At 52.5% G+C, this 70,548-nt stretch overlaps 3 protein-coding genes across 3 annotated transcripts in view; 2 read left to right on the forward strand and 1 right to left on the reverse strand.

Moving 5' to 3' along the window:
• The first annotated feature begins 741 nt into the window (after positions 1 to 741).
• On the forward strand, positions 742 to 12,921 carry ZMYND12 (zinc finger MYND-type containing 12). Its single transcript, XM_082070065.1, has 8 exons — positions 742 to 870; positions 5,103 to 5,274; positions 8,454 to 8,576; positions 9,120 to 9,240; positions 11,299 to 11,347; positions 11,489 to 11,634; positions 12,187 to 12,541; positions 12,821 to 12,921. The coding sequence occupies exons 2-7, from the start codon at positions 5,116 to 5,118 to the stop codon at positions 12,372 to 12,374; spliced, it is 786 nt and encodes a 261-aa protein (XP_081926191.1). The 5' UTR covers positions 742 to 870; positions 5,103 to 5,115; the 3' UTR covers positions 12,375 to 12,541; positions 12,821 to 12,921.
• A 1,957-nt stretch (positions 12,922 to 14,878) lies between these two features.
• On the reverse strand, positions 14,879 to 27,081 carry SLC2A1 (solute carrier family 2 member 1). The gene is made up of 10 exons (XM_082069648.1): positions 26,928 to 27,081; positions 22,634 to 22,726; positions 18,700 to 18,860; positions 18,310 to 18,550; positions 17,846 to 18,008; positions 17,573 to 17,760; positions 17,372 to 17,476; positions 17,190 to 17,291; positions 16,708 to 16,911; positions 14,879 to 16,511 (listed from the first exon to the last, which is right to left on the reverse strand). The coding sequence occupies exons 1-10, from the start codon at positions 26,943 to 26,945 to the stop codon at positions 16,314 to 16,316; spliced, it is 1,473 nt and encodes a 490-aa protein (XP_081925774.1). The 5' UTR covers positions 26,946 to 27,081; the 3' UTR covers positions 14,879 to 16,313.
• A 42,104-nt stretch (positions 27,082 to 69,185) lies between these two features.
• The window catches only part of LOC309448375 (polyhomeotic-like protein 2), a gene marked incomplete at its 3' end in the record, with an annotated part of 7,848 nt that continues 6,485 nt past the window's right edge, over positions 69,186 to 70,548 (forward strand). The window contains 1 exon segment of the mRNA XM_082069846.1: positions 69,186 to 69,332.

Below are 70,548 nucleotides of genomic sequence, written 5' to 3' on the forward strand. Positions count from 1 at the left end.
TGAGCCCATAAGAACAGGGACTAAGGCTGGGCTGCAGTCTGGACAGGGTGAGAGGCAGCGACTGACCCTGGGCTGAGGATCAGGACACAGGGACAATTCCCGGGACGAGGCTTAGGACAGAGGCTAAAGCTGGGACAGTGACAAGGCGCAGGACCAGGCTCAGCAGGATCAGGAGACTTCCAAGGTGCCCACACCAAGAGAGAGCAGTGCAGGGACCTTTCTAGGTGTTTACACACATATCTTTACTTACACAGTGTCCTCAGTGAAGTCATATGTTAAGTGTGTATTCCATTGGTTTCACAACTTTTACTTGGGGTTTGTTTGGCTTTTGTTTTTTGTGTGTTTTTTTTTAATATACCATTGTGTTTTAAGCGAAGAATTTGCTCAAACTGAACTATCATAGAATGTCCTGAGCTGGAAGGGACCCACAAAGATCGAGTCCAACTCCTGTCCCTGCACAGGGCAACCCCACAGCTCACACCGTGTGTCTGAGGGCGTTTTGTGATAGTTTTATGAGCGATTTAAGTCAAGTTTTAACACGTTGACTCAGCAGGACAGCGCTGCGCTCCCATTTGGGAATACCAAGTATCTATTATATACATTCTGTGAGCAGCTGGTGGCCGTTGCGGGCGATTCTTGCCGTGAAAGTCCACAAGACACAACAGACACATCTTTCCTTATATAATTTCCAAGCAAACAAAAATACCGTTTTGCCCTTACTTTGTTAGCGATGTAGACCATCAAAAAGCCGACTGGGTGAGCATCCACGAGCGAATATGCCAACTGCTGATCCCCATCCGTTCGGCCCTCCCTTTTCTCCGTTCCGAAAAAGAAAGAAAGCACGGCGCAGAACAGCTGGCCAAGAGGCAGGTACGTACAAGCAAACCCACACCGCTTCAAAGGCAGCCGGGGAAACTTAATTAGAGCCTTTTTTCCTATATTTTGGTGTGCGTAGGGCTGCGAGGGCATCTCGTTGGTGGTCAGTGCGTAGTTGCGGAGCTTTAATTTATGGGTTTTGAGCAAAAAGTCGCTAATAAGGGGAGCGGGAGCATCCTCGCTCCGATTCAATGAGCCTCTTGCACAGCCCTCGCTCCATGGCCGGAGCATCGGGTCTCCCGCCTTGCGGGGCCGTTAGTCCGTTAGTCCCTCAGCATCTCATCTCATAGATGAGAGGGATTCCCCTTTTTCAAAGCAGGGGGGGCAAAGAAATACCGTGCCCTCCTTTGTTTCCCCGGCCAATTTTCAACGCCCTTTCCCACTAAATACCGGCTTTTATCTCGGCGTTTTGGCCCCGTGGGTGGTGCAGATGTGCGGCTGCTTTCCAGCCCCGCTGGTTTTCGACTCTCTTTTTGGTGGTGTTTTGTTTACGGGGTGGCAGGAGCTGCTTTTCCACCGTGTTGATATAACAAAATAACCCACCCAGATGCATCTGCTCCTTAAAAATCTTGCCCAGAAAAATAAATCATCCTTCTATCGTTGCATAACTCCTAATTGCAGAATAATAGGACGACAGAAGAGCTGAAGGTGCCACTGGGGAGAACATCGTTAATCTCCTGGATTTTACGTGGTGTATTGTTGTTCAGGTTGTTTGTGGGATGGGTGCTGGTGCTTTGGTGATGGGTTTGTTGCCGTGACATTTATTGGGACAAAGTCCTGCTGGGTGGGAGAGGGTGAGAGGCTTTAGGCTGCAAATTCCATGAGGGTTCGCAGGAACCAGACACTCGCATCAGTCTGAAAATCACCAGCAAGACCGTTGGCCAAAGTCCAAGGAAGGTCCATCAGAAGCATAAGGATAAATGCAAAAGCTCCTTTATTCCAGGTTGTGTTGAATTTGATCTTTTATAAAGCCTGCCAAAGAAAAAACAAATCAAAATTAGTCTTCTTAGGGTTTTTGCGTTCTCAACTGCTTGAAGCTTTTCCGCCTTTGGACGCCGATGTTGAAAGCATCTGGCGTTACATCGTTGATTTTACAGCAGCTGAATGTACAGTGTATACATTACAAAGCCCACGTGACCGCCAGCTCAAGAAGTGCTCCTTGATTAGCTGGAAGCCGATAATTGGATTTGAGTGGGTTCCAGTGGAGGCAGAAGGAGGACGGGGCTGGTGGACACTGCAAACCCAAAACTTGAGCTTGTCAAAGCCGTAGAAACCACATTATTTTCGAAGCAGAGGTTTTTATGGGATCTCTAACAACCCTGTTACATCTGTTCTCTGACCTTTGTCTCCAGACTATTTCAATAAAATACATTCTGGGAACGGTATGTGCAGGGACACGTTGTCTTCTCAGCGAAGAATGGGGTGAAAGAGCGAAGACACCTCATGACCTGCGATTTCTCACAGCGTGATGGGGCGTCGGGCTCTGCTCCCCAGGAACAAGCGCCAGGAGCAGAGGAAACGGCCTCAAGTTGCGCCAGGGGAGGTTGAGGTTGGATCTGGGAACAATTTCTTCCCCAAAGGGCTGTGGGGCATTGGAACAGGCTGCCCAGGGCAGTGCTGGAGTCACCAGCCCTGGAGGGCTGGACAGACGGACATGAGGTTCTCAGGACATGGGGCGGGTTATGGTTGGACTCGATCTTGAGGGTCTTTTCCAACCAAAATGATTCCATGATTCTACACTAGCCCACAGACAAAGCCTGGCTTATGTACAACAAGGCGTAGGGTGGACGGTGTTAGGCCCGGACTGGCCGACAGGTGTTGGAAGAGCAGCACGGAGATCATCAGTTTATTTACCGCCCCGTCCTGGTGGCTTCGTCACGTTCGTATTCACAGAGCCCGCAAAAACGCTTTCAAAAAGGCCTTTGAGCTCAAGAAAAAGCTGCGTCGGCTCATGATGATCAGAGGTAAAAAACCATCTGCTCGAGCCTGCCCAGAGGGTTATTAATTTTTGGCCATTTCTACTGTAATTCCCAAACTCCTGTGCGGTGTTTGTTTAGAAAACACAGCACCGGAGCCTCCGTCGTGCCCCGGGAAAGCTGCTGCGCGGCCAAACGCCCCGCGGCGCGACGCCGGCGTTGCGAGCTCCGCGCTTGTCCGCGCTCCAGAGCTTTGTTGATAGCAATCTGCTGTAGTCACCAGCGCCGGGGGCGCTGCCCGCGGCCGCCGCCGACCCGACCCGGCTCCAAGTTTCTGTTTGCGGAACGGCCTCACCTGCCCGCGGGACAGGAGCCGCGTCCTGCGGCCCCGACCAGCGCCGCCGGCAGCCGGTTTCACCTCACAATGCCTGGAAACCGCCCTTCCTCCTTAAACCCTTGTTTCTCCGAGCGCTCTGGCGCTTTTGGTGCCCGGGAGTGAGTAAATGGAGGTGGGACCGAACCCCGAGGGCGTTCCCAGCCCAGTGGGAGCAGAGCTGAGGGTCCTCGGCCGCCCCGACCCCACTGCGTGGGGGCATCTTCAGAGGAGCCTCTGGGATTGCAACACACATGAAAAGGGCGCAAAGCGCGCGCGGCCGCGGGCCTGGAAACCAAAGCGAACCATCCCCCCGAGGCTTGGAACTCGGCCCCGGCTTAAATATTCAGCGCTGCAGGGTTTCTCTTGTCTCCTGCGCTTTCTTCTCCCCGGAGCCGGGCGAGAGTCGAGCCCTCAGCTTCTGGCTGCAGATGCTGGAGATAACAGACATCACGGGAAAGACGCCGCGATCCTATCGACAGGGAGTTAAAACAGAATGATCCTCATCTCCAGCACCTCCCCAGATGACAATCGGCTCCACACCCGCGGCCCAGAGCTGGTTGGGACAGAGAAAGAGCGGCGGGGCAGAAAAGGCACACTGATAAATAGCAGTTTATTGCTGATAAACAACAGTTTATTGCTGATAAACAACAGTTTATTGCTCCTTGCGTGTGCTGGTTGTCCCCTGGGCACCACCAGCTCCCCAAGCTGGGCTGGTTCTGGTGGGTCTCAATCTGCTGGTAGGTCAGGGCTGAGTGATGTGTTTTCCAGCTCCGGGCGCGTTCTGATCCAGCAAATGTCCCTTTGTCACAGGTGGGATGTCCAGGAAACACTCGCAGGTTCTCCTGGAGCTTCCCGGTCTCCTTCTGCCTCTCTCCGAGCACTTAATGCTCAGCAAAATGCCAAATCCCAACCTGCAGAAGCGCTGGGATTTGGTTTTCCGCCCTCTGCCCGATCCCGGCCGTCAACCCGGAGGCAGCAGGGAGGTGAATGGGTATTCTCATCCGAATAGAGAGACATTTGTTGGGCTGGGGAACGGACCAGATGCTGCACAGGGTGGAAAGACAATGTGTGGAGTGCCACACGTTGGATATAATCAATATCCATTAATTAAAGACCAATCTATAGTGTCTGTCCTGTAGTTTATTTGGGGATGAGAGCGGGGGAATTGTAGCGAGTCTGTAATTCAGTCTAGTGAAGAGTTTTCTGATTAATATGAGTGTCTGAAGTTTATGTACACTATGAAATTTAGGGTTGAAAAGCATCACCTCCTCTTTTTCTGGATTTTGCGGGCTTTTCCCCACCTTCTTCCTTCTGGTGACTCCTTTTCCATCATTGCATTTATACTTTCTTTCTGAAACTCCATCCCAAACAAGTTATTGTTTTATGTCTTACTTTCTTACCACCCACAAATCAGATTTACGAAGCAGCAAGAAGCGGGAAGCAACTTTACATATGGGAAACCCTATGGATCCTGCCAGCAAACAGCCGCCCCGCAGACGCCGCTCGACCACCAGACGCGACCCGGGCGATGGATACAGAGGGATAATGTGATTTTTAGTGGCTTTCAGGGCCGTGCCGCCGAACTGCGTGACCCGGCAGCGCTGGCTGGCGCGGCGCCACCGGCACGGCTCGCTGAGTCACCGGCGGCACCGGCAGCGCCGCCTTTGTCCGACCTGCCCTTGCAATGAGCAATTCCTGCGCTTCGCAGCTTTCGTTGCGCGGCCTCATTGAGCCCTTTCTCGTGGGCGGAAAGGATTCTTCATCTCGCAAGGCACCGCGTGATGCCCAGAGCTGAAGCCAAACTCCAACACGACAGCTTTAAATTCCACCCGTTCATTACAGGCGCAGCGTTACAGTTTGCAAACTCGAATGTGAAAAGACACCGTGTGTTTTATTCCTCCTCATCTCTGTCCCATCACTGTGTTTCCCTGCAGAAATACATCGCGGATGTGGCCTCCAGCACAGCCCAGGAGTTTATTTTGGCTGGCAAGCACAAAGAAGCCATTCCGGCCGCTTTCCACGCGCTGCGTTTCGGCAGCGCCGTGTTCGGCCCCCGTTCCGCGCAGCTGGTCCCGGCTTATCTGCTCTTGGCCGAGGCCTCTGTGGGTAAGTATTGTCTAAATAGCAACGCTGGCAAGGGCAAGACCTCCCCGGGGTCAGGTTTCTGGTTTCCTTTTAGCAGCTCCCGTCCAACATTGTGCCTCAAGGGCATTTCAGGGAGACAGGAGAAGCCGCGCACACCCCCCGCTCCGCTTTGCGCGCGGGTTTGCGGAGAAAAATCACTCATCATGAGATCAATGAAATGTTTTCTCCGTTTCTACCATCCCCACAATGCTCTATGAAAGTCTCTTCCCCACCTCTGGGGTTTCATACGACTCTCCGAAGTGTTAAATTCCCAAGGGGGGGTGGCTGTGCTTTTATCTCAGGGAACCAAAGCCCTGGCAGCGGGGAACACTCCGTCCATTACGGAGCTTTTCCCCATCGGCTGAGCTTCAAATGCTCTATAAAAGCTCCCAAACGCGGGCCCAGCCCGGGGGAGCCGCTCCGCTCCGCGGGGACGTAAATCACCGCGCACACAATGCTGGCACAGCCCGGCTGTCCCCGCGCTTGGCGTAACCGGCGCGGCGAGGAAAACCGATCCCATGAGTAATTCTCGTGTGATAATACCCGAGTCATTAGCGGCCGCCCGTCGCCGGCCTGTTTTGAGCACGTGTTTCAGAGAAATGGAATGCGAGACGCGGCTTCTCGTGTAGGGAAAGCAAAGGGCGAGCGGGCGGTGGCGGCTCCATTTCTACATCAGAACTGGCCGTTTGGCGGGTTTGTTGCAGGCGCTGGGGATCTCCTGCAGGCCGGCCGGTACCTGTCGCAGGCGCAGTGGATCGTGCTGCGCGCCCCGGGCTGCGGCGGCGCCGTGCGGTGCCGGCTGCAGCGCGGGCTGGGCCAGCTCCGCGTGGCCGAGGGCAACCTGCAGCAGGCCCTGCACCACCTGGCCAGCGACGTAAGGCGCGCGGCACGGCCCTCGGGCTCCGTGCTTCGCTTTCCATTTTGCTTTCCAGTTTTTCTCTCTGGTTCCTTTCCGTTTCCCTTCCATTTTCTTTCCATTTTTCTTTCCATTTTCTTTCCATTTTCTTTCAATTTCCTCTCCATTTTTACTTCCATTTTTATTTCCATTTCCTTTCCATTTTTATTTCCATTTCCTTTCCATTTTCTCTCCATTTACTTTCTATTTTTTTCCATTTTTCTTTCAGTTTCCTTTCTATTTCCTTTCCATTTCCTTTCCATTTTTCCTTCCATTTCCTTTCCACTTCCTTTCCATTTTCTCTCCATTTCCTTTCCATTTTTCCTTCCATTTCCTTTCCACTTCCTTTCCATTTTCTCTCAATTTCCTTTCCATTTCCTTTTCACTTCCTTTCCATTTCCTTTCCATTTTCTCTCCATTTCCTCTCTATTTTTTCCATTTTCCTTTCATTTTCTTTCCATTTTTATTTCCATTTTCTTTCCATTTCCTTTCCGTTTCCTTTCCATTTTTCTCTCCATTTCCTTTGCATTTCCTTTCCATTTTCTCTCCATTTCCTTTCTATTTTTTCCATTTCCCTTCCATTTTCTTTCCATTTTTCTTTCCATTTCCTTTCCATTTCCTTTCCATTTTTCTCTCCATTTCCTCTCCACTTCCTTTCCATTTCTCTTTCCGTTTCCTTTCCATTTCCTTTCCACTTCCTTTCCATCCCTTTCCACTTACAACTCTTCCCTCCCTGACCCACCCAGACAGATCAGACCCCCCAGCGGGGACATTTGTGATCCAGATTTGAGGTACCGAGTGGGTTCACGTTACAAACCCCCAAACCGTGTTACCCACGTTCCCTTTTCCCACTTATTCCCCAGACCCCATTTCACTGCCTCTGCTTACACGTCCATTTATCCACTCGCTCCCAGCCCGGAGTGAACACACATTCCCACCCCACCCGGGGATATTCGCTCTTTATTCACCAAGTTAAACTACTTTCTATTTTTCCTCTCAGTCAGGTAACACTTCTCCATCAGCCACCATTTAAAAAATACCCAATTTAACTATTTAAACATCCGGTTCAGCATCATTTTCCCCAACTGGCCGTTTTTAGCCCCAGAGCGCTGTGCCGCGCCGGCCGGGCCATTCTGAAGATGCTTCACCCGTCATTTGATCCCCCAAATGCCAACAAATTCCACCGCATCCTATTTATGTCCCGCGCCGCCTAAATGTACCCGGCGCGGAGCGACGTGTCCCCACCGGCGCCGGATCCGCCGGTGCCTTTGTGTGGGTGTAAACCACGACACACGCACGCACCGAACCCTCTCTGTTATCCTATATATCACATACGCCACGTTGCCTTTGCTCAGCCCACAAACCCTTATGGCAAACACTCCCTGCGCTGTTTATTTAAGCACCTGGAAGCCGGCGCGTGAAAAAGCGACGGGTAATTGATTGATTCCTTTTCCCGGTCGCTGGGTACGTCAAAGGCTGAACTTTGGCTGCGTGTCCGGGATCTGCTGAGTCACACGCCGGCTCGGAATAGCCGGAATGCAGCACGTCCTTCCCACCCCCGGCAACGTGGGGGCAGGACGGACGGGGGGACACGGGTGCGGAACGCAGGAGGGGCTGGGTGTAAAACCCCAAATCCAGCTTCTAGCAGCACATTTTCCGATCATCGTCAGGTTTAAACACTAAACCCTGTTTCCCCGAAAATAAGACAGGGTCTTATGTTGAGTTTTCCTCCAAAAGATGCATTAGGGCTTATTTTCAGGGGATGTCTTATTTTTCCATACGCAGCCATGTCATCGCGTTCTGGAACATCAGAACTCTCCAAACCCTGAATTCCAGTGTTCATTTCTTGTGACTATTCCCTTTTTCCATATATACAACAATCTACATTTATTAATGAACAAAACATCAACATTTATTCAAACACAATCACGTCATCATCTCCTGGAGCATCATCGTAACTCTCCAAACCCTGTTGTCCCCCTGCATTCTATTACCAATTAATTTTACCTTTTTAACATTCATGAACACTATTTAAATCAAGTTTTTAATGAACTGTAACTAGGGCTTATTTTTGGACTAGGGCTTATATTTCGAACAGCCTGAAAAATCACACTAGGGCTTATTTTCAGGGTAGGGCTTATATTCGGGGAAGCACGGTATTTACACCAAAAAGAATACTTGCAATATTATTAAACCATAATAAAGAATTTCCCAGGTTGAAATGACCATTAAACTCCTACATTTATGTTATTAATCTTAATTTCAGGTTTACCTCGCTAGTTCTACATTCGGCCTCAAATCCCTGGAGGCCGCCATGGGGTATTTCCACATGGCGAACGTCTTCTTTCGCCAGAACAAAATGGACATCGCAAATTCGCTCTACGCCAAGGTGGGTAAAGCCAAAGGTTATCCTCTCTATATATATAATTTCTCAAGTTTTTCTGGGCTTTTTTCCACTGTTTTTCCCATTTCTGGCTGCTTTTAATACCCCACACCAGCAGTTACAAAGAGTCGCTGAGGAGTTTCTGTAGCCAGGACGTGTGGCCGAGCAGCCGGGTACAAACAAACCACCTAAAATTTACCCTGAGAATCAATGAAAAATCACCAGATAAATTATTATCAGAACACACGTGAAGTAACAATCAGCTAATTGCTCTAATAGCTGAAAAAAAAGGTGTATTTTCACTTGTTTAGGCTGATTTTCGGTGCAAATGGCGCTTTGGCAGCTGCAACCTGCCTCCATTCCCCCCAAAGCTCAACCCCATCCACTTTTGCGTGACAATTTAGGGAGATGTGCTGGATTTTGATGGCAATTCCCGATCCGCCGGCAGACGCGCGGTCGGGTTGTGCGACACCCACCGGGTGCGTTGTTTATAGGCCAAGATGCTGAATTGGATTCCTATGAGTGGGATAACCGCTGTGCTCCCGGCAGGTGACGTCGCTCTGGTGTGACCGTCTCCTGAGCGCGGTGCAGGCGCACGAGCGGGTGCTGAGGTCGCGGTCGGACATGTCGCCCTTCGCCGAGGACGAGGACGTTGCGGAGCAGCCGCTGAGTGAGCGCCGGCCCGGGTCGTGTTGGCGGCGTTGGGTTCCGCGTGCTGTTCCCATTCGATCAAGGGATGCGCAGGGAATTGTGCTGGGTGCACCGAGCGAGGCCGCTGCGGGAATGAGGGGGTTCAAGTGGCTTTTTTGTTCAAGTTCACAGAATCCCAGAATGTCAGGGGTTGAAGGGCCCTGGAAAGCTCATCCAGGTCAATCCCCCCATGGAGCAGGAACACCCAGATGAGGTTACACAGGAAGGTGTCCAGGGGGTTGGAATGTCTGCACAGAAGGAGACTCCACAACCCCCTGGGCAGCCTGGGCCAGGCTCTGCCACCCTCACCGGGAACAAGTTTCTTCCCATATTTCAGTGGAACCTCCTGTGTTCCAGTTTGCACCCATTGCCCCTTGTCCTGTCCCTGGTTGTCACCAGAAGAGCCTGGCTCCATCCTCCTGACACTCCCCCTTTCCATCTTGATCCCCAGGAATGAGTCCCCCCTCAGTCTCCTCTTGTCCAGCTCCAGAGCCCCAGCTCCCTCAGCCTTTCCTCACACGGGAGATGCTCCACTCCCTGCAGCATCTTGGTGGCTGCGCTGGACTCTCTGCAGCAGTTCCCTGTCCTGCTGGAACTGAGGGGCCACAACTGGACACAATATTCCAGGTGTGGTCTCCCCAGGGCAGAGCAGAGGGGCAGGAGAACCTCTCTGACCTACTGACCACCCCCTTCTAACCCACCCCAGGTCCCATTGGCTTCCTGGCCACAAGGGCCCAGTGCTGGCTCATGGTCATCCTGCTGTCCCCAGGACCCCCAGGTCCCTTTCCCCTACACTGCTCTCTAATAGGTCATTCCCCAACTTACACTGGAACCTGGGGTTGTTCCTGCCCACATTCAAGACTCTACACTTGCCCTTGTTCTATTTCATTAAATTTCTCCCTGCCCAACTCTCCAGCCTGTCCAGGTCACCCTTGGCGGTGACAGTAACAATATAAAATGTTGCCCTGGGGATTCTATTCCACTTCAACACCCTCATTTCTCTGCAGCTCCTTTGGCTCCGTTTAACTCTCAGAAAGGGACATTTCATCCCAGTGAGACAGGTGTTCAGCTCGGTGTCCTCAGCAGGAGGACACGCTGGATTACCGGCCGCGGCTAATTGGATGTGTTAATCTGGAGAGCGCTCTCGGGAATCTCTCCTTGGGGCTTAAAGGTGCATAAAGCGTTGGGAACCGCACTGGGGTGTGTGGAGCCGCACCGGACCCTGCTCCTCTCCTCCCTTCTGCTCTCTTTTCTTCTTCTTGTTTTCTTCTTCTTGTTTTCTTCTTCTTCCTTCTTTTCTTCTTCTTCTTTTTTCTTCTTCTTTTCTTCTTCTTTTCTTCTTCTTTTCTTCTTCTTTTCTTCTTCTCTTCCTCTTTTCTTTTTTCATGTTTTGTTCTTTTCTTCTTCCCTCTTCTTCTCCTTTCTTCTTTTCTCCTTTTTTCTTTTCTTCCTTCCTCTTATTTTTTCTTCTTCTTCTCTTCTTTCCTCCTCTTTCATCTTCTTCTTTTAATCTTTTCCTCTTCTCCTTCTCTTCTCTTCTCTTCTCTTCTCTTCTCTTCTCTTCTCTTCTCTTCTCTTCTCTTCTCTTCTCTTCTCTTCTCTTCTCTTCTCTTCTCTTCTCTTCTTCTTTCTCTTCTCTTTTCTCTCCTCTCCTCTCCTCTCCTCTCCTCTCCTCTCCTCTCCTCTCCTCTCCTCTCCTCTCCTCTCCTCTCCTCTCCTCTCCTCTCCTCTCCTCTCCTCTCCTCTCCTCTCCTCTCCTCTCCTCTCCTCTCCTCTCCTCTCCTCTCCTCTCCTCTCCTCTCCTCTCCTCTCCTCTCCTCTCCTCTCCTCTCCTCTCCTCTCCTCCCCTCCCCTCCCCTCCCCTCCCCTCCCCTCCCCTCCCCTCCCCTCCCCTCCCCCCAGTACTAATCACAACACTGTCAGAGACTACAAACAGGAACCCCCCCCCAAGCCAGGGCGCCCGATACCATCTGGGGTTCCAACAGGAGGAGGACAGTTGCTCTTTCCAGGCAGTGTAGTGACTCCACATCCTCCCTAGAGCCCAATCAACACAATTACCCACGGGATGAGCAGTTATCTGATACCGGGTACGGGATCCACGTGGAGCGGGGAGAGCGCGGCTGCTGGGAGTGGAAACGCTTTGATGTCTGGAGGAGATAACAGGGCAGCGCTGAATACGTTATCTCGCACACGTACGTACACCCAGCACGGTTTCTCCCTCTCCGCAGCCGAAGAGCGGCGAGCGGAAGGGACGCGAGTGCTGAGCGCGGTGCTGGAGATCAGGTCACAGGCGCGGAAGCCGGAGCTCGGGGAGATGGCCCGTGTGCTGCACGGCCTGGCCATGCTGCACTACCTGGGCTCGGACCTGCCCGCGGTGAGTCCTGCGGGGGCAGCGCGGGTTCCCTGATCACCCACAGTGCCAGGTGACGGGGACAGAGCTGCTGCAGGACCCTGTGGGACGCGGATCCATCCGCTCTGATAAACTCGCTGGGGGTGTTCGGGCTCTGCCGCCCGCAGCAAATCACAGAATCACAGAATCCCAGAGTGTCAGGGGTTGAAGGGCCCTGGAAAGCTCATCCAGGTCAATCCCCCCATGGAGCAGGAACACCCAGATGAGGTTACACAGGAAGGTGTCCAGGCGGGTTGGAATGTCTGCACAGAAGGAGACTCCACAACCCCCTGGGCAGCCTGGGCCAGGCTCTGCCACCCTCACCATGAAGAAGTTTCTTCTCATATTTAAGCGGAACCTCCTGTGTTCCAGTTTGCACCCATTGCCCCTTGTCCTGTCACTGGTTGTCACCAGAAGAGCCTGGCTCCATCCTCCTGACACTCCCCCTTTCGATCTTGATCCCCAGGAATGAGTCCCCCCTCAGTCCCCTCCAAACTAAAGAGACCCATCGGATCCCCTCATTACCCACATTTTCAGGGTTCATCCTTGTCTGGGATCCCACGTCACCGCCCGGCACGAGCTGCATCCAGACGTCGGGTCAGATCTCCCCCTGCGCCTGGAATCGCCGCAATGTTCACGTGGGTTCACTCCATAGGACCTTTAATTCCGTTTTGAATTCGCACTCCTGCATTTTTACAACTAAAAATTCCAGTAGCAGCTGCTAAATTCAGAATGGCCGGTTCTCCGCCTGGAAAATAATCCATGTTGAGGAATTGCTGAGTAGGAACCAGCTGGAAATCAGGCGCGGAAGAGCCCGAGTTCCTTCTGCCCGTGTTCTGGAGGGTGAAAACACAAATGGTCCCTCCATTGTGGCAGAAGAAGCCGTAACGATGTGAGTCGGCGTTTGGGAGACACAAAGAAACAAACTCAGATTAGAAAATAAAAAGGCGCCCTTTCTATTTGTGAGAATGTTGAATCCCTGGAAGAGGATTCGGTTCAGATTGAGTCAATGCAGCTGGTTTTGGGAGCGCTGGGATGAGCCGCGCGTGGGACGGGAGGTGCTGGTGGTCACAGGTCACCCCGGTGTGCGGATGGACCCGGATCCTGCGAACCACCCGTGGGGAAACCCCCAAACTCTGACCATCCCTTTGTGTTCTCTGCTTCGTTCCAGGCCGGCGAGATGGGGCTGAAAGCCTTCGAGCTGGTGAAACGGCTGCCCCGACAGGAGTCTCTAGAACCCATCGCTCGTTTGTTAAGGCTGATTAACTCCGCGCCTTCCCCCGCGAAATAAAGAACCGTTCCTGTCGCCGGGGTTCGGCTGGTTGGCGGGTGGAGAGGAACCGGCGCCACGCGCCACGGCCAGATGTGTCCCCTCTGGCTCAAGGTGTTTGAAATTAAACGTTGTGGAGCGGGTTCGGCGTCACGCGCTGCTCGACCTCTGCCGACCGTTGCGGGATAACGGCGTGAGGGGGGGAACAAAAGCACAGTGACACGCTGCGTAAATCATCATCTCGTCATTAATGATTTATGAATAAGAGAACAGCTTCTTGCATCCTCATGTTGTCCAGAAGCTGAGAGCGGCTGTGATGTATTTATTACCAGTGTCCTCAATGTGCTGTTCAGTTTGACAGGGGAAGGGCGTCACGGTGGCCCTGAGGGTCACCCAGGACCCGGCCGGGCTGGCTCAGCTGTGACACATCCACAGGGTTTGTCTGTCCCCAAATCCACGTTGGTTTTGCTGAGCTTTAGGGGAACCCGGTGGCTCTGGGCACCGAGGGACACGCGTGTTCCTCTTGGGGAAGAACCTGCATCCGGGAGGGCGCAGGACAAGGGTGCGAGGGACTGTGCCACCGTCCCGACGGGTGACGCGCGGGTGACTCCGCCGGGAGCTCCCACCCCAAAGCCAACGCGTTTCCGCACGGTTGGGCACTCACATCCCCCACTCACATCCCCATAACTGCGACACCAGCCTCAGGAGGAGAGTGTCCCCGTGTCACCAGGCCCACAGACCCCCCCGAGCACCCCAACCTGCAGCCGCCCCAATGAGGGGAGGGAACGTGTCACCCTTGGTGTGAGGGGACGCTGGGGAAGGGGACCCCGTGAGAGGGGACAGGCTGGGGTCACACAGCGTGACAGCCCCGCGCCGCCAGGAACGAGGCCCAGGGAACGCGGCCCCGCTGCGAAGGGCTGAGTTCAGCTGAGCTTTAAGCCTGCGATTAAGCCTCGTTTACTTCAGGAGGATTTACGAACGCGTTTAATTGTCTCGCTGAGTTGGGACGGAGTCAAGTGCACTTTGTAAACGCTTCGTCAAGCCGGGTCCTGAGCAATTAGAAGGGATTGATGCTGCGGGGAGAGGGAAAAACCTCCGCTCCCTGACGGTTCGTTACGGGGGGTGGGACGGTGCTGGTCGGGGAGCACGAGGGGCCCCCCAGGTTTGGGGAACAGGGTGGAGAGACCCCGGAATCCTGCGGGAGGTGCTGGGAGACACCCCCCGCAAAGCGGGTCCCTCCGGGGCTTCACCACCCACCAGCGGGGGATTTGGGTCACGGGGCTTTGGCGCCGGGGGCCCGGTGGTGACCGATCCCCGGGGACGCGGCCGAGCTGACGCACGGCGGCTCCGTGTCGCTGCTCCGCGCCACGAAACGCGCCGTGAAAAACCAACTTTGCACGGGGACGAGCGGGGAAGTGTTTGCACAGGTACGTGAAGAACCCCGGGCAAATCAAGAACATTTTTGGGAGCTTGGAAAGATTTTACAAGAGTTATTTAGTGCGAGACGCTGCAACAGCCGCTTCCAGCGCCGGCGCTTCGGGACAAAGAGACATCGCAATAAATCGAGAAGAAAAGCCTGAAGTGACCAAGATGTGCGTTTCTTTGCCCGAAAGTGTTGAGACTCGCAGCGCTCGGCACCGTCTCAGCTCAAGGGGAAAGGAAAACCCAGCAAGAAGCAGCAGCTCCGTCCCCGCCTCGCTCGGGACCCGCATCCCAAAGCTGCTCCACGTCCGGCTGGGGACGAGCTTTGGGGTCTGGGGACGAGATTTGGGGACCAGGGATGTTTTGGGGTCACGCAAGGGGATGCAGCAGCTCCCGGCTCCACCCCCGCACCCCCGGGGTCCCACCAGACAATCCACAGCCGGCGGGTCCCACCGGGCCCCGGTGAGGATGAGGGGGACGCACTGAGGAAGGTTCCGCCCGCTCAGCCCCAATAACGGCACCGGAGGCAGCGGCTGGGTCGCTGCAGATTCTCCTTTATTGTCAGCACATCACACACCTTCCTCCCTTCCCTTGGCACTTATGTATTTATTCCCCCCGCCGCACGCTCGGTGGGTGCGGAGACACCAGCAGTTCAGCACAGGGTATTTTTATATATATATATATATATTTTTTTTTTTCCCCCCCTTACCTTTATTTTCTTCCAAGCGTGGTCAAGTGATCACAATCACATCCAAACCAAGACAAATAAATTAAAAGACTATTAAAAAACGCGCCTGTGGCTTCGGGAATGTGCCGGAGCTCCCGCACCGGCCGCACACAGGGAGGGGGGACTTGTTTCCTCTTTAATCTTCAGTTTGGTTTGAAAAGGACAGTATTTTCTCTCTTTTTTTGTTGTTGTATTTTTAATATACTACAGCCTGAAATTCAGTGCAACAGGTACAACTACAGTGCAGGTAATGAACTATACAAAACTCATCCTAACCATGTACAAGCTGTTCTGGAGCCTCTAGAGCCTCTACCCTCTGTACCTTGTGTGTACATTATACAGTGTGAATATACTCCGAGAATATTTACAGTACGTTGCTCGTCAAATCAGAAACGCTATAACTTAAACGTCTACTATTAACAACCATTGAACAAAAATATATATAATATAAATATCTTCCAGTCTATACACAGAGCGGGAAACGGGGTTTGTCCGCGTGACGGTGGGTGTTGGTGAGTCCGGGGGTGGGTGGGCGGGTGTTGTGGGCGGGTGTTGCGTGCGGCCGCCGGTTCGTTTTGCTGCGGCGTCGGGCAAATATTGCCGAGATTCAACCAAAAATCAAAGCGGGGGGAGCGAAGAGACGGCCCCTCCGCTCCTCCCCCCCCGATCAGACCCGGGGACACGAAGGGGCCGGCGGAGCCGCCGCTCGGCGACCTGCGGCGGGATCCGACCTCCGGAACCCCCGTCCGCAAACACGCCGGGGCCGCGGTCGATACAACCGCTTTAAAAAATAACGCGTTGGTCTTTTTTAAAAACAAAATATTGGTTTCGATTTAGTCGATTTACTCGATTTTTTTCTATGATTAGATCGTTAAAAAAAAAAAAGTTTGCAGCTTTAAAAAGTCGCGCTACGTGATTTTTGGTTAAATAACACATCGCGTCGTTATAAAAAGGAGCCGCCCTCCCGCTGGCGGGGGCCGCGTGGTCGGGGTTTAAAATGTCTGTTGGCTTTGAAATCCTGGACGCGAAACCAGCTAAAAAGAAAAGAACCAACCCAATTGTTTCTAGCAGGAAAAAAAAGAAGAATAATAATAAAATCGGTCAGTCTGTCCCCGATAAACCAGTGAGGGAGTCTGGAAATGGGATGTGGGGCCGGGAGCCGCCCCCCCCGGCTCCCTCCGTCCCGGTTTCTGTACAAAGTGTTTAAAAAATCACCCCAAGGAGCTCAGAGAGAAGGTGGGGGGGTTAGACCTGTGAGTCGGCGCCCAAGCTGTGGAACTCGTCCGGGGTTTTGTCGCTCTGGCTCGCTCCCCCCTGACGGAAACCAGAGGCGATCTCGTCGAAGGTCCGACCCTTGGTCTCCGGCACCTTGAAGTAGGTGAAGATGAAGAAGAGGACGAGCAGCACCGTGAAGATGATGAAGACGTAGGAGCCGCAGAGTTGCTGGGGAGAGAAGAGGAGGGAGGGGTGAGCGCGGGGATGGTGCGAGATGAACGCCGGACCGTGGCTTGTCCCCCGCAGCGACAGCACCTGGTTTGTCCTTCCTCCTCCTCCCCAGATCCTGCCCCCACGTCCCTTCCCTGGGGACATTCGCCCCCTCGGCTCCCCAGTCCCGGTTTTGGGGCTCAGGGGTGATTACCGCGATGTACTGGAAGCCCATGCCCACGATGAAGTTGGAGGTCCAGTTGGAGAGCCCGGCCACGGCAAAGGCGGCGGGACGGGGGCCCTGGCTGAAGAGTTCCGCCACGATGAACCACGGGATGGGGCCCGGGCCGATCTCAAAGAAGGCCACGAAGCCGAAGATGGCCACGATGCTGAGGTAGGACATCCAGGGCATTTGGTCCTAGGCCGAGGGAGGGAGAGAAGGTTGGTTTGGGGACGGGGGACGAAGCCTCTGGCCACCCTTGATGAGGAGACTTAAGCCCAGACCTGGCTGAGGAGCCAGGAGGTCACTCCAGCTCCACAACTGGATTTCTGGGACATCACAGCAGTGAGGAACGCTCGGTCAGCATCTCGGGGAGGACAATCCTTCCTCCTCTCCAACCAGCCCTCCTCCTCCTCCCCATAGCGAAGGGCAGCCCGTAGGACCCCCTCTAAGCCCCCCCATGTCCCAGCACTCACCAGCAGCGTCAGCGCAATGGTCATGAGCACGGCACACCCCGCCATCCCCGCCAGGCCGATGAGGTGCAGGGTCCTGCGCCCGGCTCGCTCCACCACGAAGAGCTGCGGGATGGAGACAGGCGGCTGTAAGCACATCCCCTCCTCACAGCGACACGCCGAGAGCTCGCCGCGCCAAAACTCACCGACACGACGGTGAACGCTGTGTTCACCACGCCGGAGCCGATGGTGGCGTAGACGGGCTGCTCCACGCCAGACTTCTCGAAGATGCTGGTGGAGTAGTAGAAGACCTACAAAGGGATGTGCCGTGAGGGGAGGAGTCAGGTCCTTCAGCACGACCGCGTGAAGCACGTGAGCCCACGGCGTCCGGCTCCCCCAAAACTCACCGCGTTGATCCCCGAGAGCTGCTGGGACAGCTGCAGGACGATGGCGATGAGGATGGGCTGGCGATACATGGGGGAACGGAAGAGCTCCATGATGGTGACCTTCTTCTCCCTCATCATTTGCCGGCTCTCCTCCTTCATCTCCTGGAGGTCGCTGCTGACGTCCGTCGTGCCCCGCAGCTTCTTGAGGACTAAGGGGAAGGGGGGACGTGGGGTCAGGACCTGCCGAGGACCCTCCTGCATGGTGGGGCAAGCTCGGGGGCAGGAGCCACTCACCGCTCTTGGCTTTGTTCTCCTCGTTGCGGTTGATGAGGAGGAAGCGGGGGCTCTCGGGGGCGAAGGGCAGGATGATGCACTGCAGCAGGGCGGGGACGAAGATGAAGCCCAGGAGCAGCGGCCAGAGCGAGTCGTTGCCCATGATCAAGTCCAAACCGAAGACCTGAGGACGAGAGAGGGGTTGAGCCTTTCCCAGCCCAAGCCGGACCCAGCTGTGCTGCTCATGGCTGCGCTACAGGCTTGGACACCCATCAGAGGGACAGGGACAGCTGGGTGGCTTCCAGGTGGCCAACAGGTGACACTCTGTGCTCCGGAGGAGCTCCAGGTCCACCCCTCCAGCCCCAGCCCCTTCCGAAGGGCCAAGGGGACACAGAGCGCTGACCCACCCCCTGCAGACCCCCATGGGCATCGGCACCAAAGGCGGGGAACAACCCACCCCCCCGAGGCAGTTCTCCGGCACTTACTTGCGCGATGAGGATGCCCAAAACGATGCCGAGCTGGTGGAAGGTCCCCAGGGCGCCCCGCAGCGCGGTGGGTGACACCTCACCCACGTACATGGGCACGAAACCAGTGGTGAGGCCGGAGTAGAGGCCGATGATGAAGCGGCCAAGGATGAGCATCTCGAAGGAGAGAGCCATCTTGGAGAAACCCATGAGGATGGCGGACAGGAAGGCGAGGATGTTGGACATCAGCATGGAGTTGCGCCTGGGGAGGGAAGGGAGGAGGGTGAGGACGACCAGGGGTGTCAGGAGAACCCAAACACCAGCTCTTGGCAGGAGGGAGGTGTCCCTGGGACACTGGGGTGAGATGAGGGGCATGACCCCCCGTCAGGGTCCAGCACGCTCGCTGCTCACCGTCCGAAGCGGTTGACAAAGAGCCCCACGGAGAAGGATCCAATCATTCCCCCGACGGAAAAGATAGCGACGGAGAGGGACCAGAGCGTGGTGAGGGTGCCTGGGCTGATGGGCTCATCGTACCGGTACAGCCAGGTACGGTTGTAGAAGTCCTCAATCACCTGCGCAAGGCGGGGGAGAAACGAAGCCGTGGGTTCAATAAACCATCTTCACTTCACCTGTGCCATCAGTGTTACGAGTTGCCCGGCCCCGTGGCTCACAGGACGATGCGTCACGGAGCCGCTGGGCCGGTGGCTCAGCTCCAGCCGAGGGAGGAAACCTGCTGGGATGCGCCGAGGAAATGCAGCCGGACAGGTTCTGGTCGCGCCGAGAGCAGCTCGGCGTTGCCAAAATACCTCATGCACCTCCCGGGGCAGCCGTGGGGAGGTCACGCTCCTCCCCGCGGCACAGGAGGCTGGAGGGACAACCCCATCCCCAGAGGAGAAACAACACAGGGGAGATGGTGGAGACACTGGAGGAAGGCGAGGAAGACAGCGGGGTCTCCACTGGGGGTGGACAAGATCAATTCCCACCCCCGGACACTCCCTTGAGCTTAATTTCTAGGGGTTTTTTCCGCAATATTTCCGTAACACAACACTTCTGCTATAAATCTGCGACACTGCAACACTAACATCTAAGACAGGCGCGTGTTTTTAATCATCGTCTTCACAGAACGCTCTGGTTTATATACTTTACATCTATCTTTTTCATTTATTTTCGAAGCCAGCCCACTGCTGAAAGCCTCAAGTGAGTTATTTAAGGGTCACCCACACCCAAGCCAACGCCTGCCCAGCCCCACAGGAAGGAGCAGAGATTTCGTGTGGGGAGGGGAAGCTGCTGCCGGACACGGCGGCTCAGGGACTCGCTGCTTCAAAGGGTCTCGCACACACTCAGCTCCCGATCAAGTATTTCCACAATTCCACTTCGTTTTCCAGTCTTCCCATCGCTTCACACACGACTGAGAGCCCCTGGCAGAGGCAGCACAAGAAACACACCTTGTGCTTCACTAAAAATGTCAATCATGTCTTTTTTTATTTTAACCCTCCTTTCAAAAAGCCTCTAAATTATTAAGATTTCAATATTTAATTGATTTTGTTTGCCTCTTGTGTCACCTGGAGGTTTTGATGGTTTGGGGGCTTTTTGCTTTTCTTAACATCACCAAACTAAATAATTTATATCATTATTTGGAGAACTCAGGCTCTGGGAAGGGGTGAGCGGGTCCCTGCTCACACCCCACCAAACCTGGCGCTGCTCCGAATTCCTCCCACCTTCCCCAAAACCTCCAGCTCTCCCCCCTTGAAGCAGAAAACAATTAACCCAAGAGACAGCGGATGCCCCAGCGCTGGGTGAGCGACGCTGGGCTGGGCTTTGGCTTCACAAAAATATAACAAGCAAATACTGGTTGTTAGGAAGAGATGACAATTATGAGTTTGAAGTGAGAGACATGAAAATAATAAGTGAATTTCCAGAAGCTGGGATTTTTTTCACCTCTCACCCTTCAGCTGAGTGTTTCCCACCAGCCCTCGCTCAGTTTCAGGCTGTCCCCTCCCCATGTCCCGCTCGCAGACACCACACAGACACTGAGCCGCCATTTGGGACACAGGCAGGACTGCACCGGCGCCACAAACCCACGCTCGTCCGCCTGCGCCTCAGCAAGAGCCGTTCTGCACTGCTGCAAACGCTGCTGCAAACGCTGCTGCAAACGCTGCTGCAAACGCTGCTGCAAACGCTGCTGCGGGAGCCGGGGGAACCATGTGCCCCCATCCTGCACCCCCAGACCAATCCCGCACCCCAACACATCCCTGAGAGGGGCCAGAGGAGCCACAGGAATGACCCGAGGCTGGAACAGCTCTGCTGGGGGACAGGCTGAGTGAGTTGGGGTGTTCGGCTGGAGAAGAGAAGCTCCAGGGAGACCTTAGTGCGGCCTTTCCGTACTTTAAGGGGCCAAGAAGAAAGAGGGGACAGACTTTTTAGTTGTGATAGGACAAGGGGTGATGGTTTAAAACTAAAGGAGGGAGATTCAGGCTGGACATGAGGAAGAGATTGTTGCCCAGAGAGGTGGTGGATGAACCATCCCTGGAGACATCCCAGGCCAGGCTGGACGGGGCTCTGAGCACCCTGAGCTGGTAAAGATGTCCCTGCTCATGGCAGGGGGGGCACTGGGGAGCTGGGAAGGGCCCTTCAACACAAACCATCTGTGATTCTGTGATCCCCATCCCACCCCTGCATCATGATGGTTTTCCAGCCTGCATCCCACCCCAAATCTTGCACCCCAATTTACCCCGGTGCACCCTCAACCCACACCCTGAGACATCCCCATCCAACCCTGTGCACCAACACATCCCAAGATCAACGCACCTCCATCCCACATCCCAGCGCACTCACAATCCAACCCCAGTGCACCTCGATCCTGCACCCCATCCTCCACCCCAGTACGTCCCCAGCTTTAAAGGTGAGATGACCCTCATGCCCAGAGCATCCTACTACTCAAGCCAGCACTCATCCTGCCTCCTCTCGTGCCCCCAAGACAGAGCACCCCAAATCCTTTCACCCATTAGTTTGGCACCCAAACACAGTGTCACTCACTGGGTGACTCACCCCTAAATCACACAACCCATCCCTGGCCTGAGCCAAAGGGCTTCACCCTAAAACGCACACGGAACACCCATCGCAGGGAGATCCCGCTTTGCCGGGGGTCTGCAGGAACGGAGGGAAGAGAGGATGGAGAAATCCCGTCAGCTGCGGGGAACGTCGCGCGTCCTCGGGGCGCGGGGCGGTAATTACAGAGCACCTGCTCCCCACCAGGCCCGAGCTCGGGAGAAAATGAGGGCGGATGCCAGAAAGCAGCTCCTCAGCGCTTTTCCAGAGATTTCGCAGCTCAACGCTGCTTCTAACGCCGCTCCCGATGCTCACGTGCCCAGCGCCAGTGGGTCCAGGGTCAGTTTTTAGCAGCGCGATGCGTTCAGCAGACGGACACAGGCACCGTGTCGGTGGGTGCGAGCACCAAGGGTGCTGGACGGGACTCGCAGCCTCCAGCCATGCGATATCCCACTCGGGCCACTCACCACGATTAAATACAACTTAATGCAATACCGCAAATAAAGGTAATTTGTGTATTTTTTACTCTTTCCACACCGATGGGGGTCTGGGGAGTTTTTGCGCTGGGTCTTCTCTCCCACAAGGAGGTTTTGCGACGCTCAAGATGAGATTTTGCAGCCCGTTGGCTGGTAATGCGATTAATAACCTTGCAGCGTGAATCCTGCTTTGGTGGGTTTAATTGTTTGGGATGGTGCAGCAGAGGCTGTGACGATGCTCGGGGACCCCGCTCTGTCCTTCCACAACTTGAGCTTTACCCAGGGCATGTTGTAAGCACCACATGCGATTTCTGAGATTTTAACACCTCAAAAGGCCACGTAATTTGGCCAAAGTCAAGTTTTCCAGGGCTTCCACATACCCACCAGTGGCTGGAGGGTCCTGGCACTGGGGCAGGAGCAGGAGCCAACGCCTCCTGCTCTCCATCCCTCCCCATTCCGCCCCCGATGCTCCGGGAAGCGAAGCTCCCAGCAAAGCGGCCACGCTGCCCCTTCCAGATGACTCAAATTCTAATTAACTCCCAGACTTTCGCTAAAGGCCGAGGTTAAAAGTTAGGCCGGTCCCACCCGGCGAGCATACTGTCCGCGTTCCTGGGATTTTTCCCGGCAAAAACGCTAAGCAAGGAGGAAACTAATTCTCCTGGGAAAGCGAGAGCTGAACAACTCCCCGGTAAATCCCATTACAGCAATAAGCTGCCTAGCGGGATGTACTATTTTCGCTGGGCTGGCGGCGGCCAGGGGTTTGGTTTTGGTATGTGGGGGGTGAAATTTTGCTACGGCGAGGCCGTTCGGCGCACACTCACCTTTTGTGGGGCGTTGATGACACCGGTGTTGTAGCCGAACTGTAAGGAACCCAGCACCGCTCCTCCCACGGCGAGCATCAGGCGAGCCGTCATCTGCAAGAAATGGGGGAAGAAAACAAAACACAGGGGTTAAATCTGGGGTCCCCCCCCTCAGAAAGGTCCCCCCATGCTTCTCCCCGGGGAGTCGCGAGAGGAGCAGGGATGCTCGGAAGGTTGTGAGCGTGAATATGCAGAGTAAAAGAGAAAACTTGCTTTTTTCATGGCATCCACAGGGGTTAGGGCAAATAAAATAACTAAAAAAGTACTCTTTTGGGCTTAAAATAAAATACTGTTTGGGGATTCCAGGAATTTTTTGCTACTGGAGCGGGGCGGGAGGTTTTATCTGGGCTCGCAGGGTCCCCTCCAAGGGCTCCACGTGACACCCGGGCGACACGCCAGCGCCAGATGCTTTTGGGGACGCCGCGGTGACGCCGCCGGCCGGTCGAGCATCGTCCCAGCACCAGCGCGAGGATGGCCCAGATAGCCACCGCTAACGAAGTTTTTGCACCGGAGCCTAATTAACAGTCACTAAGCAAAATCCCGGGTATTTGGCAAACCCTTGGGCCGCCTCCTCTTCCTCCCGCTTAAGCCAGAGCAACAATCGGAGCCTTGTTTGGGAGCAGGGTCAGGGCAGGCCAGCGCTCGGGCCACCTTCGTTAACGGCCCAATTATCCCAGGCAGGAGATTTTCCCAGCGCTCAGCTCCGAGAACCAGGATCCGACATTCCTGGTTAATCAGCTTTGGGATGACCCACGTGAAATTTATAAGCCCCTTAATTTTTTGGGGGGTTGTGGGGGGGGTCTCTCTGTTTATTCCGGGTACCGGCGCACGGTCCCACCCCAGGGATTAATATTCCCGATTAATATTCCCAAGGGATTGGCACCAATCAGACCCCACCCAACCAAAACCCCTCAATCAAGAGGGCTAATTGCACAGCACGCGCAAGAAAAATAGATATTTCCTTATTTAAGAAGCATTTTCTTATTTTTTTAAGTAAATAATGCAAATAAACATAAATAAGCGCTGCTTGCTGACCTCGCCACCTCCCCCTGCGTTAAAAGTTTCCAGGGAAAAAGCAACAGGGAATAAAGCCAGGCCTGTTAATGAAGCTCATTAATTAGACTTGGCCTCAACACAAGTAATCAGGGAGGTTTTGGCACTTGGGTTTTGTTCGGCGCGTCCAAATAAACCCACCCTGAGAAGAAAATGTCCCACTTGAGTGGGCAAAAACAGGCTGAAAAGTTGGGAAAAACAAGGAAAAAGCCCCAAAAAATCTGAAATCCTGACTCCGGCCTCATCCATCCGCCTGCCGCTCTGAAAAACTGCGCTGGGTGACACCGGCAAGGCCAAAGCGAACCTGTCCTGCAAGAAAAGTTTAAAGAGTGGGGTTTGTTGGGCGTTGGGATTTTGGGGGTTTGCGGTGATTAATTCCTTAGTTTTTGGGGAGCAATGTTGAGATCGCGGGGCCGGGCGGCCCATCCCAGGAGAGCGACGGGCGCTCCCCCACGTAGGGGGGTGAGTCAGGGCAGCATCACCCGTTGCAGGTAGAGACACCAACCCCAACCACCACCCCCTCCGAGAATTAAATCCAATCCCTTTTGCAGTTTTAACCTCTACCATTAAAAATTAATTGTCAAACTTCAGCAAACCAAAACTGTCCAAGTTTTTAAGGTTTAGGGCAAATAAACGGTGCTTTTATTGCGGCGCAGCAGCTGGAAGGGGGGAGGGATGGGGTTGCGGGGAAGGCTGATGGTGTTTTGGAGGCAGCTCCTCCCGCTTGCTCCAGCTTCCCGGCTCCAAACACGTTTCCCAGCCCGACCCGCAGCCTTTCGGCTGTAACCTCGCCATTAAAGGAAAGGCTTAAGATGGCGAGTTCGGGGGGGGAAAAAAACTAATAAAAAGTTTATTTTTAAAGGCAGCACGTGGTGTTTGGCGGGATTTCTTTAACTGCTTGTAGAAAACAGCTTTATTGAGAGGGGGTTTTTTTTTTTGGGGGGTGAAGAACAAACTACTTCGCCTTCTTGCTTTTGTGCAATAAACTTATGTACAGCCTGGATACATCCAGCGCTTGTGGGTTTTGTTCTCTATTAACTCCTATGCCTTAGAGGAAGGTGAGCGTAGGACTTGTAATTTTAACAAATTCAGAGGGGTTTTTGCTGCTTCCTGCTTCCTTCAGCACCCAAACACGGAAGCTGGGACGATCGGAGACGTTGAAGCCAAACCGGGCTGCGTTTTGCTTTATAACTCTTTATGTTTTAGTTTTGTTTTAGTTTTCTAAGATCTTTCCTGCAGCACAGACGGATTTCAGGATGCTGCCCGCCCCACAGAACAAGGAAATGAATAATGCCTTGAAACAAAAATAGGAATATTTTTTAGAAGCGTCCCAGGAGAGAATTTCAGGAAAATTCCACATCTAACAACAGCCAATCAAAATCAGCTTTTAATGAGGCTTTAACGAGCATCCCAGAGTCCCATTTTGGGATGGATGTGGTGGGGGGGGATTGCGGGCAGGGGTGCAGCATCTCGCACGTTCATTTGCACATTTGCACGTCCATTTGCACGGAGTAAAGGCGACCGGCCCGGCCACGGTAACGCTGGAAAATCTTACGCACCCACCGCCGGCCGCGTCAAACCTGCTCCCAAAGCCACAGCGACACATTTCGCAGCCAAAAAGGGGGGGAAAAGCTGAGGTTTGGGGGGGTTATCAGCGCTGGGGAGAAGCGGCGGGGAGGGAAAACAGAGTCAGAGCAGCGTGATTCGGTTTTATTTATATAGGGTTTTTTTCCCTTGAAAGGTCAGCTGGGGACGGCGCCACGATCCCTCCGAGTTTTGCAATCGGAAGAGCGTCTCCGACAAGCCCTGGAGATGTTTTGTACGCCAAGGGGCAGAGCAGCCAGCGCCGCGGGCAGAAAAGCAGCTCCCGCTTTCATAATATGAAATATGAAATTTAAAGGCAGAGGGGCAGCTCGTCCCCGACCTCCCAGCACCTCCACGCCGGCCGCTTCAACAAAAACCCCATTTTTCCCCTCTCAAACACACTCGGGATTGAGGCATCACCCACCAGAGCACAGCGAATCGCTCCTGCAATTAATTACCTTGAAACAAAATTAATCATTTCTAACCCAGATTCCCCTAATGGAGCGGTTATTAAGGACGGAAAAGCCCAGGGAACGCGGCTCCGGCTCCATTTCGGTAGCTGGGAGTCCAGCGCATCAGATTTCTTGCGTTACGAGAGCGAATTTCTCTTTAATTCCTCCCCCCATGGCCGCGCTGCCCGCAGTCACGTTCCCCAAGAACAAAACGGCTTTAAATAAAATCATAAAAATATTTCAATCTAATTTCATTTTAAATAGTTTTCCTAACGATGCAAAGTTGGGCTGGGGGGGGTGGGGGGAGGAAGAGGCGATTTGCTAAGTAGAGAAATAAAAGGAGGCTTTAATTGGAATAAAATTATTAATTTTGGTTCTTTGCACTGCTGTGGAATTTTTTATTTCCTTCCTCAGAAAAAAAAGGAAGAAAAAAGAAACTACATACTTGAATATCTCCCCAAACACTCCCAGAAGGGAACGTTTTTTGGGGGGGTCCAGACAAGCGAACCCCAGTGTCTTATGTTAATGGCCCTGCTGTAATTAACTCACCTTCCTCATTTAGGGCCTGACGTGTTGCTTTAACCCACCTTTAGTGTTATAAAACAATTTACTTGAGGCAGGTCTGAGCACTCGGATGCTGCCGAGTGGCTGAGGGAGTTTGTGCTATTTAATAATTGAGGTTTTTTGGGGGGAAATGGATGGAATTGGGTCACAGCTGACGCTGGGGGGTGACCCAATGTCACCAGGGGGTCCCCCCAGTGTCCCCCCAAAACTCAGCACTTTTAGGGCCTTGTCACCTCTTCCCCAACCCCCAAAACGGGGCCGAAAGTGCCTTTTTTGGCTCTTCCCTTTGCGTTTTCTCACCTAAAGGGGTTCGCTTCGTGTATTTTTTCTAACGCCAAAACTCTTTCCCAGGTGCGCTCTGAAGCGCGGGTTGGGTTGTACGGGGGTGTTTTGCCTTGTTTCTGAGGTAATTTTTTTAAGAAAAGGTTTATTTTACCTCACGGCGCCCACACGCGGGCCGGCCCGTGTCCCCGGGGCGGCGTGAAGAGGCCGAACCAAGCCCGGTTCCCCCCCCAGCCCCCCCAAAACCGGATCGCCCGCGGCCGATCGTCGCCTGGGCGGTTGTGTAACGCGCGAGGGGGAGGGGGAGCGGGGTTCCTCACCTTGCTGCCGGTGTCCATGGCGGCCCCGGGAGGCGGCGGTGGCGCTGACGGGCCCGGGCCGGGGCCGGGGGGGGCGGCGGGAGCGGCGCGCGGGGAGCGGAGCGGCGGCGCGCGGCCCCGGCGGGGGCATTGAAGCGGCTTAAGAGCGCGGGCGAGCAGGGGGCGCGCGGCGGCGCGGGACGGCGGCGCCCATTGGGTGGCGAGCGGGAGGGGGCGGAGCCAGGAGGGAGGTGTGGGACGAAAGGGGCGGGGCCAGGAGGGGGCGGGGCCAGGAGGGGGCGTGCGCGGGGGTGTGGGAGGGGCGCGCGCGGGGCGGGAGCCGGGAAGCGCGTGCGGGGCTGCACGTGGGCGGGGGGGGGGGGGTGGGGGGAGTGTGCGCGTGAGTGTGGGTAAGAGTGTGTGTGCACGTGTGAGTGTGTAAATGAGTGTGTGTGAATTTGTGTGTGTGCACGTGTGTGTAAGAGTGTGTGAATGTGTGAGAGTGTGTGAGCGTGTGTGTGCACGTGTGAGTGTGTGCACGCGTGAGTGTGTAAATGAGTGTGTGTGAATTTGTGTGTGTGCACGTGTGTGTAAATGTGAGAGTGTGGGAATGTGTGAGAGTGTGTGCACGTGTGAGTGTGTAAATGTGGGAGTGTGTGTGAATTTGTGTGTGTGCACATGTGTGTAAATGTGAGAGTGTGGGAATGTGTGAGTGTGTGCACGTGTGTGTAAATGTGTGAGAGTGTGAATGTTTGTGCAAATGTGTGAGAGTGTGTGTGCACGTGAGCACATGTAAGTGTGCAAGCATGTGAATGCGAATGTGTGAATGTGTGTGCACATGTGAGTGTGCAAGCATGTGCATGCCTATATGCATGCCTCTATGTGTACATGTGAGTGTGCAAGCATGTGTGCTTGTAGGTGTGTGTGTGTGTGTACATATATGTGCATGTGCGTACCTATATGTGTGTGCATGCACGTGTGGGTGTGCGAGTGTGCGTGAGAGTGTGTGTGTGAATGTGTGTGAATACGTGCATGCACGTGTGAGTATCAGTGAAATTAGAAATGTGTGCAATTGTGTGTGTGTGAGCACACAGGTGTGTGTGCATTCATGTGAGTGCACACAAGTGTGTAAGTGCCTGTGCACATTGGAGTGTGCGAATGAGTGAGCACGTGAGTGTGCAAGTGTGTGCGTGTGTTTCACGTGTGCGAGTGTGCAAGCATGTCCTTCTGGGTGTGCACATGGCAGGTGTGCGAGCACACGGCCGTATGCCTGTGGGTGTGTGCACACGTGTGCCTGTGTGCGCACACACCTGTGTCCTCCTGTGCACGTGTGTGTGCACCTGTAAGCGTGTGCGCGTGTGTGTGTAAATGGGTGCGTGCACATCCGTGTGTGTGTGCAACACATCAGGGTGCATGTGCATCTGTGCAGGTGAATGCGTCTGTGCGTGCTCGTGCGTGTGTAAGCAACCGCCCGCACTGGTGCAAAACCTGCACATGGTGCAAACCCCTACAAATGGTGCAAAAGCCTGCACTGGTGCAAAACCCTGAATTGGTGCAAAACCCTACAAATGGTGCAAAACTCTACAAATGGTGCAAAACTCTACAAATGGTGCAAAACCCTGAATTGGTGCAAAAACCTGAATTGGTGCAAAACCCTGCAAATGGTGCAAAACTCTACAAATGGTGCAAAATCCTACTACTGGTGCAAAACCCTGAATTGGTGCAAAACCCTACAAATGGTGCAAAACTCTACAAATGGTGCAAAACCCTGCAAATGGTGCAAAACCCTGCAAATGGTGCAAAACTCTACAAACGGTGCAAAATCCTACTACTGGTGCAAAACCCTGAATTGGTGCAAAACCCTACAAATGGTGCAAAACTCTACAAATGGTGCAAAATCCTACTACTGGTGCAAAACCCTACACTGGTTCAAAATCCTACAAATGGTGCAAAACCCTGAATTGGTGCCAAACCCTATACATGGTGCAAAAAACTGCACATAGTGCAAAACCCTACAAATGGTGCAAAACCCTGCACATGGTGCAAAACCCTAAATTGGTGCAAAACCCTGAACGGGTGCAAAACTGTATACGTGGTGCAAAATCCTGCATATGGTGCAAGACCCTACAAATGGTGCAAGACCCTACAAATGGTGCAAGACCTTGCATTGGTGCAAAACCCTACAAACGGTGCAAAACCCTACAAACGGTGCAAAACCCTGCACTGGTGCAAAACCCTACAAATGGTGCAAAATCCTACAAATGGTGCAAAATCCTACAAATGGTGCAAACCCCTGCAAATGGTGCAAAACCCTGAATTGGTGCAAAACGCTGCAAATGGTGCAAAACCCTACAAATGGTGCAAAACCCTGAATTGGTGCAAAACCCTGCACTGGTGCAAAGCCCTACAGACGGTGCAAAATCCTACAAATTGTGCAAAACTCTACAAATGGTGCAAAACACTGCAAATGGTGCAAAACACTGAATTGGTGCAAAACTGTATAGGTGGTGCAAAAACCTGCACTGGTTCAAAATCCTGCATATGGTGCAAAACCCTACAAATGGTGCAAAACTCTACAAACGGTGCAAAACCCTGAATTGGTGCAAAACCCTATAAATGGGGCAAAACCCTACAAACAGTGCAAAACACTGCAAATGGTGCAAAACCCTACAAATGGTGCAAAACCCTGAACTGGTGCAAAACCGTATACATGGTGCAAAATCCTACAAATGGTGCAAAACCCTACAAATGATGCAAAACCCTATACATGGTGCAAAAACCTGCAAATGGTGCAAAATCCTACAAATGGTGCAAAACCCTGAATTGGTGCAAAACCCTGCACTGGTGCAAAGCCCTACAGACGGTGCAAAATCCTACAAATGGTGCAAAACTCTACAAATGGTGCAAAATCCTACAAATGGTGCAAAACCCTGCAAATGGTGCAAAACCCTATACATGGTGCAAAACCCTGCAAATGGTGCAAAACCCTACAAATGGTGCAAAACTCTACAAATGGTGCAAAACCCTACAAATGGTGCAAAATCCTACAAACAGTGCAAAACCCTGAATTGGTGCAAAATCCTATACATGGTGCAAAAACCTGCAAATGGTGCAAAATCCTACAAACGGTGCAAAACTCTACAAATGGTGCAAAACCCTATACATGGTGCAAAAACCTGCAAATGGTGCAAAATCCTACAAATGGTGCAAAACTCTACAAATGGTGCAAAACCCTACAAGTGGTGCAAAATCCTACAAACGGTGCAAAACCCTGAGTTGGTGCAAAACCCTGCAAATGGTGCAAAACCCTACAAATGGTGCAAAATCCTACAAACAGTGCAAAACCCTGAATTGGTGCAAAACCCTGAATTGGTGCAAAATCCTACACATGGTGCAAAAACCTGCAAATGGTGCAAAATCCTACAAATGGTGCAAAACTCTACAAATGGTGCAAAATCCTACAAACGGTGCAAAACCCTGCACTGGTGCAAAACCCTACAAATGGTGCAAAACCCTGAATTGGTGCAAAACTGTATACGTGGTGCAAAACCCTGCACTGGTTCAAAATCCTGCATATGGTGCAAAACCCTACAAATGGTGCAAAATCCTACAAATGGAGCAAAATCCTACAAATGGTGCAAAACCCTGCACTGGTTCAAAATCCTGCATATGGTGCAATACCCTGAATTGGTGCAAAAACCTGCACTGGTGCAAAACCCTACAAATGGTGCAAAACCCTACAAATGATGCAAAACCCTGCAAACGGTGCAAAACCCTATACATGTTGCAAAAACCTGCAAATGGTGCGAAATCCTACAAATGGTGCAAAACTCTACAAATGGTGCAAAACCCTGAACTGGTGCAAAACCCTGAATTGGTGCAAAACCCTGCACTGGTGCAAAACTCTACAAATGGTGCAAAATCCTACAAATGGTGCAAAACTGTATACGTGGTGCAAAACCTCCACTGGTTCAAAATCCTGCATATGGTGCAAAACCCTACAAATGGTGCAAAATCCTACTACTGGTGCAAAACCCTACACTGGTTCAAAATCCTGCAAATGGTGCAAAACCCTGAATTGGTGCCAAACCCTATACATGCTGCACAAAACTGCACATAGTGCAAAACCCTACAAATGGTGCAAAACCCTACAAACGGTGAAAAATCCTACAAATGGTGCAAAACCCTACAAACGGTGAAAAATCCTACAAACGGTGAAAAATCCTAGAAATGGTGCAAAACCCTACAAATGGCGCAAAACCCTGAATTGGTGCAAAACCCTGAATTGGTGCAAAAACCTGCACATGGTGCAAAACCCTACAAATGGTGCAAAACCCTACAAACGGTGAAAGATCCTACAAACGGTGCAAAACCCTACAAATGGTGCAACCCCCCACACATTGAGCAAAACCCTGCACCCTACGACCCCCCCCCGAGGCGCAGAGCTGGGTCGGCCCAAGCCCCTCACCCCTTTTCCCCCATTTCCGGGGTGCAAGGGATTTTTAGGGTGCGCGGGGCCGAAAAGGCAGCGGAAGCCCCTGCGGGGGGGCTGGGCTGGATGTGCGGGGGCTGGGCTGGATGTGCGGGGGCTGGGCTGGATGTGCGGGTGTGCACGTCCGCAGCCCCTCCCACCCGCTCCCACCAAAGTGCCGCGGGGGTCCCGGCCGGGGACGCGCCTGCAGCTCTTTGTCCACCCTCGGGCCTCAAAAAGTCGCCTTTCCCCCCTAAAACCAGCTTAAAAACACCATTAAAAATTGTTAAAATCATTAAAAAATAGTTAAAACCATTCAAATAATTTTAAAATTTCCCATAGTATTTAAAATTCTTTTGAAAAAGGCGAAAAATGCTGATAAAAATAAAAATAAAGGAGGAAACATTTCCAAAAGGAAAAAAATATATATATAAAAGCAGAGATTTGGCCCAAAATCCCAAAATATCAAAGTCAACGATTGATTTTCTTTTCCTAAAGCCACAAAGTTTTTCCCCAAATTCACCCATTTCAGGTGAATCGTCACCTCTAAACTCCCATAAACCTGAATTTTATCAAGCCTGGGTTTTTTCTTTCTGTTTTTTTTTTTTTGCTCATCCCAAATGGGAAACGGGGAATTTTGTGCCGATTTGGCATTTTTCTGATGGGATTAAATGAAAATAAAGGGTGTCGGGCGGGAATGCTGACACGGGGAAAGGGCCGGAGGAGGGATAATCCGGCTGGTGCCGCCGCGCTGAGGGGGATTTAGGGAGATTTGGTCAGTCCCAGCCCTTTCAATCGGGAATAAAAGGGTTAAAATAATATCCCGGGGTGGGGTGGGGGCGGGAGGGGATGGGATTGAGGGAAGAAAAGGGGGAATTGGGATTGATTGGTTTTAAAGGGTCAAGGGGGGTTGTGGAGGGACCGAAACCGTGGTGATGGGCTCACGGCGCCGGTGCCGTGGGACTCGAGTTGTGGCAAAGCCAGAGGCCACAATGATGGGCTCAGGGGTTCAAGGGGTGGTAGAGGCCTTGGCTTCTCCACCACCACTTGAATCCATGAGCTCATCATCATGGCCTATGGCCCTGAGACAACTTGAGTCTCATGGAGAGGCTGAGCCCATCACCATGGCCTTGGCCTCTTCACCAGCACTTGAATCCCTGAGCTCATCACCATGGCCCTTGACCTTGACATAACTCGTCCGTGAGCCCATGGATAGGGCTCAGGGCCGCAGGGATTGGAGTTATGTCAAGACCAGAGGCCATGGTGATGGGCTCAGAGACTGCAGTTATGTCAAGGTCAAAGGCCACGACGATGGGCTGAGGGGTTCACGTTGGGGTAGAGAAATGGAGGCGACACTGATGGGCTCAGGGACTCGAGTTGTGTCAAGGTCAAAGGCCACGATGATAGGCTGAGGGGTTCAAGTGGTGGTAGAGTAACGGCGGCCATGGACTGGAGTTATGTCAAGGTCACAGGCTGTGGTGATGAGCTCAGGGTTCCAAGTGATGGTGAAGAGGCCAAGGCCATGGTGATGGGCTCAGCCCCTCCATGGGACTCAACTTGTGTCAAGGGCAGAGGCCACAGTGATGGGTTCAGGGATTTGAGTTGTGTCAAGGCTGGAGGCCACGGCGATGGGCTCAGGGATTCAAGCGATGGTGAAGAGGCCAAGGCCACGGTGATGGGTTCAGGGATTTGAGTTGTGTCAAGGCTGGAGGCCACAGTGATGGGCTCAGCTTCTCCAAAGGATTTTGTGTTAAGGCCCAAGGCCACAGCAATGGGCTCAGGGGTTCCAGTGATGGTGGGGAGATGGAGGCCACGGTGTTGGGCTCAGCCTCTTGGTGGGACTTGAGTTGTGCCAAGGGCAGAGGCCACAGTCAAGGGCTCATGGAGTCAAGTGGTGGTGGAGAGGCCAAGGCCACAGTGATGGGCTCAGCCTCTCCATGGGACTCAACTTGTGTCAAGGCCAGAGGCCAGGCCCATGGGCTCAGGGACTGGAGTTATGTCAAGGTCAAGGGCCATGGTGATGAGCTCAGGGATTCAAGTGATGGTGAAGAGGCCAAGGCCATGGTGATGGGCTCAGCCTCTCCATGAGACTCAAGTTGTCTCAGGGCCAGAGGCCATGGTGATGAGCTCACAGATTCAAGTGGTGGTGGAGAAGCCAAGGCCACAGTGATGGGTTCAGGGACTTGAGTTATGTCAAGGCTGGAGGCCATAGTGATGGGCTCAGGGATTCAAGTGGTGGTGGGGAGACCAAGGCCACAGTGATGAGCTCCACGTCTCCATGGGACTCAAGTTGTGCCAAGGACAGAGGCCACAGTGATGGGCTCATGGAGTCAAGCAGTAGTGGAGGCCAGAGGCCATGGTGATGGACTCAGCCTCTCCAAGGGATTCTGTGTCAAGACTGGAAGCCACAGTGATGAGCCCATGGATTCAAGTGATGGTGGAGACACCCAGGCCACAGCGATGGGCTCCATGTCTCCATGGGGCTCAAGCTGCCTCAAGGCCTGAGGCCACAACAATGGCCACAGGGACTGGAGTTATGTCAAGACCAGAGGCCATGGTGATGGGCTCAGCCCTTGCCCTCGTCCTCCCCTCTGCAGATGTCGGCCCTGAGTCACCGGTGTCACACAGACACTCCCCCCACCACGCAGCCACCGGATTTCATCTGAAAAACGTAATTCCTGGCAGACGAGGAAATCCGGTGTCTTTTATATCCCTGTGCCATCTCACCTCGTGTTGTTGTCTGACGAGCTCGTTATCTCAGCCTCTCCCATCCCCACCTGTGTCACCAGCCTCGGGGACACCGGGGACACGGGCGTCCTGGTCACACGCAGGATTTGGAGCAGGTTTTTGGGGCAGAGGCTTCTATTTTTGGGGGGCAAAATCCAAGCTGGGACATTCTTGCCAGGGCTGGTTTTCAGGTAGTAAAATCAGCATCACCAGACAGCAACGGGGAGGGAATTTGGCTTTGCTGGGACTTGATGCTGTTGGTGTCTCCACATTCAAAAACCCTGGATTAACCCTAAAAAATAAGGGAAAGCTTTAGCACTTGACCTCCAACACTGAGCATCCTTGGGATGGAATCAATCCACTTCAGGGGGGAATTCATCTTAATATTTTCAGTGTCCTTCGAGCCTCAAGGACCCTTAAAATAAGTCCCTCAGCCAAAAGGGCTTTTAAAATTCAGGCCAAAATGCCCAAAAATTGTTTTTCTAGAGACGCACCGTCCCGATTTGTCCCCAGTGCAAAAACATCACAGAAAAATACCCGCCGGAGCTTATAATTCCTATTCCTGCTTGCACAACAGCCCCTGAACAGCTGGGAGCTGCTGTCAACATCTGGCGGGCACCGCACCCCAGTGACCCCATTGTGTGCTGCAAATTGGGTCAAACGGCCGCGGTTTTGTCTCCGCGAGGCTCTTGAAAGGTGCGGGTTGAGTCGGGGTCAGGCCAGGAAGCGGCTGGGGCTGGCAAACGTCAGCCCAGGTGACGAAATTTGGGGCAAAGTCCAGAAGGAAATTAGAATTTGTAATAAAAACGGGGTTGGGCAACGCTGGCACAACCTTCCCCAGGGATTTCAGGGCTGAAATATCTGGGCTTGACTTCGCCGCTCGGATTTAGGGGGAGATTTTGGGCTCTGTCCTTATCCCAGGGCTGGTCCAGCTCAAGGGATAAGGCAAAACATCAGCCCCATGGCCCCCAACCTGGAGCCACCAAAGCGCTTTGACATCCCTTAGGTTTGGATTTAACAGCCTGGATTTCACTCTTTATCCTTAAACCTGGACTAGTAAAGCCCATCTCCCTGTTAGGCCGGGATTATAACACATTGAACCTTCCAGTTCTTGTGTTAGAGTACGACAAACAGATACTCCGCGTCCAAGAAAGCAGGGACACTGACCCCAATAAAAGCAATTATTGTCACTTAATTAATCCCAATTAACAAGCAGCAAGCCTCGTTTCAAGTTTTCCAGGCAAAGCGACGACTCCCTAGTCCTAAACAGCGCTGGTTTGGGGAGCTTTTCACCCTTTAAAGATGCAAAGGATTGGAAAACAAAGCGAATATCTGGTTTATCCATCAAAGCGGGGGAATCATCCTCTAATCCCGGGTCTTGCAAAGGGTGATTTTGCACTTCAGCCTGGATTTTGCATCTTTTACGCCAACCCGACACGCATGGGAACGTGGGGAGAAGAGAGGCCGGGGCTATAAATACCGGGTGAGTCACGCGCGGCGCTGGGAGGTGTCGCGGCAGCCGAAAACCATGGGGAGGGGGGGAACATCCATTTTCCCTTCGGCTCCACATGTTCATGCGAGCGGATTCCTCTCCCTCCTCCAAGCAGAAAAAAAAAGGCGTGTGTATATATATATATGCACATGAGCGTATATAAAAAATACATATATATTTATATAATGCTGCTTTTCCCTGCCCATAAATACTCTGCAAACTACCCTCACCCGGCCAAAACTGCAGGAAAAGGGGATATTTTCCCCCTTTTTCCCATAACATTCCAATTAAACAATTTCCATTCGCCCGCGTTTCCTTCTTCAGGAGCTATTTCTGGAGCAGAAAGAGAGTGGCTGTTGAGGATAATAATTAATCATTAATGATAACGAGCAGATAATAGCCACTCCCTTGCCTTCATTTGCAGGGATGCTCCTTTTCTTGTTTAATTTTTGATTGATTTGGTGATTTTTTTCCTCCCGTTCGCACGGTGTGGACAATTTGTGGAGCGGGAGGGGTTTGGGGGTTTAAACAACGGGGTTTTCTCTTCCCCGGGGGAGAAAAAGGGTGGAATAAGGGCATTTTGGGGCTGTTTGCTGTGCCGAGGCCAAGCGGCCGGCGCGGGCCCAAGGCCAGAGGCCTCGGCTCAAGGCCGCGATAAGGGATGTGCGAACAAGAGTCACATCCACGGCGCCCCAAAACAAACCCTGCACCCCATCACCCTGCAAAGAGCATCCTCCCCTCCCCGGCATCGCCGCCCTAGCAGGAATCCACCCCAAATTCCTCCAGATTTAGGAATTCTTGGGTTTTTTTTGGGGGGGGATTCTGCAGCAGCCGCGTCGTCTTGAAGCCAAACATCCCGTGGCACCCGGAGAAATTGTGGGTTTGCTGCGGGACCGATGGGTTTCCTCACATGTATGTTTTGTTCTACCCATCCCACATTGCCTGCCGGCCTCGGCAAAGCCAAAAAAAAGCTGTTTTTTCGCCCAAAATAACCCAATTTTGCGAATTTAAGGCATCCCGCCAACCTGCAGGCTGGCGGCACAGAGGGAGCATCCCCATCAATCCCTAAAACGGGATTTCTGTGCCTTGTGGAGAGCCCAGAAAGGGGCTGGAGAAGGATATTTTGGTTCATTTGAGGGGGTTTGGGGCACGGAGCTTCATAAACGTGATTTTAGAGGTCGGGAGCATCATCACTATTGCAATATTAAACGCAAGGGAAAGCAAGAGCGATGCCTTTCATTGCATGTTGATTTTGTTCTGCCCATCCCATGTTCCCCGCCATGCTCAGCAAAGCCAAAAATACTGCTTTTTCACTCAAAATAGCCCAATTTTGCTAATTTACAGCATAGTGAGAGGGTGCAAACCAAATGAGAGGTGGCTGCTGGTGTGGAGGGAGCGTCCCCGAAATGGAGGAGCTTGGAAAGGGGCTGGAGGGGGATTTTGGGGCCGATTTGGGGGTTTTTGGGGGGACTGGAGGGTCTCATAAATCCAGTTTTAGAGGCCGGGAGCGCTGTCACAATATTGAATGGGAGGGTGGGCTGGTCCTGCTGAGCATCACTGGGGATGCAGGATGAGATGCTCCTGATGGAGAAACACCCAAAGAGCTTTAGGGACGCCCCACAGGTCGCCATTCCCTTCTTAATTAACGACTTTAATCACCAACTTTCCCCCCGCCACACAAGGCCGGAGCCCGGTGGGTTTTACCCACGGGGAGCAGGTCGGTATCTCAAGCTGTGAAATGCCAGAAAAGGAAAGAAAAAGCTCCAAAATCCTCATATCTCACATTAAAAATCCTTCCGGCTATGGGCAGGATGGGGTTTGCTCCTCCGTTCCCTCACCGGACTGGGAAGTGCCCAGTTTCTGGACTGGGAATCCGTCGGAGCAAGCTCGCGGCGGCAATTACCGCGCCGCAGGAAGACGGATTAATCCCCATTACCTAATTAACTCGCCGAATAATAATTAGGCAGGTATTTCTTTGCTCTTCAGTCATAAAAACTCTTTTGCAGGGGCATGTTTGAAAGCCGGGCCCGGACATCAAACGCGTTTCTGCAAAGGCAGGAGCAGAAATAATCATGGCGCTGAGCCCGGGGCGGCGAGCGGCATCTGCTGGGTTGGGTCAGCGCCCTCCGGGATGGTGCCGTTTGATTTTTGGGGGGTCATCAACCTCCCAGCACGACACAATATGATTTTTTGTGGGCCAGTGTCCTCCTAAGATGATGCAATTTGATTTTTGGGGGAGCGTTATCCCCCCAGAATGATGCAATTTGAGGTTTTGAGGGGTCAGCATCCTCCTAGGATGATGCAATTTGACTTCTGGGGGGACCATTTTCCTCCCAGAATGATACAATATGATTTTTTGGGGGTGCAGAATCCTCCTAGATGATGCAATTTGAGTCTTTTGGAGCCAAACATCCTCCTGGATGATACAATTTGATTTGGGGGGGTATCATCATCCTCCTAGGATGATGCAATTTGAGTTTTTGGGGGCCCAGCATCCTCCAAGGATAACACAATTCGATTATTTGGGGGGTCATCACCCTCCTAGATGATACAATTTGATTTTTGGGGGGTCATCATCCTCCCAGAATGACACAATATGATTTTTGGGAGGCCAGCATCACCCTCCTAAGATGATGCAATTTGATTTTCGGGGGGGTCGTCATCCTCCTAGGAGGATGCAGTTTGATTCTGGGGGGAGCATTATCCTCCCAGAATGATACAGTATGACTTGGGGGGGGGCATAGCATTCTCCAATGATAATACAATTTGATTTTTTGGGGGGTCATCCCCTTCCTAGATGATGCAATTTGAGTTTTTTGGAGCCAAACATCCTCCTGGATGCTACGATTTGATTTAGATGGGGGATCATTATCCTCCTGGATGATACAATTTGATTTGGGGGGGGATCATCATCCTCCTGGATGATACAATTTTATTAGGGGGGGATCATCATTCTCCTGGATGACACAATATGATTTAGGGGGGGATCATCATCCTCCTGGATTATACAATTTGATTTGGGGGGGGATCATCATCCTCCTGGATGCTATAATTTGATTAGGGGGGGATCATCATCCTCCTGGATGCTATAATTTGATTAGGGGGGGATCATCATTCTCCTGGATGATACAGTTTGATTTTGGGGGGGATCATCATCCTCCTGGATGATACTATTTGATTTAGGGGGGATCATCATCCTCCAATTTGATTGTTTGGGCATCATTATCTGCCCAGGATGATGCAATTTGAGTTTTTGGAAGCCCAGCATCCTCCAAGGATATTACAGTTTGATTTTGGGGGTGGCCATCACTCTCCTAGATGCTACAATTTGATTTTTGGGGGATCATCGTCCTCTTAGGATGATGCAATTTGATTTTTCGGGGACCATTACCCTGCTGGGATGATGCAATTTGATCTTTGGGGGGTGCTCCCGGCACCCCTGCGTCCCACAACGACTCCTCCACCCTCTTGATCATCCTGTTCCCCAAACTCATGACTCAGCACCTCCCAAAAATGCAGGAGCTGGGTTGCAAAACTCATGACTTGACCCGTTCCCTTCCAAGCCGGAGGAAAAGAAAAGCCGGCTCGCCTCCAAAATTTAAGAAAATCCAACCAAAAAGCGTCTCCGTCAGCTTTGGGATTGATTCAAATTCTTATTTAGGGTTTCTAAATGATGGAGAATAAAACGTTTGGCTCGGAATTGTGTTATTACGATGAGCTGCGTCAGGTTGGGAGAGGTGAAGAGTCAGCAAATGCGCCCTGAGCGCCGATGGGGAGATAAAGTGGAGTTTGCAACCACGGGTTTGGGGATGTTCTCCCTGTTTTGGGGGTAACATGGAGCCGTTGGCTAAAACGGCCCCAAAATGAAGCCCCTGGGTGGGTTTTCTTGCAGCGCCGGGTCACCCGCCCCTCGCTTCTCCCAATTAAAAGAATTAAAGGAAGGAAATTGGAAATGCGGCCCCCGCTGCACCTCGTCTGGAGTAATTAAAGCCCAAGGTTTTAATGAGCGGCTGATTAAATACAAAAGAGAAGTTCTCGGCTCGTTAGAAGAAAGTGGAGGTGATGGAGCAAGGGGGGAGCTCGGACCCCCTGAAAATGTGGGGTGATGTGTAGGCCTCGCTGCGGCCGTGGGGAAGGGGAATCGGTGCTGTTTGCTGTTAAATCCCGCATTTTTGAAGCGGTTCCTGGCTGGATTTGGCCGGAGGGGGATGCCAAGCGGCTTTTTGCACCTTATCTGGGCACTTTGCACTTTAAACCCCAATTTCAAAGCTCCTGAATGTCCCCAAAGCGGCTCCGGTATCTCCTGGGTTGGATGTTCCTCCCCCGGGGCTGTAAATGCGGCCGGACCGGCTCAAAGCCCCAAATATTTGCCCCAGGGCTGTGACTGGGGGCTGAGCCCATCCCAGGGGTGCAAAATGTCCCCCATGCCCCCCAAATCCTTTATCCATATAATCCCATAGAATACCATGCAATCCCATATGCTTCTGTGCAACGCTGTGCAATCCCATGCAATTATCCCATGCGATCCCGTAGAATCTCATGCAATCTCATGCAATTATCCCATGCGATTCCATGCAATCCCATAGAATCTCATGCAATTCCATGCAATTATCCCATGCGATCCCATGCCATCCCATAGAATCTCGTGCAATCCCATGCGATTCCCACGCAATTCCTGCTCGAATCCTGTGCAACCCCATGCACTCCTAGTGCAATCCCATGTAACCCTGTGCACTTCCCATGCAATTCTGTGCGATCCCATGCAATTCCCATGGAATCCTATGCAATTCCCATGCAATTCAGTGCAATCTCTTGCAATCATCCCATGCAACGCTGTGCAATTCCCCTGCAATCCCATAGAATCTCATGCAATCCCATCCAAATTCATGCAATTCCCATTCACAACTCATGGAATCCCCATGCAACTCCCATGTAATCCCATAGGATACCATGCAATCCCATGCAATCCCGTGGAATCCCACGCAGACCCACGCGGTTCCCATGGAGTTCCATGCATTCCCGTGCAATCCCATGTAATTCCCGTGCAAACCCATGTAATTCCCATGCAATCCTATGGAATCCCATAGACCCTCGTGCAATCCCATGCAATTCCCATGCAATTATCCCATGCGATTCCCACAAAATCCCATAGGCTCTTGGGCACTCCCATAGAATCTCATGCGATCCCATGCAATTCCCATGCAATCCTATGCAATTCCTATGCAATCATAAGCAAATCCCATGCAATCCCGTGCAATCCTGTGCAATCCCATGCAATCCCATGCAATTCCCATGCAATCCTATGCAATTCCCATGCAATTCCTATGCAATCATAATCAAATCCCGTGAAGTCCCGTGCAATCCTGTGCAATCCCATGCAATTCCCATGCAGTTCCATGCAATCCTATGCAATCCTATGCAATTCCCATGCAATCCTATGCAATTCCTATGCAATCCTATGCAATTCCTAGGCAATCCTATGCAAATCCCACGCAATCCCATGCAATTCCATGCAATTCCCATGCAGTTCCATGCAATCCTATGCAATTCCCATGCAATCCTATGCAATTCCTATGCAATCCTATGCAACTCCTATGCAATTCCATGCAATTCCCATGCAATCCTATGCAATTCCTAGGCAATCCTATGCAAATCCCATGCAATCCTGTGCAATCCCATGAAATTCCCATGCAATCCCATGCAATTCCCATGCAGTTCCATGCAATCCTATGCAATTCCCATGCAATCCTATGCAACTCCTATGCAATTCCTATGCAATCCTACGCAATTCCTAGGCAATCCTATGCAAATCCCACGCATTCCCATGCAATCCCATGCAATTCCCATGCAATCCCAAAAGCCGCCCCCCCGGGCAGCATCGCCGCCGCATCCCGCAGGGAAAAGGGGGGGATCGAATGGCACCAAAGCCCCCGGCGCCGTTTCTGTTTGGAGCACTGAATTCTTTGCATAAGAGACGCACGAGATAGGAAAGCGCTGGAAAAGCGCGTGCGTCCCGGCATGCCGCAGCACCGGCCCAGCTCCAAATGTCCCCGGGGGCTCAGGGGATGCTCAGAGCACCCCAAAAAAGCCGGGTGTGCAAAAATACCCCCAAATCGGGGTCCGGCAGGTGCGCCAAGCCCCAGTTTTGGTGGTGAAGGGGGGGTCGGACAAACGAGCCGGGACAGGGAGTGATGCCGGTCGGCCGAAACTGGATTTTTGGGGATGTCAGAGCGAGGTCAGCGCGATCCTGCCGGGGCCTGCGCTGTTCCCACGCACCCGCTTTGATCTCTCCCTCGAGTTTTAGCCTCCAAAATTCTTGCGGCGTTTGGATTACACCCCACACTCCCCTGCCCTGGATCGCTGGTTTATTTTTACCTCCTTTCTCCATTCCCCAGCTCCTTAGTGGGGGAGGGAGGCGAGATTTTAAGGGGTCCCCCCCCCACATCACCCCATTGTCCAGGCACCCCCCCAAAATGACGCTCGGCTTGGCAAAAAGAATCCACAAACCGAAGTCAACGCCCACCCAAAAATGGTGCGAAGCAGAGCTGCAGGGACCTGCCCAGCCATGGCAGCCCCAAAGGTTTTGGGGTGAGGGTGTCAGGCCAAGGCGTGTTGGCTCCTGCCGCAGTCGCAGGGCCCGGTGCCGGCTGGGTGTGGGGTTGGCTCCAGCGCCCCGGGTGTACGTGGGGATGAGGCCCGGGCAGCGTGGAGCACCCACAGAAGCCTTCCCGGGGGGTTGGGGGCACATGGGGGATGAGGGATATTGGGGGTTGAAAGGTGTCTGTGGGGTCAGGACATCCATGGGGTGAAGGACATCAGTGGGGTGAAGGACATCAGTGGGGTGAAGGACATCAGTGGGGTGAAGAACATACAATCTTAGAATCATTTTGGTTGGAAAAGACCTTTAAGAACATTTAGTCCAACATCCGTGGGGTGAAGGTCACCCATCGGGTGAAGAAAAGCCATGTGGTGAAGGACATCAATGAGGTGAAGGACATCTGTGGGGTGAAGGACACCCATGGGGTGAAGGACATCAGTGGGGTGAAGAACATACAATCTTAGAATCATTTTGGTTGGAAAAAACCTTTAAGACCATCTAGTCCAAAATATGTGGGGTGAAGAACATAATGAGGTGAAGGACATCCATAGGGTGAAGGACATCTGTGGGGTGAAAGACATCCATAGGGTGAAGGACATCAGTGAGGTGAAGGACATCCATGAGGTGAAGGACATCCATAGGGTGAAGGACATCAGTGAGGTGAAGGACATCCATGAGGTGAAGGACATCCATAGGGTGAAGGACATCCATGAGGTGAAGGACATCCATAGGGCGAAGGACATCTGTGGGGTGAAGGACATAAAATCTTAGAGTCATTTTGGTTGGAAAAAACCTTTAAGATCATCTAGTCCAAAATATGTGGGGTGAAGGACATCCATGGGGGTGAAGAACATCCATGAGGTGAAGAAAATTTGTGGGGTAAAGGGTGAACGACATCTGTGGGGTGAGGACATCCATAGTCTGTAGGACATCTGTGAAGTGAAGGACATCTGTGGGGTAATGAAAATTTGTGATGTGAAGAACATCCATGGGGTGAAGGACATCAATGAGGTGAAGGACATCCATGGGGTGAAGAACTTTCAATTTTAGAATCATTTTGGTTGGAAAAGACCTTTAAGAACATTTAGTCCAACATCTGTGGGGTGAAGGTCACCCATCGGGTGAAGAAAAGCCATGTGGTGAAGGACATCAATGAGGTGAAGGACATCTGTGGGGTGAAGGACACCCATGGGGTGAAGGAAATTTGTGGGGTGAAGAACATACAGTCTTAGAATCATTTTAGTTGGAAAAGACCTTTAAGATCATCTAGTCCAAAATCTATGGGGTGAAGAACATCTATGGGGTGAAGAACAATCAATCTTAGAATCGTTTTGGTTGGCAAAGACCTTTAAGAACATCAAGTCCAACATCTGTGGGGTGAAGGACACCCATGGGGTGAAGGAAATTTGTGGGGTGAAGAACATACAGTCTTAGAATCATTTTAGTTGGAAAAGACCTTTAAGATCATCTAGTCCAAAATCTATGGGGTGAATAACATCTATGGGGTGAAGAACATTCAATCTTAGAATCGTTTTTGTTGGCAAAGACCTTTAAGAACATCAAGTCCAATATCTGTGGGGTGAAGGACACCCACAGAGTGACCACTTGACCACCACGTTCACTTGAGCAGAGACCCCCACACAAAGTGATGGCGCTGGGGACACCCGGGGCCAGGTCACTGTGGGGTCGGGGCTGGATTTGGGGTGACGCCGGGGCCAGGTGCTGCCGCCCCCTCCAGGGCGCGGGCCGGAGGAGGAGGAGGAGGAGGAGGCCGATGAGTTTCTTCCTCATTCCGAGCCCTCGCCCGAGGGCGCGGGGCAGCGGGCAGGGCGTGCGGCGGCCTGACGCCGCGGTGGTGGCCCCGTCCTGCCCGGCGCAGGCAGCGGCCTGTTCCCGGCCCGGCCCTGCCCGGCTCTGCCCGCTCGGGGCCCTTCACCCCCAAATTCCCCATTTCCCCCCATTTTTCAGGATTCTCCTGGCTCCATCCATCTGGACGGTCAAACCCTTCCCAAGGTCACCGTCACCTCCGGCACCACCGGCAGCAAACCCGTGTGTCCCCCCCGTGTCACCCGCTTCCCACCTGCTTGTTCATGAGCCAAATTGAGGCAATTTGCACCCAAAACACCCCTAAAAACGACCATTTCCAGCCTTGGGTGCTCGTCCAGCTCGCAAGCAGCTTTATTTGAAATATCTCTATTCTAAAGTTTATTTTCTCAAATGCAAATAAAGCAAAATTCAACATCCCCCCTGGTCGGTGCCATTTTGCCCGGGGCCAGCGGTGGCAGCTGCTGGCGGCCGTTGTGCTGCGTCTGCAGCCGGGGGCCCTGTTGGCTTTGCAAAGCCCGGCTCACACCGTGTTGGCTTTGCAAAGCCCGGCTCACGCTCGCTCGGCTGCGCAGCAAAGACACGGGAGCGCCCGAGAGCGCGGCTGGGGCCGCGGCCCTTGCACGCTCGCTGCGTTGTACGCTCGCTGTATTGCACGCTCGCTGCACTCACGCTCTTGGCCCTCCGCACATTTGCTCCTCTTGCACACTTTGCGTGCTTGATCCCCTTGCACGCTTGTTCCCTTTGCACACTTGCTCCCTTTACATGCTTTCAATGCTTGGTCTACTTGCACGCTTTGCACTTTTGCTCCCTTTGCACACTTGTTCCTCTTCCATGCTTGCTCCCCTTACATATTTGCTCCCTTTGCACGCTTGCTCCCCTTGCACATGTGCTCCCCTTTGCACACTTGCTCCCCTTGCACATGTGCTCCCCTTTGCACGCGTGCTCCCCTTTGCACACTTGCTCACCTTTGCACACTTGCTCCCCTTGCACATGTGCTCCCCTTTGCACGCGTGCTCCCCTTTGCACACTTGCTCCCCTTTGCACACTTGCTCCCCTTGCACGCTTGTTCCCATTTCAGGCTTGTTCCCCTTCCATGCTTACTCCCCTTGCACACTTGCTCCCTTCGCACCTTTCCCTTGCACACTTGTTCCCCTTACATGCTTTGCACTCTTGCTCCCCTTGCACACTTGCTCCCATGCACATCTGCTTCCTTTGCACACTTGCTCCTTTGGCACTTGGTCTCCTTGCACACCCACTCCTCTTACACATTCTCTCTTTGCAGCCTGTTCCCCTTCCACACTTGCTCCCCTTGTCTGCTTGCTCCATTTGCACACTCCAGTTGCAGCTGTGCTCCCCTTGCACACTTGTTCCCTTTACTTGCTTGCTCCACTTGCACACGTGCTCCCACACACACTTACTCCCTTTGCACACTTGCTCCTTTGCAGCCTGTTCCCCTCGCACACTTGTTCCCTTTGCAAACTTGTTCCTCTGCCACGCATGCTCCCTTTGCACACTTGCTCACCTTGTACACTTGCTTTGTTTGCACACTCACTCCCTTTGCACCTGTGCTCCCCTTGCGCTCTCATTCCCTTGCACACTTGCTCCTTTTACACCCTTCCTCCTTTCACACACTTGCTCCCCTTCCACATTTGCTCCCTTTGCACACTTGCTCCCTTTGCACCTGTTCTCCCCTCACACACCCATTTCCTTGCACACTCGCTCCTTTTGCAGTTTTGCTCCCCTTTGCATGCTTGCTCCCCTTGCACACTTTCTCCATTTGCACACTCACTCCCTTTGCACACTCACTCCCTTTGCACACTCACTCCCTTTGCACCTGTTCTCCCCTTGCACTCTTGTTCCCTTGCACACTTGCTCCTTTTGCACTCTTGCTCCCCTTGCACACTTTCTCCATTTGCACACTCACTCCCTTTGCACCTGTTCTCCCCTTGCACTCTCGTTCCCTTGCACACTTGCTCCTTTTGCACTCTTGCTCCCCTTGCACACTCACTCCCTTTGCACCTGTGCTCCCCTTGCGCTCTCCTTCCCTTGCACACTTGCTCCTTTTGCACTTTCGCTCCCCTTTGCACGCTTGCTCCCCTTGTACACTCGCTCCATTTGCACACTCACTCCCTTTGCACCTGCGCTCCCCTTCCGCTCTCGTTCCCTCGCACACTTGCTCCCCTTCCACACTCCCTCCCTTTGCACGCGTGCTCCCCCTCGCACACCCGTTCCCTTACACACTCGCTCCGTTCGCACTTGCGCTCCCCTCGCACTCTCGCTCCCCTTCCACACTCGCCCCCTTTCCAACCCGAATTTCGGGGGGGGGTGTCAGGAGCCGCTCGCCCCCTTTCCCACGCCCCCCCGGCGTTCTCCCGGCGCCCCCCGCCGTGCCCGGCCCTCCCGCTTCCTCCCGACGCCCCTTTGTTCCCGAACCCCCCAGCGCTTTGTTCGCCCGACCGGAATTTTCCATCCAGGCTCCGCGGCCGATCCCTGCGCCGCCGGTGTGGGGACGGGGAGAAACCATCCCAAAGTCCATATGGATCTTATATATATATATACATTCATACATATATAGATGGGATTTCAGGGCCTTTTTTGTACTAGGAAGCTGCAAAATTACATATAAATATATATATATAGGGAGGCTTTGAGGTATGTTTTGCACTAGGAAGCTGCAAAATTATATATAAATATATACACATATAGGGAGTTGGGGGTCTTTTTTGCATTAGAAAGCTGTAAGATTTTATATATATATATATATATGGACCTTTCAGATACTTTTGGGACTAGAAAGCTGCAAAATGATGTATAAATATAGAGAGAGAGACTTCAGGGGCATTTTTGCACTAGAAAGCAAATATATATATTCTTAATATCTAATATAATGCTAAAATATGAGTATAATGATATGTAATATATTATGTAGTATACTATATACTATATATACTATACTATACTATATATAGACTATAATATACTGTCATACACAATACTATATATACCATATATAGACTATAATATACTGTCATACACAATACTATATATACTATATATATACTATAATATACTGTCATACACAATACTACACTGTAATAATATGATATAGAAGAATATAATATAGTAGAATAGAATATAGTATAATATGACATAATATAGTAGAGTAGAATAGAATATTACATAATATAGTAGAATAGAATATAATGATTATACATATTCACATATTAAGACGTTATTCTATAACTATGCCTGCAATAAATACAATTAATAAATATACTAAATAAATACAATTAATAAATATACTAAATAAACACCATTAATAACTAACTGGGCACTTCAATCTTTTTCGGGCATTAACGTTTTTTGATCTTTGGGGTTTTTATTTTAATTCCTTGGTTTATTTCCCTCTTCCCGGAATGGCCGGCGAACAAAATGAAAAATAATTAAAAATAATAAAATAAAGCGCAGCCGAGGGCACGGAGGGGTGAGGAAAATTCCAGAAGGGCGGGGGGGCCGTGTTTATTTGCTGTGGGAAGCGGGCCCGCCCGCGGCTCCTGAGGGCGGGATGTGCTTTGTGCGCGGAACAAAGGGCGGGAACCGCGGGGGACGCGCGGCCGGAGCGGGAGCGGGAACGGAAGCGGGAAGAGGAACAGGAAAGGAACCGGAACAGGAACGGGAAGACGAGCTGCGAGGGACCCGCGGCGGCGGCGCCACGTGCAGCGGGAACGGGAACGAACAAGCGACAACCGGCAACCAACAACCGACCGCGACACCACCACCAACAACAACCGACCGCGACACCAACACCAACAACAACCGACCGCGACAACCGCGACACCAGCGGCTGCAGCCACGCGTTATTTTATTTTATTTTATTTTATTTTATTTTATTTTATTTTATTTTATTTTATTTTATTTTATTTTAATGTAATTTTATTTTATTTTTATTCATTTTATGTAATTTTATTTATTTTATTTTTATGTAATTTTATTTATTTTTATTTTATTTATTTTATTTTATTTATTTTTATTTTATTTATTTATTTTTAATTTTTTAAAATTTTATTTATTTTTATTTATTTTTATTTTATTTTTTGCACCATTTTTAATTTGTGCTTTATTTTCTTTTTTTGCATTATTTTGAATTTTTACCTTATTTTTTGCATTATTGTTATTATTACATTATTACTATTGCGTTAATTTTTTTGCAGTATTTTTTTGCATTATATTTATTTTTGCAGTATTTTTAATTTTGGCGTTATTTTTATTGTTGCGGAAATTTTGCCCTCTTTTGAATTTTTCAGTATTTTATTGTTTCCAGTATTTTTTATTGTTGGTGTTTTATTTTCTTTTTGCAATATTTTTGCATTATTTTATTGTTGCATTATTTTCATTCTCCCACTATATTTATTTTCCCGTTATTTATACTTTTGCGTCATTTTTGCATCATTTTTTATGCTTTCATTATTTTGCTTTTCGCATTATTTTTGCCTCATTTTTTTTGCATTACTTCATTTTTCCATTATTTCCATTATTTTGATTTGTGTGCCATTCTGATTTCTGCCTTATTTTGATTCTCACATTCTCTTTTTTTTTTTTGCATACTTTTATTTTTGCATTTTTAATTTCTATATTTATTTTTGCATTATTTTGGTTTTGTGTTATTATTACGAATGACTATTTACTGTCTTGTTTTTGCATTCACAGAATCCCAGAGTGTCAGGGGTTGAAGGGCCCTGGAAGGCTCATCCAGGTCAATCCCCCCATGGAGCAGGAACACCCAGATGAGGTTACACAGGAAGGTGTCCAGGCGGGTTGGAATGTCTGCACAGAAGGAGACTCCACAACCCCCTGGGCAGCCTGGGCCAGGCTCTGCCACCCTCACCCCGAACAAGTTTCTTCTCAAATTTAAGTGGAACCTCCCGTGTTCCAGTTTGCACCCATTGCCCCTTGTCCTGTCACTGGTTGTCACCAGAAGAGCCTGGCTCCATCCTCCTGACACTCCCCCTTTCCATCTTGATCCCCAGGAATGAGTCCCCCCTCAGTCTCCTCTTGTCCAGCTCCAGAGCCCCAGCTCCCTCAGCCTTTCCTCACACGGGAGATGCTCCACTCCCTGCAGCATCTTGGTGGCTGCGCTGGACTCTCTCCAGCAGTTCCCTGTCCTGCTGGAACTGAGGGGCCACAACTGGACACAATATTCCAGGTGTGGTCTCCCCAGGGCAGAGCAGAGGGGCAGGAGAACCTCTCTGACCTACTGACCACCCCCTTCTAACCCACCCCAGGTCCCATTGGCTTCCTGGCCACAAGGGCCCAGTGCTGGCTCATGGTCACCCTGCTGTCCCCAGGACCCCCAGGTCCCTTTCCCTACACTGCTCTCCAACAGGTCATGAGGGAGAGAGGGGGGGATTGCACTGGATGAGCTTTCCAGGTCCCTTCCAACCCCTGACATTGTGATTCTGTGTGACCCCCACCCTGCAAAAACAAACAGCTCTTTGGGGAGACCCCATGTTGCAAAAAATAAGTTTGGGGCGGGACCCTGTGTTGAAAAATGTGGTTTTTGGGGTGGATCCCATAGTGCAAAAATGTGATTTTTGAGAGACCCCCAATGGCGCAAAAATGGGGGTTTGGGGTGCGGCAAAAAAATGGGGTTCAGGCCAATTTTGGGGATCACTCGAGTGCAACCGCCCCCGGTGAAGACTTTTCTGCTCCAAAGTGGGATTTTTTAGTGGTATTTTTTTCTCCACTTTTTTTTTTTGCTGAAATTCCAGCGGGGGCTCAAGTAATTAACAGATTAGCCGGGAAAATCACACGGGGATAAAACCATCAACCCAAGCAGTGACCCGCGGCTGCTGCCGACTCAGCCGTTTCCCAAAATGGGGATTTTTATTTTAATCTTTAATTGCTATTTTTGGGGGGGGGATCGAGGACATTTCCCGCACAGGATGGGGTGGGAAATCCTCCCGGAACCCCAAATTTTGCAAACCCTGGAACTCCATTTTGCAAATGCAGGGAGCCCGTTTTGCAAATCTGGGGTGATCATTTACAAACCTGGGCTCCTTATTTGAAATTTGGGGTGAGTTTTCTTAAACCTGGCACCTCGTCTTGCAAATGATGAGACCAACAGCAGCAAATTTGCTACTGACACCAAGTTGGGAGGGAGTGTCGACAGAGTGGCTGCAGAGCAGTGAGGCAGAAAGGGACCTGGGGGACTAATGGACAGGAAGCTCAATGAGCCACCAGTGTGCCCAGGTGGCCAAGAAGGCCAATGGTGTCCTGTCCTGTATCCAAACCAGCGTGGTCAGCAGGACAAGGGCAGTGACCCTTCCCCTGTGCTCTGCATTGGGGAGGCCACACCTGGAGTGTTGTGGTCAGTTCTGGGCCCCTCAGGTCAGGAAAGAGATTGAAGTGCTGGAGGGTCCAGAGAAGAGCAACAAGACTGGGGAAGGGACTGGAACACAAGCCCTATGGGGAGAGGCTGAGGGAGCTGGGCTTGTTTAGTCTGGAGAAGAGGAGGCTTAGAGCTGAGCTCAGCACTCTCTAGAACTACCTGAAGGGCAGTTCCAGCCAGGGGGGGATTGGGCTCTTCTCCCAGGCATCAGCAATAGGACAAGGGGCCATGGGCTTCAACTCTGCCAGGGGAAATTGAGGCTGGAGATTAGAAAGCAATTCTGTGCAGAGAGAGTGGTCAGGATTGGAATGGCTGCCCAGGGAGGTGCTGGACTCACGGGCCCTGGAGGTGTTTAAACTGAGATTGGACATGGCACTTAGTGCCATGATCTGGTCAATGGGCTGGAGTTGGACCAAGGGTTGGACTGGATGATCTCTGAGGGCTTTTCCAACCCAGTCCATTCTGTGATTGTGTGAAATCTGACTTTTCTTAAATCTGGACTCCTTTTAAATTTGGGGTGAACTTTCTTAAACCTGGCACCTCACTTTGCAAATCTGGGCTGACTTTTCTTAAACCTGCAGTGAATTTTCCTAAACCTGAGACCCATTTTTGTAAATCTGGGCTGACTTTTCTTAAACCTCGGACCCCGCTTTGTAAATCTGGGCTGACTTCTCACAACCCAGGGCTCCTTTTCCTACACTTGGGCTGACTTTTCTTAAACCTTGGATCCCTTTCTGCAAACCCGGGCTGATGTTTTGCAAATTTACGACCCCCTTTTGCCATCCTGGGGCCCCTTTCTGGAAACCTGAGGTGCTTGTTCTTAAATCCGGGCACCCTTTTTGCAAACCAGGGCTCCTTTTCTTAAACCTGGGGTGACTTTTCAACCTGAGACCCATATTTTGCAAACCTGAGGTGCCTTTTTGCCAACCCGAGACCTCATTTTACAAACCTCAGATCCCTTTTCTTACACCCCGGGGGCCCTTTTTGCAAAACCGAGCCCACATTTTGCAAAACTCGAGCCCTGTCTTGCAAACCCGGGACCTCGTTTTGCAGATTTACGCCCCCGTTTTGCGACCCTGAGGTGCCTTTTTCCAGCCATCGAGCCCCTTTTCACCACCTCGTGGCTCTATCACCTCTTCCCCATCATCCGAGCATCATTTTACAAAGAGCTTTTGCTTCTGAGTCTCTTCGGCTTCAGCACCAAACGTTTTCCTTCCCAGGGTCACATCCATCCCTGGAGAGGGATCCTCGCGTCTCCCTCACCTTCCTGGCCATATAAAGGGAGTTTGGGGCATCTTGAAAGCAAAAAACAGGCGTTAATTTATATATAATGCATTGCTTAAAAATAAAACATCAGCACTTCTCATTCTTTAATTTTTCAAGCTAAGTGAGAGTTTCTAGAGCTGAAACTTTGCCAGATTTCTTGCATCCACTTCCATCCCCAAACACGTTTTCCCATTTCCAGGCAGGAATAAAAACCCCTTTATTTCACCTTAAAAACCATTAAACTGAGCCTAAAAACAGCAGGAGGATGTTTGAGGGCAGCGTTACAGGTCGAGATTAAGATAAACCTGGGCTAAGCAGCAAACCTGGCCCTGGGATTTAGGGGCACGTGCCCCGGCAGGAAATATTTTTGAGCATCTGTAGTTTGATTTGGCTGTTTAATGAATAACGGGTCTATTCTTCGTTAGGAGCTGGCGGGGATTAGGCTGGAGGCAGCTGAGCTTGAGGTTGGGTTCTCCTTTTCCAAGCCAGGGAAAAGGGGTTATAAATGTATCACTTTATGTTTTATATATCGATATATCTATTAAAAATGTCATAAATACATAATCATAAATCATAGATATCATAAATACAGTTTAAATCCCTTATTTTGATTCACTCTAATTATGGGGTGGACCCGGCGCATGGGGCGTCTTCCCCCTGCGTGACGTGGGATGCCGGGAAGGATTTCGCCTCCCGGAAAACTCTGCCGGGAAGGATTTTTTGGGGGAAAATATATCCCTTGGGTGTGATGTTTGCTCTGGATTTTCATTCCGAGGGCTTTGTCGGAGCCGGTGGACTCGGCGCCAGGCGATGGGCTTTGCCACGACCCACGTTGTGATCATTCGATAGCGTCGGCGGGGACGTATTGTTGTGGTTTTTTAATATATATTAAATTTCTCCCGGTGGTGCGAAGGGCTGGAGAATAGAAAGCAGCAGCTCGGCCTCTTCCCGACCCGTTGATCTGCAATAATTTGTAGGTTGTTTTGTTCGAGGTTACGCTGGTTTTGTTGCGGGTTATAGAATGGGAAGGGAGGGCTGGGACTGGGGGGGTTTCTGTATCTCCAGGGCTTGTGTTGCCCCATGTTACGGAGATGGAGAACGTTGGAATTGAGGTTATTTTATGGTGAATTTGGATTTTCAGGTGGGTTTGGTGTCGTGCTCTTTAGGAACACCCTCCGTGTTGCTGTGGTTGTGGTTACATCCTCCCCTCACCCTCCTCTTCATCAGCATCCCCAGCCCAGCTCCCCCAGATCTCCCAACCTGCGCATCTTGGTGACCCCACGTTGGTTCTTCTCCGCTTTCCCTTGGTCCCCAGATCAGAAACATCATCCCAAGAAAGTGGCACCAACCCAAGGGGCAAATGTCTTGACTGGCCATGCTCTCAACATCAAGAACATGTTGGAAATGTCATCTTGCTCCTCAAGAGAGAGCTGTCACCTTCCCTGGTCACGGGACTGTGACAGAGGAGAAAGTCTGGTTGATATCTCAGCCTCTTCTTCCTTCTTCTCTCCCGTCCTTCTCCCCAGAGCCACCTGGCTCATCCAACCCTACGTTATTCACATCTTTGCCGGGAGAGCGCAGGAACTCCGGGCTCGCTCCAAAGGAAGCAAAATCGCGGTTTCAAAGGGTAGGAAAAGGAAGAAGCCAAGTGGTAGACAAATAATCACGGTCAAAAGAGCAAAGCAGGAGGATGCAACCCCGTGGAAACAGTGGTGGGAATGGGGCTGAGTCTCACCTGTGTATCCGACCCACGGTGCCCTTGGTGTGAGCAAGAGATGAAGCTCTTGGTGTAAACAGGAGCTGAAGGTCATGGCATGAGCAAGAGATGAAGGTCTTAGTGTGAGCGAGATGAAGCTCTTGATGTAAACAGGAGTTGAAGGTCATGGCATGAGCAAAAGATGAAGCTCTTGGTGTGAGCAAGTGATTAAGTCCTTGATGTAAACAAGAGATGAAGCTCTTGGTATAAAGAAGAGATGAAGTTCTTGATGTAAACAAGTGATGAAGGTCTTGGTATAAAGAAGACACAAAGTTCTTGGTGTGAGCAAAAGATGAAGCTCTTGATGTAAATGAGTGATGAAAGTCTTGGTATGAGCAGATGATTAAGTTATTGATGTAAACAAGAGATGAAAGTCTTGGCATGAACAAGAGATGAAAGTCTTGGCATGAGCAAGAGATGAAGCTCTTGGTATAAAGAAGATATGATGGTCTTGGTGGGAACAAGTGATGAAGGTCTTGGTGTGAGCAAGAGACGCAATGAGGCTGGGCTGGCGAACCAGCGCAGTGAAAAGGAGGAGCTGGAACTCACGCTGGAGATATGGCCATGTTGGAGATCTTGATTCCTTTGGGTGGACCAAGCTGTGTGCAAAGCCAACAGGAACTTTGCACCGGGAGCTCCACAACTTTGCATGTCCCCGGCGCTTGTTTGCATGTGACTCGAAGCAGGACAATGAGGCTTTGTGGCCCACGCGGTTTTAATATGAGGTGGAACATGAAGCTGGAGGAGAAACTCAACCAGCAACAGCTCAGCACCAGGTGATACATGGAAGAAGCGCTGCACACCCAAGTGCTCCTCTTTGCTCCCAGAGATGATCGAGACAGCTTTGGGCCCCCAAATCTGTTAACAGAGCAACGAGGAGGACTTGAGCTGGTAAAAGACTTAGTGTTGATGTCCTCAAGGTGGCTAAAAACAATCTGGTTGGAGAGGAGCAGAGCAGGGATGGATGGAGTCCCATGGGTCCTGCTGTCTCCCAGCTCCATCCCACGCTGGAGGAGATACAGGAAGAACATTGGAGCATCATCCATGAAGGTCTTGGAGCTTAAACCTTGCATTGGTTTGGGGTCAGATGTGTATGATGTGGCTGGGTAAAGCAGCTGGATGTGACACCGCGCTTGTTTTGCCCTAAAATGGCATTATGTGCCCCAAAAGCAACTGGAAATCAGGCTGGATGTGGCTATGGGATACGGTCACCCACTCACAGGTTCATATACTCAGTAGTTCTACATGGCAGACAAGAGACATATTTCCAGCTAATTCCACCCTCACCATGCCAATACCAGTCTTAACAAACAAGCCCAGCCCACCTAAGCCTGGCTTATGTCCCAATACCACTGTTTTCCTTCCGTAATTGGATATAAGCACCCAAATCCAACCCTGTCCCCACCAGCCCAGGTGATGGGGACCCCGACTCGCTGCCATGTTAAACAAACCGGGAAGAACTCGCCGGGTTCATTTTTCCTCACCAGCAGCCCCAAGATCCAAGAAGATCATTTCCAATGGGTGAGGCACCATCCAGGAGGTGGTTGGAAGGGAAGTTCCCAGGGATGAGTAACTACACCAGGCTTGTAGCATCTTCTTCCAGCCAGGCGCTTGGCATGCAAAGGTTTTGGAGGTGACTGCACCCAAATTCTGGATGGTCGCACTCCGGGGACGGGGGTTTGGCAGCGCCCCGACGCCATCTGAGAGCGGGATGGCCAAGCAAAGTCATGGAGTCCTTCAAAATGTGCCCCGATTGTCTATTCATTAGCAGCTCTAGAAAATGGAGCTTTTTGGCAAATTTGGGTGGTTTTTCCAGCAAAATGTCTCTGTGGGAGATGAGCGAGCGGGTGTGAAGCATCTCCAGCAGCGCCGGAGCATCGTGGTGCATCCCCGGCCATGGTGAGGAGCACGGGGAGATCTCGAATTGCTGCTCACTGCACACACTGAGGAGTAAACACCCCGTATCTGCAGGAAAAGTCACATCTCCATGTGCTCCACTGAGGGCATTATAGGTTTATACCCACATCACGATGCAGGTTTGGCGTTAACACGGGCTTTTCCACAGTAGTGTAAATAAATCGAGGAGTATTTTGTTGCAGGGGGGTCTACTTTCCTGCGTTATCTCCTTTGCTTGATCTATTGGGCGTTTCTGGCTTGGGGGAGCCAAACCTGGATGAGTTGACCAGGATGTCCCGGCGATCGCGTCTTTGCTCCTCCAAGGAACAAAACCGGGAGGTTCTTGAAGGTTCTTCAGGAGGTTTCTTGAAGGATAAAAAGCCCCACGGGTGACTGTACCCACTCAACCGGTTGTGGGGCTGTGGGGTGAGTCATCGGCCAAAATGACTTTCTGCTTTTATTTTGGATATCGGGATGAAAACAAGCGGTTGGGATGGGCCGCCAACCTCTCAGACCAGTTGTCTTCTCCAGCTCCACCCCAAAATGACCCTTCCCGGGCGCTTTCATCTCTGCATCTCGCTCCGGCGATCGGGATCGGGGGTTGCTGGGGAAATCTCCAGCAAAATGCATTTTCAACCCCAATTCAGACCTTTATATATCTAAATTTTTTGGAGGGTGATGGAGAAGAGTTTTGAGGACCAAAAGCACCATCTGGAAATAGGGTGAAACTTGAAAGTGAAGTGAAATCCCACTGGTGAAGGAGTAAGAGAAAAAATCAATCAGAAATACACAGTATAGAGTCATAAATGCAGGATTTATTATAAAACAAGTTGCATTTTGTCCTCGATTTGGGACAAAATGGTGGGGAGCGGAGGTTCAGCGTCACGAGCAGGTTGGCGCAACCCGATGTGATACGGTATCAATGTGATACGGAAGAGCCATAAATTAGGGTTGGAAATAAGGCGGTAAATCATTATTTAAGGAAAAACAGGTTATTTTTTTCCCTTTTCACACAGAATCACAGAATCCCAGAATGTCAGGGGTTGGAAGGGCCCTGGAAAGCTCATCCAGGTCAATCCCCCCATGGAGCAGGAACACCCAGATGAGGTTACACAGGAAGGTGTCCAGGCGGGTTGGAATGTCTGCACAGAAGGAGACTCCACAACCCCCCTGGGCAGCCTGGGCCAGGCTCTGCCACCCTCACCGGGAACAAGTTTCTTCTCGAATTTAAGTGGAACCTTTTGTGTTCCAGTTTGCACCCATTGCCCCTTGTCCTGTCACTGGTTGTCACCAGAAGAGCCTGGCTCCATCCTCCTGACACTCACCCTTTCTATATTGATCCCCATTAATGAGTCCCCCCTCAGTCTCCTCTTGTCCAGCTCCAGAGCCCCAGCTCCCTCAGCCTTTCCTCACACGGGAGATGCTCCACTCCCTGCAGCATCTTGGTGGCTGCGCTGGACTCTCTCCAGCAGTTCCCTGTCCTGCTGGAACTGAGGGGCCACAACTGGACACAATATTCCAGGTGTGGTCTCCCCAGGGCAGAGCAGAGGGGCAGGAGAACCTCTCTGACCTACTGACCACCCCCTTCTAACCCACCCCAGGTCCCATTGGCTTCCTGGCCACAAGGGCCCAGTGCTGGCTCATGGTCACCCTGCTGTCCCCAGGACCCCCAGGTCCCTTTCCCTACACTGCTCTCTAACAGGTCATTCCCCATTTCCCAAGGGAAAACCCTTTGCATGGGAGTAAACACCTGGAGTGAAGGAAATCTTGCAATTAGCGGGGCTGGTTTCCTCTGTCTGCAACACGAATCAACAACAGAGGCCGAAAGTCGCATCAAATTCCTTCCAAAATGGTAAACATGCAAAGAATTCCCCCAATTTATGGGCATGTTTAGGCTTTTTTAGCCCCTCCGCGGGTGTTTTCCAGGGGAAATCCAAGTGTTTCCCACCAGAAGTTGGAGTCTTGGTCTCCCTGGGTGGCAAAGGGCACGGAGCAAGAAGGTCCCTCGTTAAGTGGGAAAGTTGGGATCCACTCGTTAAGCCACCAAATATTTGGCTTAAATGCAAGACGGGGCGCGGAACAGCGGGAGAAATGGTGGGAGAGGAGCAGCCCAGTGTAAGCCTGTTGTAAGCCCGTTGCAAGTCTGTTACAAGCCCGTCGCAAGCCCGTTCTGTGTCTATTCAAATCCTGTTGCAATCCCATTGTAAGCCCCTTGCACGTTCACTGCAAGTCCATTGCAAGCCCATTGTAAGCCCATTGTAAGCCTATTGCAAGCCCGTTGCAAGCCACTCGCAAGCTCATTGCAAACCCATTGCAAGACTAATATAGGCACACTGCGTGCCTGTTACAAGCTTGTTGCAAGTGCATTGCAAGCCTGTTGTAAACCTACTACAAATCCCTTACAAGCCTGTTGCAAGCTCATTGTAAACCTACTACAAACCCTTTACAAGCCTGTTGCAAGCATATTACACGTCTATTGCAAACCCACTGCAAAGCTATAAAAGCCTTTTGTAAGCCCGTTGTAAGCCCATTGTAGGCCTCTTGCAAGCTCATTGCAAGCCACTGGCAAGCCCACTGCAAGCCTATTATACACACCCATGACACACCTATTAGAAGCTTGTTGCAAGCCTGTTGCAAGCTTATTGTAAACCTACAAGTCCCTTGCAAGCCTGTTGCATGCCTGTTGCAAGCCCATTGCAAGCCCACTGTAAAGCTAATACAAGCCTGTTGTAAACCCATCATAAGGCCCTTGCAAGCTCATTGCAAGCCCGTTGCAAGCTTATTATATGCCCACTGCACACCTGTTACAAGCTCGTTGCAAGCCTGTTGCAAGCTTATTGTTAAACCTATTACAAGCCTGTTGAAAGCATATTGCAAACCCACTGTAAACCTATGACAAGGCTGTTGCAAGCCTGTTGTAAGCCCACTATAAGGCCTTTGCAAGCTCATTGCAAGCCTGTTGCAAGGCCATTGCAAGCTTATTATATGCCCACCGCACACCTGTTACAAGCTTGTTGCAATGATATTGTAAACCTATTACAAGCCCCTTGCAAGCCTGGTGCATGCTTGTTGCAAGCCCACTGTAAACCCAATACAAGCCTGTTGTAAACCTGTTGTAAGGCCCTTGCAAGCTCATTGCAAGCTCATTATATGCCTACTGTACACCTGTTACAAGCTCATTGCAAGCCTATTGTAAACCTGTTACAAGCTTGTTGCAACCATATTGCAAACCTACTATAAACCTATGGCAAGGCTGTTGCAAGCCTGTTGTAAGCCCAATGTAAGGCCCTTGCAAGCTCATTGTAAACCCCCTGTAAGGCCCTTGCAAGCCAAATGCAAGCCCGTTGCAAGCTTGTTGTAAGCCTTTTGCAAGCCCCTGGCAATCCCATTGCGTCCGAGCACGGCGGGAAGGAGGAAGCCGGGAACTGACGCCTGGATCAAAGCGACCCGGCTGCTCCGAGCTGCATTTCCCAGCCGGGACCCCCTCCCTCCTGGTTCCAGTTACTCGCAGGCTCCGGGGTTTCCGTCCCCCCGGCCGTGCCCCTTCCCGCGCGTCACCGGCGCTGCCCCACGCAGCCCTCGCACCTTCGGGGCCGTTTCTGCAGCGCCGCGGGGTTTTTCCACCCCCCTCGGTGCCGCCGACTCTTTCATCCCCCACTTTGGCAGCTGCTTTTCCTTAAGTCGCGGGAAGAGAAGCAAAGGGGGGTGACATAAAACCTCTCCCGGGATGGTGGGAAAGCGGAGCTGGTGCTGGGAACGCTGGAGGCATCGCCCGGCGCTGGGAAACTGCGTGTGGGGAGGGGGGAAAAGCAGGAGCTGGGGTTTGGATCCCCAAGATGTGCTGGTGCGTTGGTCTGTACGGAGAGAGGAGGTTGCAAAGCCATTGCAAGCTCATTGTAAGCCCATTGCAAATACATTGCATGCCCGTTGCAAGCCTTTTGCAAATCCGTTGCAAGCCTATTGCAAGCCCATTGTAAACCCCTTGCAAGCCCATTGTAAACCCCTTGCAAGCCCATAGCACACTCACTGCAAGCCCATTGTAAACCCCTTGTAAGCCCATAGCACACCCACTGCAAGCTCATTGTAAACCCCTTGTAGGCCCATAACACACCCACTGCAAGCCCATTGTAAACCCCTTGTAAGCCCATAGCACACCCACTGCAAGCTCATTGTAAACCCCTTGTAAGCCCATAGCACACCCACTGCAAGCTCATTGTAAACCCCTTGTAAGCCCATAGCACACCCACTGCAAGCCCATTGTAAACCCCTTGCAAGCCCATAACAAACCCACTGCAAGCCCATTGTAAACCCCTTGCAAGCCCATAGCTCACCCACTGCAAGCCCATTGTAAACCCCTTGCAAGCCCTTTTCAAGCCCATTACAATCTTCTTGCAAACCTTAGAGGGTCACTGCAAACCTTTTGCAAGCTCATTGCAAACTCATTGCAACGTGTTTGTAGAAACCTATTGCTTGCAAACCTGTGGCAAGCCCATTGCAAACACTTTGCAAACCCCTTGCAAATTCATTGCAAGCCAATTGCAAGTCTATTGCAAACCCATTTTAAACCCCTTGCAAGCCCATAGCAGACCCACTGCAAGCCCATTGTAAACCCCTTGTAAGCCCTTTTCAAGCCCATTGCAATCTTGTCGCAAACGCATTGCAAACCTTGGAGGGTCACTGCAAACCCTTTGCAAGCTCATTACAAACTCATCGCAACGTGTTTGCAGAAACCCATTGCTTGCAAACCTGTTGCAAACCCTTTGCAAACCCACTGCAAATTCATTGCAAGCCAGTTGCAAGTCTATTGCAAACCCAATGCAAATCCCTTGGAAATCATTTGCAAGCCCCTCTCAAACCCATAGCAAACCCTTTGCAAGCCCAATGCAAACCTGTTGCAAGTCCCTTCAGAACCTGTTGCAAAACACTCTCAAACCCATTGCAAATCCATTGCAAGCCTCTTTCAAGCCCATTGCAACCCTGGGAAGCCCGTTGCAACCTCCCTGTGCAAACTGCTTGCAAACCCATTGCAAACCCATTGCAAACTTGTTGTAAGCTTGTTGCAAGCTCATTGTAAGCTGGGGCTGCTCTCAGCTCCCCATCACACCCTATCACAGAAGCCACCCAGGCCCCCCGCTCCCCAATCCGCGTCTCCCATTATATTTTCTTTAATTAAATCTTTCCTGTTGGAAAAACGAGGGATGCGGGGAAGCTGGAAGAGAACACAATCAAACGTGCCCTGGTCGTCCCCTCGCCGGCCCGCGGGGCATCACCCGCCACTCCCAGCGCCGCCGGCTCAGCAGAACCCGCCGCCAGCCTCATCGGGCCCCTCGGCCTCGTTAGGGCTCATTAACGAAGCGTCTGTCTTGCTTTTCCAAGCCGTCAGCGCCCATTACCATCCGGGTCTCCTTCACCCCGTCCCGCGGGCTGGGAACGGGACGGGAGCGGGAGGATCAAAGGCGACGGGTGTCCAGCTCCAGCGGGGCGGAATAATTTAATAGAGAAGCTTATAATTTATTTGTACAGGTTGTTTTTCTTTGCTATTACCAGTCGCGATTCAGCTCCGTCTGCTCCCATTCCACCTCCACCACCAGGAAAAAATTGGGGGGGTTTTTTGGTTTTAATTAAGCTCAGAATTTTTGGCAAATCCCACTTGTCTCTTTCCAGGGAAATTCGGGTTTGCTGGAAAGGCCGGGCCGGGCGCGGGAGCAGCGGGACGCCGGCGGGTTCCCGGAGCCAGACACGGGGAATGAGGAGGAGGAGAGATGGTGCTGGTGCAAGCCCGTCCTGAGCATCCCCAGCCGGGGAAATGCAGGCGGTGGTGGGGATCCCAGTGCCATCTCCAGTATTGCAACCCACTCCCCAGCATTGCAACCCACTCCCCAGCATTGCAACCCTCTCCCCAGCATTGCAACCCACTCCCCAGCATTGCAACCCACTCCCCAGCATTGCAACCCACTCCCCAGCATTGCAACCCACTCCCCAGCACTTGAACCCTCTCCCCAACGTTGCAACCTTCCCCTAGAGTTGCAACCCTCTCCCCAGCATTGCAACCCACTCCCCAACATTGCAACCCACTCCCCAGCATTGCAACCCTCTCCCCAAAATTGCAACACTCCTTTCAGTATTGCAACCCACTCCCTGGTGTTGGAACCATCTCCCCACCACTGCAACCCTCTTTTCAACATTACACCCTCTCCCCAGCTTTGCAACCCTCTCCCCAGCATTGCAATCTTCCCCACAGTTGCAACCCTCTTGTCAGCATTACAACCACCCCCCTCGGCATCACCACCCTCTCCCCAGCGTTGCAACCTTCCCCCCAGCACTGAGAACCTCCCCAGAACATCAGACACTCCCCAGAATCCTCTCCCCAGCATTGCAACCTTCCCCCCAACCCTGCAACCTTCCCCCAGGACTGCAGCCCTCTCCTCCCTGTTGCAACCTTCTCCCCACCACTGCAATCCTCCCTGCGGCATTGCAACCCACTTTTCAACATTGCCACCCTATCCCCAGCACTGCAACCCTCTCCCTGGTGTTGGAACCCTCTCCTCACCACTGCAACCCTCTTTTCATCATTACCACCCTCTCCCCAGCTTTGCAACCTTCCCCCCAGCATTGCAACCCTCTCCCCAGCATTGCGACCCTCTCCCCAGCACTGGAACCCTCTCCCCAGCACTTGAACCCTCTCCCCAGCACTTGAACCCTCTCCCCAACGTTGCAACCTTCCCCTAGAGTTGCAACCCACTCCCCAGCATTGCAACCCTCTCCCCAGCATTGCAACCCTCTCCCTGGTGTTGTAACCCTCTCCCCACCACTGCAACCCTCTTTTCATGATCACCACCCACTCCCCAGCATTGCAACCTTCCCCCCAGCATCACAACCCTCTCCCCAGCATCACAACCCTCTCCCCAGCATTGCAACCCTCTCCCCAGCATTGCAACCCTCTCCCCAGCACTGCAACCCCCCTTTCAATGTTACCACCCTCTCCCAGCATTGCCACCCTCTCCCCACCGTTGCAACCCTCCTTTCAGCGTTACAACCCCCTCCTGGGGGTTTCCACCCTCTCCCCAGCACTGCGATGCACCAGGGCTCGTTTGCGGTCGGGCTCAGGCTCCACTGGGGAAGGTTTATTTAGAAAACCGGAGCCAGTTGCAGCCTCAGCTGGAGCCGCTGGTCCCCACGGGCTCTGGAGCACTGGGGGAGCAGCTCCACGGGTGACAAGCCCCGGGCTCAGCCCCAGCGCCGGGTTCACCCTCAGGTCTGGGTGACTGAGAATCCCTCACGCCTGGAAACTCAGCAGCGCCGGAGCCTCAATGGGGGTGTTGTGCAGCGCTGCTCCCCAGGAGCCGCACCAAATGCACCAGAGCTAAATGCACCAACACCAATGCACCAGAGTGAAGTGCACCAACACTAAATACACCAGAGTTAAATGCAGCAACACCAAATGCACCAGAGCTAAATGCACCAGAGTTACATGCACCTACAATAAATGCACCAGAGCTAAATGCACCAGAGTTAAATGCATCTACAATAAATGTACCAGAGCTAAATATACCAACACCAAATGCAGCAGAGTTAAATGCACCGACATCAAGTGCACCAGAGCTAAATGCACCAACACCAAATGCTCCAGAGTTAAATGCAGCAACACCAAATGCACCAGAGCTAAATGCACCAGAGTTAAATGCACCTACAATAAATGCACCAGAGCTAAATGCACCAGAGTTAAATGCACCTAAAATAAATGCACCAACACCAAGTGCACCAGAGTTAAATGCACCTACAATAAATGCACCAGAGCTAAATGCACCAACAGCAAATGCACCAGGGTTAATTGTGCCAATGCTAAATGCACCAACACTAAATGCACCAGCGCTAAATGCACCAACAATAGATGCACCAGAGTTAAATGCACCGGCGCTAATGCACCAGAATTAAATGTACCTGTGCTAAATGCACCAACAATAAATGCACCAGAGCCAAATGCACCAATGTAAAATGCTCCAGAGCTAAATGCACCCGAGCTAAATGCCCTGGTGCTAAATTCAGCAACGCTTTATGCATCAGTGCAAAACACCCCAATGCTTAATGCCCCAGAGCTAAATACCTCTTTACTAAATGCTCGGAGCTAAATACACCACTGCTCAGCGCCCTGGTGCTCAGTGCACCAGCTCTTTATGCCCCAACGCTAAATGCACCAATGCTTAATGCCCTGGGGTTTAAATGCACCGATGCTAAATGCTTTCTTGCTAAATGCACTAATGCTAAATTCCTCAGATGCCAAATGCATCGATGCGAAATGCCCCGGAGCTAAATGCCCTTTTGCTAAATACACCAGAGCTAAACGCACCAGCAATAAACTCCCCGGTGCCCAGATGCCAAATACACCGGAGCTAAATACTCCACAACTAAATGCCGCAGGAAATATAAATTCACGGTGCGACCAAGAGCAACAGCTCTGTTTGGGGAGACCCCCCCATCCCGGAGGTTAAGCCGTTTCTGAACTAATTGGTGTGATTTAATTAACCCAAAGGAGATGATGGAGCAGATTTAAAGCACTAAAAGGTGCTCGGTCCCCAGCGCCGATTCGGCACCCAGCGGGATTTCCAGCCCAAAATTAGGGGTTGAATCCTTCTTGTATGGATCCTATAGGATATTGATAACCCGGTAATCATTAACACTGGTACATTAAGGGTGTAATTACAGGGAGGTGAATGGATCCCCCAAAATAAGCCAATGGTTTGGGGGGTTTGGATGGATGGACAGACGGACAGTGGGAAGGGAGAGGGAGCTGGAGCTGCCACCAAGGGGATGGAAATCACAGTTTCTGCTCCGTGAGCAAAAAATGGGAGAATTCGGGGCAAAAATGGGGGGATTGTTGCAAAAAAATGACCCTGCGATGAGGCAAAATTGTGCAAAATACCCCAATTTGGAGCATCCAGAAGAAGGTGGGGGGAGGAGAGACCACGTCAGCCCGCGATTTCCTTTGGAAAAATACCCGAATCCACTGCAAATACATTAAATAACCCCCCAAAGCTGACTCAAAATATTTATATAACCTCGGTCATCCGCTTCTCCTCGCTCTCGTACCCTGGAATGGGGGGATGCTGAGGCCGGGGGGGGCGAAGGTGTTGGGGTGACGGTGACATCCCGGGACGGACGGGGGTCCCTGGGGGGTAATGAGCTCCCGGCTTCATTAAACCACCCATCTTCGTTAAGAAAGGGATGCGGTGATGCTGCGCATCAGGGACTCAGGGACCACTGTGATGCTCAGAGGGCGGTGGGCGCCTGCCACTCAGAATACCTAATTCCTCCCAAAGAAACGCCTTTTTTACCCCTAAAAAAGCCATTTCCCTCCCCCCCCAAAAAAAGCCTTTCGCCCCCCAAAAAAAGCCTCTTTTTCCCCATTTTTTTCCCTCAAAATATACAACATTTTGCCCTTTTTTGCAGGGATTTCAAGCAGCTGGAGGCCGCAGGTAGGCGGATATGAACCGGCTCCGCTCACATCAGAACACATCCGGCCCCATTGTTCGGGGGGGGCCGCGCCGTGTCCGTGCTTTGTTCCCTCGGGACCTTTTTGAACCGCATAAATATTTGCAGAGCCTGCAAGGAGGCGGAGGAATTTTTCACCCCCCCCCCCTTTATTTTATTTGGGGGGTGGGGGGGGAAGCAAATCTGCCTTTTTGTACCATCGGAGGGAAATTTCCGGCTGGAAACCCAACCCTGAGCGTGTTTGGAGGTTGAATGGTCGCCCCGCTGGGTGGAAACAATGTGGGTTTGTGCTTAAAAGCTTTTCCCGCCCGGTTCCCCGGAGCGCTCAGGAACCGCGTCCCGGCGGCGGCGCCCCCGGGAGGCACCGGCAGCACCGGCACTTTGGCATCGCTCGGCTCCTTTTACTTTTGGGTGGTGCGGGGGGGTTTAATATGAAGATGTGGACCCCGGGATGCGGGATGGGGTACCCCAACTAAACCGCATCTCCGGGATGCTGGAGGTTTGCGGGATGAGCGTGGTACCCGATGGGGAGCACCCCCCTGCCCCATCTCTGCTGCGGTTGGTGATGTCGTTGCCCGGTGTGGTTGATTTTTTGGGCTGAAAAGGGCAGGGTTTGGGTCGGGCGCTGCTCTGAAGGGGGGTTGGGGTGCGCAGGGTGGCCGGTAGAGGAGCTGGAGTTGTGGGGTGAAAGAAATGGGAAAAGAAAAGGGGGAAGGCGGGGAATAAAAAAGAGACAATAAAGGGGGGAGAGAAAAAGGGGGGGAAGGGAAAAAGGGGGAAAAAGGGAGAAATCCCGGCGTGTCCCGTGGGACGGGCGGCATCGCCCCCTCGCGGCAGCAGCGCCGCGTGTCCTCCCATCGCCCCCCCAGTGCCCCCAGCGCTCCCCCATAGCCCTCCCAGTGCCCCCACTGCACCCACAGCTCCTCTAGTGCCCCCCATAGGCGTTGTAGCCCCCCAAGTGCCCCTATAGCCCTCACAGCCCCCACAGCATCCCCTATAGCCCCCCCCCCCAATGACCCCCAGTACCCCACAGCCCTCACAGCCCCCCCAGTACCACCCATAGCTCTCCCAGTACCCCCAGTATCCCCCCACAGCCTTCACAGCCCCCCCAGTACCCCCAGTGCAGGCAGGAGTGGGCAGCACCCACCCTGCAAGCCAAGCAAACCCACGGGCCCCTTAGCAAACCCACGGGCCCCTTTGCCAACCCACGGGCCCCTTGCAAACCCACAGACCCCTTGTAAACCCACAAGTCCCTTTGCAAACCCATGGGCCCCTTTGCAAACCCACAAGCCCCCTTTGCAAACCCACTGGCCCCCTTGCAAACCCACTGGCCCCCTTGCAAACCCACAGACCCCTTGTAAACCCACAAGTCCCTTTGCAAACCCACTGGCCCCTTTGCAAACCCACGAGCCCCTTTGCAAACCCACAGACCCCTTGTAAAACCACAGACCCCTTGTAAACCCACAGGCCCCCTTTGCAAACCCACTGGCCCCCTTGCAAACCCACTGGCCCCCTTGCAAACCCACTGGCCCCTTTGCCAACCCACAGATCCCTTGTAAACCCACAAGTCCCTTTGCAAACTCTTGAGTCCCATGTGCAGACCCACGGGTCCCCTCTGCAAATCCTCACAGCCCACATGCGAATCCTCGAGTCCCCTTTGCAAATCCATGAGCCCCACGTGCGGATTCTGCAAACCCTCAACTCCCCTTTGCAAACCTCAGGTTCCTGCGTGCGAACACAGGAGTCCCCTTTGCAAACCCACCAGTCCCCTTTGCAAACCCACCAGTCCCCTTTGCAAACCCACTAGTCCCCTTTGCAAATCCTCGAGTCCCTTTTGCAAACCTTCAGGTCCTGGTTTGCAAATCCTCAAGCTCCACGTGCAAATACCTGAGACCTTTTTACAAATCCTTAAGTTATATGTGGAAACCCTTGTGTCCCTTCGCAAACCCACGAGTCCCTGTTGCAAACCCACAAGCCCCCTCGCAAACCTGTGAGCCCCATTGCAAACCCACAACCCCCATCGCAAACCCACAAATCCTCTTGCAAACCTCCAAGCCCTGTTGCAAACTTACAAGCCCTGTTGAAAATCCAGAAGCCACATTGCAAGCGCACAAGTCCCTGTTGCAAACCCACAAGCCCCACTGCAAATTCAGAAGCCCCATTGCAAACCCACAAGCCCCATTGCAAACCCCCAAACCCTATTGCAAACCCATAAGCCCCATTGCAAACCCACAAGCCCCATTGCAAACCCACAAGCCCCACTGCAAATTCAGAAGCCCCATTGCAATCTCGCAAGCCCCACTGCAAACCTACAAGCCCCATTGCAAATCCGCAAGCCCCACTGCAAATTCAGAAGCCCCATTGGAAACCTACAAGCCCCACTGCAAATTCAGAAGCCCCATTGCAAATCCACAAGCCCCACTGCAAACCCACAAGCCCCACTGCAAATTCAGAAGCCCCATTGCAAATCCACAAGCCCCACTGCAAACCCACAAGCCCCATTGCAAACCCACAAGCCCCACTGCAAATTCAGAAGCCCCACTGCAAACCCACGAATCCCCTTGCAAACTCGCAAATGCCCATTGCAAACCCCCAAACCCTGTTGCAAATCCCCAAGCCACATTGCAAACCCACAGGTCCCTCTTGCAAACCCACAAGTCCCCTTGCAAAACTCTGAGCCCTCTTGCAAACCCACAAGCCCCACTGCAAACCCCCAAACCCTATTGCAAACCCATAAGCCCCATTGCAAACCCCCAAACCCTATTGCAAACCCATAAGCCCCATTGCAAACCCCCAAACCCTATTGCAAACCCATAAGCCCCATTGCAAACCCACAAGCCCCACTGCAAATTCAGAAGCCCCATTGCAAACCCACAAGCCCTGTTGCAAACCCCCAAACTTGTTGCAAACTCACAAATCCCCTTACAAAGCCCCAAACCCCACTGCAAACCCACAAGCCCCTTTGCGAATCCAGAAGCCCCACAGCAAACCCCTTTGCAAGCCCCCAAGCCCTTCAGGAGCAGATATCGGTATTTTCCACGCTGGGCAGCACCCCCGACACTGTTTATCCTCCCAGATCCATTTCCCGACCTGGTGCCGGGCGCACGGGGCCAAATCCAGCACCAGCCCCAGCCTCGGGGGAGCGGGTGGACCCCCAACCTCCATCCCCATCCAGCCCCGGGGGATTTGGGGTCACACACCGGGCTGGGGGCTGCAGGGCTCTCTGGGCACCCCAGAAGAGCCCACAGTTCTTTAGGTGTGATTAACCACCCAAAGTTCAGTGTCCAAAGTCCCTCCTGCAAATAATGTCCCCACCAGTGGCATCGTCCCTGTGGGCAGTAAATTGGGTGTCACCTCGGGGTGATGGCGCTCGGTGGTGGGGACACAGGGATGGGAGCAGCGCCTGCCCAGCCCGGGCGTCCCCAGAGCACCCTGGGGTGACAGCAGGGGACACCAGGGACCGGAGCCACCTCCCTCTGCCACAGCGCCCCACCGGTGACACGGGGTGAGCCCAGGGGGCTCAGGGACCGCTGCCACCGCTCTCTGTGACAGCGCCCTTGTGGTGCCAGCCCTGAGCATCCCTGGGTGACCTCCCCTGTCACATCATCCCACCGGTACTGTCCCTGGGCACCCCGGGGTGACCCCAGGCACCAGTGCCACCACCCCTGTACTGCAGCATCCCACGGGTGCCAGCGCTGGGCACGTGGTGACGTCTGGTGACACCAGACAGCACTGGTGATCGGTGTCACCGTCCCTTTGCTGCAAGTGTCCCTGCAGTACCGACCCTGAGCACCCCGGGGTGACCCCAGAACAGCGGGGACATGAGGACCGGTGCCACCTCCCTGTCACGTCATCCCACTGGTACCAGCCCTGGGTACCCGAGGGTGACACCGGGTGTCCCCAGGCAGCACTGGTGACCGGTGCCACCATCCCTCCAGTGCATCCCTCCCGTACCGGCCCTGAGCACCCCGGGGTGACACCGGGTGACCTCAGGCAGCACCGGTGACCGGTGCCACCGCCCCTCCAGTGCAGCATCCAGCCGGTACCACCCCTGAGCATCCCGCGGGGTCACCCCGGGCAGCCCCGCTGACACGGTGACCGGTGCCCCCCACGTCCGGCCCCCCCCCGCCGGGCTCACCCGCTGCCCGGGGCGGAGCGACCCCTCCCTCCCCCCGCCCCTCCCCGTTGCCATGGCGACCCCGCTCCCCCCTCCCCTCCCTGTTGCCATGGCGAGGCGCGAGCGGCTGCCGCCGGCGCGGCGGGCGCGGGGCGCGGTGGGCGTGTCCCGGCGGGGCGGGCGGGGCGGCGATTGGCTGGCGCGGCCCACGTGACGCGCGGAGGAATGCAAATGAGTTATGGCATCGGGCCGCCGCGCCGCCGCCTGAGGGAGGAGGGAGCGGCCGCGGGCCCGGCCCCGCCGGCACCGGCACCGGGACCCCCCACCGCCCCCCGCCCGCCCCCGGAGCCGCCGGGGCCATGGCCGTGGCCGGCGGGAGCCGCTCCGCCCGGGCCGCAGGTACCGCGCTTGCCGCCGCTACCGGGCCCCGGCGGCTTTGTCTGGGCCGGGCCGGGAACGGGGAGGGGGGACAGAGGGGGGGTTGGGGGGGGCCGCGCCGCGCATGCGCCCCGGGACCCGCCGTGCCTCAGTTTACCCGTCCGCCAGGCCCGACCTGCACCCCACCGGTGTCCGTGTCCCGCCGCCGTTCCCCGCCCCCCTTTGGAGCCCCCAGTTTCCCGCCCACCCCCCGTTATATCCCCCCGACTCGTGTTTCCCACCCCTCCCCATCATCTTGCCCCCCACTCTAATTTTACATCCCCTTATTATTATGTCCCACCCCCCCACTATCATGTTCCACTGCTCACTATCACATCTGCCCCCCATCATATTCCACTCCCTCTCGTTTCTATCCCACCCCCCACTAGTGTGTCCCCCCCAACCACCATATCCCCCCCCATCATCCTGCACCCCCCTCTGATTTTGCACCCCCTTATTATTATGTCCCACCCTCCACTATCATGTTCCATTGCTCAGCATCATATCTGACCCCCCCACATTATATCTGACCTCTGTCTATCTCACCCCCCCATTACATCTCCCCCACTCACCTTTCCCATCCCCCCCACTTTATACACCCTTATTATTACTTCCCACCTCCCCACTATCATGTTCCACTACGTACTGTCACATCTGCCCCCCCATTATATCTCCCCCCCTCTATTCTATCCCATCCCCCACTAGTGTGTCCCCCCACCAGCCACCATATCCCACCCCCCATCATCCTGCACCCCCCTCTGATTTTACACCCCCTTATTATTACTTCCACCCCATCATGTTCCAGTGCTCAGCATCATATTTGACCCCCCACATTATATCTGCCCCCCCTCTATTGTATCTGACCCCTGTCTATCCCATTCCCCCATTAAGTATCCCCCACTCGCCTTTCCCACCCCCCACAGTTTTATACACCCTTATTATTATGTCCCACCCCCCCACTATCACGTTCCACTGCTTACTATCACATCTGCCCCCCCATCATATCCTACCCCCCTCTATTATATCCCACCCCCCACTAGTGTGTCCCCCCCAACCACCATATCCCACCCCCCATCATCCTGCACCCCCCTCTGATTTTGCACCCCCTTATTACTACTTCCCACCCTCCACTACCGTGTTCCCCTGCTCAGCATCATATCTGACCCCCCCGCATTATATCTGACCCCTGTCTATCCCA

The sequence above is a fragment of the Streptopelia decaocto genome, assembly GCF_964273445.1.
Source record: "Streptopelia decaocto genome assembly, chromosome: 20".
Lineage (NCBI taxonomy): Eukaryota > Metazoa > Chordata > Aves > Columbiformes > Columbidae > Streptopelia > Streptopelia decaocto.

Excerpts from the sequence above, each read along its gene's own strand:
- SLC2A1 (XM_082069648.1), bottom strand. Across the intron at positions 18,551-18,699 it reads TTTGTCAACCGCTTCGGACG|GCGCAACTCCATGCTGATGT; the intron begins GTGAGCAGCGAG and ends TTCCCTCCCCAG. Across the intron at positions 17,292-17,371 it reads CAGCGTTCACCGTCGTGTCG|CTCTTCGTGGTGGAGCGAGC; the intron begins GTGAGTTTTGGC and ends TCCATCCCGCAG.
- ZMYND12 (XM_082070065.1), top strand. The coding sequence starts at position 5,116 with ATGTGGCCTCCAGCACAGCCCAGGAGTTTATTTTGGCTGGCAAGCACA. Across the intron at positions 8,577-9,119 it reads CAAATTCGCTCTACGCCAAG|GTGACGTCGCTCTGGTGTGA; the intron begins GTGGGTAAAGCC and ends TGCTCCCGGCAG. Across the intron at positions 11,635-12,186 it reads TGGGCTCGGACCTGCCCGCG|GGTTCATCCTTGTCTGGGAT; the intron begins GTGAGTCCTGCG and ends CCACATTTTCAG.